The sequence below is a fragment of the Heloderma suspectum genome, chromosome 1, assembly GCF_057233095.1.
Source record: "Heloderma suspectum isolate Gila_16-S chromosome 1, 16-S_ref, whole genome shotgun sequence".
Taxonomy (NCBI): domain Eukaryota; kingdom Metazoa; phylum Chordata; class Lepidosauria; order Squamata; family Helodermatidae; genus Heloderma; species Heloderma suspectum.
The window spans coordinates 293239157-293311245 of NC_139458.1; the positions used below are offsets into that span (position 1 = coordinate 293239157).

At 46.5% G+C, this 72089-nt stretch overlaps 1 protein-coding gene across 1 annotated transcript; it reads right to left on the reverse strand.

Moving 5' to 3' along the window:
* Positions 1-17427: 17427 nt before the first annotated feature.
* Positions 17428-49572, reverse strand: LOC146359233 (uncharacterized). Its single transcript, XM_084831071.1, has 3 exons — positions 49335-49572; positions 17688-17912; positions 17428-17594 (listed from the first exon to the last, which is right to left on the reverse strand). Exons 1-3 carry the CDS (start codon positions 49477-49479, stop codon positions 17533-17535), a joined length of 432 nt encoding a protein of 143 aa, XP_084687197.1. The 5' UTR covers positions 49480-49572; the 3' UTR covers positions 17428-17532.
* Between the last annotated feature and the right edge of the window lie 22517 nt (positions 49573-72089).

The window sequence follows — 72089 nt, forward strand, 5'->3', positions numbered from 1 at the left end:
ACCCAAGAAGCCTACTTTATGTGCCTCAGAAAACGTCCATGCAGCAAACAGAATGGAGCATTTTCCTGAATCAAAAGCTTGCTTAATAATCATAATTAAGTAACTCCATTACACTCCAAATAAATATGAATGACTTTTCCCTAACTACTTTTTCAGTTATGCCAAATTTAATTACACCATTTAACTGGGCATAAATAAGAAAATAACCATGTGAAGAAGAAGAAAATATTGCAGGCGTGTATGTGTTGTGAATGTATGTCGAAGATGGCCTTAAGCAATTATAGAAGTGGAGGAGGAGGAGGAGGAGGAGGAGGAGGAGGAGGAGGAGGAGAAATAATGTGTAAATAAATAATAAGAAATAATATGAACAATTACTGTATTACACTTCCTGCAATTCTCATATTGAGATATTTCAAAATTGTCATAAATTGTGCTATGTGAGGTAGGAAACAAGCTATAAATCACATAAACAAAGTTTCTACAACTTGGTTAAATACAACAAATGATGGGTTTGTGCACGTGAGCAAGCCGCAAGCTTACATTATTGTACTCTGCTTTCTCTTTTCCTCCCCATGTGCCCTTCCTGACTTCTGATTGCACCATCTACTTTTCCACTGCATCCGAATCAGGCAAACTATAGTTTGTGTAAGCCATAGTTTGCCAGCAGACAAGAACTGGAAGCACAATCAAAATGTGATTTCTAATTCCGGTTGACAGGGAAACTATTTGAGCTCTGTACAAATGGCCTCTTGAAATTCTCCACTAGGGGTGCACGAAAGTCACTTACCTGGTCTCGCAGCTTGCTTGGCGGGGGGGGAGGCGCTTCGCTGCTCCCCCCGAAGTTCAGGCCAGGGGGGGAGGCTTCCCTCCTCGCCTGGCTGAAATTCAGGCCGGGGGAGAGGCTTCCCACCTCGCCCGGCCAAAATTCAGGCTGGGGAGAAGTGCCCTGTCTCCCCGGCCGCGAACTTCAAAAGAAAAAAAAATGCCCCTGTGATAGGCTACGTAACGATTAATGTAGCCTATCACGGCTAGATCTGCAAAGTCAGCCGTGATAGGCTACGTTAATCGTCACGTAGCCTATCACGGGTGATTTTGAAAAAAAAAAAAAAAGCGCGTACGCAAATGGCGGCCCCCATAGGGAGCCACCATTCGCGTTCCTTATTTGGTCGCTGTAGTCTACGTAAAGATTTACGTAGACTACGGCGAAAATAAGGGAACGCTATTTGCGTTGCCCTTATTTTCGCTGCAGTCTACATAGATCTTTACGTAGACTAGATGTGCCAAACTAAGGAACGCAAATGGCGGTGCCCCATGGGAGCCGCCATTTGCGTACGCGCGTGTTTTTTTTTTCAAAGTCACCTGTGATAGGCTACGTGACGATTTACATAGCCTATCATGGCTGACTTTGGAAATCTAGCCGTGATAGGCTACGTTAATCTTTACGTAGCCTATCACTTTTTTTTTTTCACTTTTTCTTTCGCGGCTGGGGAGACGGGGCGCTTCTCCCCGGCCTGAATTTTGGCCGGGTGAGGCGGGGCACCTCCGCCCCTCGCCTGAACTTTGGGGGAGAAGCGAAGCACCTCCCACACACTGCGAAGCAAGCTGCAGGACAAGGTAAGTCCCTTTCGTCCATCCCTAAGTGCACGTACCCTGCCTGAGTCACCAAGTGCACATAGCCTCATCTTTTTTTTACTGTCTGTGAAGGTGAGGTCAAGTGTGCGAGATCCCTCCAGGCCACCCCCCCACCCCCCCAGGAAGATAACATCATTGAGGAGAGGGAACTTACCAACCATTTTTCCTGCCTTCACACATAGGATGGTGGTGTGTGAGTGTCCAGCAGCCTCAGTTGCTCCAGTCCAGACTAGAGACCAGAGGTGCCGCTGCTGGAGACAAGAGTGTCTGTGTTTAGCAGCTGCAAGAAGTGTGTTTCTGTGTCCCTGTTCTACAGCACTGCAGTTCAACCTTTATTACAGTAAAGGTATGTTCTTTCATATGTTTACTTTACCTGAATGTGCCCATATGTTTAGTGATTTTGGGGTGGGTCGGGGCTGGGGGAACTGGGAAGGCATCGTCCAGCAGCCTGTGTTTAGGCCTGCTGAGAAGGACTCCATCCTCCATCCTCCTGGGCTTTCCAGAACTAATCAATATGCTTTTCAACTCCAAGAATCATGTGCCCCTATGTACATAGTGTTTCTGAATGATTCTGGGGAGGGCCTGCCTGGGCAGCCAGGCCAGGCCAGGCCAGGCTAGGGATGGCGGAGAATTTCTCCCCGAAACTTCGGGGGGCCGAGCGCCAACATGTTCGGCCCCCCAAACAAGTTTCGGGGAGAAATTCTCCGCCCCCCCGCCCCCCGCCCCCCCCCGGGATGGGACTTACCTTTGCCGAATGTCCCTCCCGGTGGCGGGTCCGGCCGGCAGTTCGGCGGGTGTTCGTCCTGGGCGGGGGTGGCAGCCGATCTTTCGACCGGCTGCCGCCACCGCCATTGCAATAAAAGAAAAAAAATAACGCCCCCGTGATAGGCTACATGACGATTAATGTAGCCTATCACGGCTAGATTTGCAAAGTCAACCGTGATAGGCTACGTCAATCGTCGCGTAGCCTATCACGGGTGACTTAAAAAAAAAAAAAATCGCGTACGGATAATGGCGGCCCCCATAGGGAGCCGCCATTCCCATTCCTTATTTGGTCGCTGTAGTCTACGTAAAGATTTACGTAGACTACAGAGAAAATAAGGGCAACGCTATTTGCGTTGCCCTTATTTTCGCCGTAGTCTACGTAAAGATTTACGTAGACTAAAGCAACCAAATAAGGAACGCGAATGGCGGCTCCCTATGGGGGCCTCCATTAGCGTACGCGCTTTTTTTTTTTTTTTAAAGTCACCCGTGATAGGCTATGTGACGATTGACGTAGCCTATCATGGCTGACTTTGTATCCAGATATTTACAAGCACCTGTGATGACAGAGTCTTACCAGATTCATCCTTTGGAATGACATGGACATCTTGACTTTCATTCTGCCACTGTAGAATCTCCTTGGGAACATTTTCATCTGCTTTGGAGACACTGCCCTTCCTCTCCCCATCCATGAACCTCCATGATTTTGAATAGTCCCTACATTAGCCTTCTGCAACCTGCAGCCTTCCAGATGTTTTGGGCTACAACTCCCAGCATTTTTTACCATTGATCATGCCGGCTGGGGCTGATGGGACTTGAAGTCCAAAACTTTTGGAGGGAACCATTTGGGAAGACTACCCCATGGGATCTTCTTCTTCAACACCACAAAACATACACGACTGTTTTACATTCATTCATTTTCATTGCTGTGAACATATTTCATATTATTGAAATGTTATATGGCACTCCAGTACTAAAGAAAACCCCAACTCTTTAAAAGAACTGCAATAATTTCTCAAACAATACACCTTTTCGGTTGGGAAAACACTTCAGTGTTTTGTTCTTGCTTTGTTTCCAAAGCCATTCATCATAGTTTGCTGTCTTGTTTGGCCTTGATCTCTTTTAACTAGAACTGCAATGTGAATTGATCAAGCAATTACATTTCTGAGGATGGTTTTTAAAACAGGGCCTGACTAATCAGGCACTGCTCCTGGGGGACCACAAATGCACTCTGGAAAAAGGCAGTGGGATTTGCCAAGTATGTGCTCAGGACCAGCCCTATCATTAGGTAGCAGCGAGGTGTTGGGGCACAGAACTGTGGGTGCTCCTTAGACTGCCTTATACTGCCTCAGCCAGCTTGTTGTCCTCTGGTGTGGTGGAAGAAGCTCTCCCATTGTCACTGTTCAAGTAAGATTCAGCTATCACTCTATGTAGGATGGAGGGGTGCCATTTTATCCTTTGCCTCAGGAAGCAAAACGCTTTGGGCCAGCCCTGTAGGTGCTGAGTCTCACACAGTGGTATAATAGAGCTGATGCAAAGGAGTGGACCTTGCAAGGGAGCCAGATATCTCCTCCCCCGTGTTTTTCAGACTTTTACCAGTGAGGACATGTTTAGATAACTCTCGTGGAGTTTTGAAGTCTGTACAGTACATTTTTTTTGCACCTTGTGTCATGTGTTGTTTTCTCAGTGCTAGCTAGCGCAGTAGTAGCTTACATCTGCACCTTGTGTCATGTGGATTGATCACAATTCCAAGCTATGTTTCATAGATTTCTACAACTACACAGTTTTATTCTCTTGGCTATTACTCATGTGTAATTTCTGCATTTCTCATGAAACTCTGCTTCTATCTATTTTGAATCTTTACAGAGATGCCCCCAACTGTCCTCTCTGCATCAGAGAGCAGAAGTGGGACAGGTGAACCAGGTGCACAGCTGCCTGCTGATAATCACCTCGTGGGCAGTGGCTCACGTGATTTGGAAAAAAAGGCTGGAGGACTTAGTTTCATCAGTGATCTGGACAGCGAAGATGATGAGGAGCCCTTCTATATCAATGTCCCTGCTGAGACTGAGTCTGACTCTGTGTTCCAGCCTGCTGGGTTCTTTGGGAGCAATCCCAAACCTCAGTAACAAACATCCCCTGCTAAGTACTGGTCATCGTCATCAACAATGCCAACAACAACACTATCCACAGATGAGCGGAAACATGCAGTTCCCGATGCCACCTCATCTGAAACCGATACCGCCATTCCCCAAAGAAGAAATGGTGGTGGCAGGGTGAGTTCCTATGTGTGGCACTTCTTCAAATTTGCAGAGAATTACTGCTATGTCATGCTTGGTGATATTTGTAGAAGCCGTGTGTGGCTAGGAAAAGAAGGGGGCTGTGGAGGAGTGGGCATATCTGCCATGAGGCGACACATGGAGGTGCATCATGTGCTTCTTGTGCCCAAAGATAGCAACGGCAAGTCCCTGCCACAACCATCCAAAAATAACATTACTGCCTTCTTTGCCTCATCTTCCAAAGACCTCACACAAAGTGGTCCAGGTGAGAAGGGCACAGAATGCAACTTAGCTAAGAGGCAGGTGTCAATGGAGAAATACTTCACCCTAATACAGAAATTCCCCTCTGACAGTTAGGGATGGACGAAAGTCCCTTACCTGTACTCGAAGCTTGCTTCGCAGTGGGGCGGAGGCGATTCGGTTCTCCCCCCGAAGTTCAGGCGAGGGGGGGGAGGCGCCCCGCCTCGCCCAGCTGAAATTCAGGCCGGGGGGGAGGTGCCCCATCCCTCACCGGTGAAATTCAGGCAGGGTAGAAGCACCCCGTCTACTTGGCTGCGAAAAAAAAGTAAAAAAAAAAACAAAAAAACACACACCCGTGATAGGCTACGTAACGATTTACGTAGCCTATCACGGCTAGATTTCCAAGGTCAGCCATGACAGGCTATGTAAATCGTCACGTAGCCTATCATGGCTGACTTTGAAAAAAAAAAAGCGTGTACTCAAATGGCGGCTCCCATGGGGACCGCCATTTGCATCCCTTATGTTAGCACGTCTAGTATACGTAAAGATTTACGTAGACTATGGCGAAAATAAGGGCAACACAAATAGCGTTGCCCTTATTTTCACCGTAGTCTACGTAAATGTTTACGTAGACTAGACGTGCCAAAATAAGGAACGCAAATGGCAGCGCCCATGGGATGCCGCCATTTGCGTACGCGCTTTTTTTTCCCCAAAGTCACCTGTGATAGGCTACATGACAATTTACGTAGCCTATCACGGCTAACTTTGGAAATCTAGCCGTGATAGGCTACGTAAATCGTTACGTAGCCTATCACGGGTGTGTGTGTGTGTTTTTTACTGCACTTTTTTTTTTTTTGCAATGGCGATGGCGGCAGCCGGTCAGGAGACCGGCTGCCGCCCCCGCCCCCGCTAAACCACCGCCGAACCACTGCTGGGACCCACCGCCGAGAGGGACATTCGTCCACGGTAAGTCCCATCCGGGGAGGGCCGGGGGGCCGGTGGAGAATTTCTCCAACACTTTCGGGGGGCCGAATGCCTCAGCGCTCGGCCTCCCGAAGATTCAGGGAGAAATTCTCCGCCATCCCTAGACAGCATCCAGGCACGAAGATTGAATCACAACCTGACAGAGCTCATTGCTCAATGTATGCTTACCTTCTCCCTGGTGGAAGACGAGGTCTTCCTGTGCTTCATGAAGAGATTGTGTCCTCAGTGGGATGTCCCCTCTCATCACTACATTAGTGGCGTTGCCATTCCAGCCCTGGCTTCTGAAATCAGAAGGGTACTCCAACAGGATTTGAAATGTGCAGTTGGAGGAAGTGTACATTTAACGAGTGACCATTCAATGGGTATCTGTCAATGCGAGCAGCTGACTGACACGGAGGACAGCGACATTGGCCCTCACAATGCTCTCAGGGACAAACAGAGCAGAAAACATCACCAGTAGCATCAGTGGTGTTGTTCAGTCCTGGTTGGCCCCCTTAAATCTAACAGTGGGCTGTGTAGCAACAGACAATGCCTCCAACTATCTAAAAGCAGCCCACATCACACGGGTAAACCACATTCAGTGCGTTGCGCACTGTTTGAACCTTGTGGTGCGTTCCAGATTGAGCAACTCATCTCCTAAAATAGGCAAGCTACTTAAGGTGGCCCGATCCATTTGCACCCACTTCAGGCAGTCCTGCTCAGCAATGGAGGCAATCGGCGCCATCTAGGGATGGGGGAGAATTTCTCCCCGAAACTTCAGGGGGCCGAGCGCCAACGCATTCGGCCCCCCGAAATCGGCGGTGAAATTCTCCGACCCCCCACGCCCCCCCCCGAGATGAGACTTACCTTTCACAAATGTCCCTCCCGGCGGCGGGTCCCAGTGGCGGTTCGTCGGGTCTTCGTCAGGGGCGGGGGCAGCAGCTGGTCTTTTGACCGGCTGCCACCGCCGCCATTACAAGGAAAGTTAAAAAAAAACAAAACACCCCCATGATAGGCTACGTAACAATTAACGTAGCCTATCACGGCTAGATCTCCAAAGTCAGCCGTGATAGGCTACGTAAATCGTCACGTAGCCTATCACGGGTGACTTTGAAAAAAAAAAGCGCGTACGCAAATGGCGGCCCCCATAGGGAGCCGCCATTTGCATTCCTTATTTGGTCCCTGTAGTCTACGTAAAGATTTATGTAGACTACGGCAAAAATAAGGGAACGCTATTTGGGTTGCCCTTATTTTCGCCGTAGTCTACGTAAATCTTTACGTAGACTACAGCGACCAAATAAGGAATGCGAATGGCGGCTCCCTATGGGGGCCTCCATTTGCGTACGCGCTTTCTTTCTTTTTTCAAAGTCACCCGTGATAGGCTACGTGACGATTAACGTAGCCTATCATGGCTGACTTTGCAGATCTAGCCGTGATAGGCTACGTTAATCGTCACGTAGCCTATCACGGGGGCGTTTAAAAAAAAAAAAACACTTTTGAGTTTGCGGCCGGGTGAGGCGAGGCGCCTCCTCCCCGGCCTGAATTTCGGCCGGGCGAGGCGGGAAGCCTCCCCCCCCCGGCCTGAACTTCGCGAGGGGAGCAGTGAAGTGCCTCCCCCCCACCGCAAAAAGCTTTGAGGACAGGTAAGTGACTTTCGTCCACCCCTAGAAACAGCACCACTCCAAATTTTTTGTCACACCACATCAGTGGCTCTGGATGCAAGACCTGGTGGACATTTTAAACATATTTGATGAATGCACAATGCTACTGAGTGCAGACTATGCTACACTGGGCCAAGTTCTAACTTCTACCTGTGCTGAAGGTTATAGAGGGGGTGCTGAGAAAATGCCATGCTGAGCTTTGTGAGTGCGCCAGTGCTGTCAAGTCCCCAATCCTGCAGTTAGGCTTGCTGAATTCCTTAGGGATGTGAGAGAATTCTGCGGTGGATCTCGGTGAAGCCGAATACCAGTGCATTTGGCCCCCTGAAATCCATGCTGGAACAGCCTGCCACCCCCCCCCCCCACGGATCCCTCCCGGGACGAGACTGACCTGGGGCGGATGTTCCGGATGGCGGCAGCTCCAGCGGCGGCTTCGGCAGTGGCCGCAGCTGGTCTTCCGAACGGCTGCTGCTGCCGCCATTTGCAGTCTGTGTCTTCCCCCCCCCCATAGACGTGATAGGCTACATAAAGCCTTACGTAGCCTATCACGTCTGGTATTTTTTTAAAAAAAAAAAACACACGCGTGAACGCAAATGGTGGCTGCTACGGCCGCCGCCATTTGTGTTCCATATTTTTCGCCATCTTAGCCTATGTTAAAATTTACATAGACTAAGACGAAGAAAATAAAGGGGAACGCAAATAGCGCCCACTACGCTATTTGCATTCCCCTTTCTTTTCTTCTTCTTAGTCTACATATATTTTGACATAGACTAAGACGGCGAAAAATAAGGAACACAAATGGCAGTGGCCGTAGCCGCCGCCATTTGCGTACGTGTTTTGTTGTTGTTGTTGTTACCCAGAGCCCTCCATGGCTGGAAATCCGGCTGCGGACAGCCCTGGCCTGGGCCTGGCCGGTGGCTCTGCGAAGCCACCGCGGAGCACAGCCATCCATCGAGGATTCCGGGGGGAGGGACGGAACCCCTCCCTCCCCATGAACAGAATCCGCGAAAAGGTAAGTCGCTTTCGTACATCCCTAGAATTCCTTCTGCAGGAGCTGGGCACCAACAAACACATCACCTCGATGAGGGGGGATATGAAATACGTTGCTGCCACATTCCTTGAACCACAGTTCCAGGATAGCACAACAAGGGCAGTGTTGCCAAACCAGAACCCTGACTTCTGAAGTCTAAAAAGCTATTTGACAGAGAAAGTCATGGAGTGCTGCCAGAGAGATGTTCTGGATGAGAAGAAGCTGGGGAAGAGTGAGGCTAGTAGGACTACTACCTCCCCTGAAGATAATATCTGCAGCAGTAGCACTATCACCAGCAGGAGGGGCGATGATGACGCCACAGCAGCTGCACCACCAACACGACATACAGATACAGGGGCATCTTGTGGAAAGTTCTACCTGTACTCCTCAATGGCAGTGGAGCTCGGTGTAAGAGGGCAGGGGAAATGTGCCAAAGCAGCCAGGAAAGGATCAGCTTATGATGTGGCTATCCAGGAACTGGAAGCTTATGCCAGATAGAGTTTCTCAGGAACGCAGAGCAGCCCAGAGAGTGATCCTCTCCTATACTGGGAGACAAAATGTGGCGTTTGGCCAGATCTGACCAAAGTCGCCATTTGGCATCTATCTTGCCCTCCCTCGAGTGTGGCCTCTGAAAGGCTTTTCTCCACCACTAGCAACATTGTCACTACCCGCCGAAGTAGACTCACACCAGAACATGTCTCCACCCTTCCCTTCCTATGTTCCAACAGGGAATGGATTTCCGAGCAGCACCTCCCTCCACCACCAGCTGTAAGCAAAGTAGAGTAGGGATGGTGGAGAATTTCTCCCCGAAACTTCAGGGGGCCGAGTGCCAACGTGTTCGGCCCCCCGAACAAGTTTCAGGGAGAAATTCTCCGCACCCCCCCGCACCCTGCACCCCCCCCCCCAGGACGGGACTTACCTTTGCCGAATGTCCCTCCTGGCGGCGGGTCCGGCTGGCGGTTCAGCGGGTGTTTGTGTGGGGCGGAAGCGGCAGCAGGTCTTTCGACCGGCTGCCGCCGCCGCCATTCCAAGAAAAGAAAAGAAAAAAACAACGCCCCCGTGATAGGCTACGTGATGATTAACGTAGCCTATCATGGCTAGATCTCCAAAGTCAGCCGTGATAGGCTACGTAAATCGTCACGTAGCCTATCACGGGTGACTTTGAAAAAAAAAAGCGCGTACGCAAATGGCGGCCCCCATAGGGAGCCGCCATTTGCATTCCTTATTTGGTCCCTGTAGTCTACATAAAGATTTATGTAGACTACGGAGAAAATAAGGGAACGCTATTTGGGTTGCCCTTATTTTCGCCGTAGTCTACGTAAATCTTTACGTAGACTACCGCGACCAAATAAGGAATGCGAATGGCGGCTCCCTATGGGGGCCTCCATTTGCGTACGCGCTTTCTTTCTTTTTTTAAAGTCACCCGTGATAGGCTACGTGACGATTAACGTAGCCTATCATGGCTGACTTTGCAGATCTAGCCGTGATAGGCTACGTTAATCGTCACGTAGCCTATCACGGGGGCGTTTTAAAAAAAAAAAACACTTTTGAGTTTGCGGCCGGGCGAGGCGAGGCGCCTCCTCCCCGGCCTGAATTTCGGCCGGGCGAGGCGGGAAGCCTCCCCCCCCTGGCCTGAACTTCGCGAGGGGAGCAGTGAAGTGCCTCCCCCCCACCGCAAAAAGCTTTGAGGACAGGTAAGTGACTTTCGTCCACCCCTAGAAACAGCACCACTCCAAATTTTTTGTCACACCACATCAGTGGCTCTGGATGCAAGACCTGGTGGACATTTTAAACATATTTGATGAATGCACAATGCTACTGAGTGCAGACTATGCTACACTGGGCCAAGTTCTAACTTCTACCTGTGCTGAAGGTTATAGAGGGGGTGCTGAGAAAATGCCATGCTGAGCTTTGTGAGTGCGCCAGTGCTGTAGGCAGTCAAGTCCCTAATCCTGCAGTTAGGCTTGCTGAATTCCTTAGGGATGTCAGAGAATTCTGTGGTGGATCTCAGTGAAGCCGAATACCAGTGCATTTGGCCCCCTGAAATCCATGCTAGAACAGCCTGCCACCCCCCCCCCCGCGGATCCCTCCCGGGACGAGACTGACCTGGGGCGGATGTTCCGGACGGCGGCAGCTCCAGCGGCGGCTTCGGCAGTGGCCGCAGCTGGTCTTCTGAACGGCTGCTGCTGCCGCCATTTGCAGTCTGTGTCTTCCCCCCCCCATAGACGTGATAGGCTACGTAAAGCCTTACGTAGCCTATCACATCTGGTATTTTTAAAAAAAAAAAAAAAACACACGCGCGTACGCAAATGGTGGCTGCTACGGCCGCCGCCATTTGTGTTCCATATTTTTCGCCATCTTAGCCTATGTTAATATTTACATAGACTAAGACGAAGAAAAGAAAGGGGAACGCAAATAGCGCCCACTACGCTATTTGCATTCCCCTTTCTTTTCTTCTTCTTAGTCTACATATATTTTGACATAGACTAAGACGGCGAAAAATAAGGAACACAAATGGCAGTGGCCGTAGCCGCCGCCATTTGCGTACGTGTTTTGTTGTTGTTGTTGTTACCCAGAGCCCTCCATGGCTGGAAATCCGGCTGCGGACAGCCCTGGCCTGGGCCTGGCCGGTGGCTCTGCGAAGCCACCGCGGAGCACAGCCATCCATCGAGGATTCCGGGGGGAGGGACGGAACCCCTCCCTCCCCATGAACAGAATCCGCGAAAAGGTAAGTCGCTTTCGTACATCCCTAGAATTCCTTCTGCAGGAGCTGGGCACCAACAAACACATCACCTCGATGAGGGGGGATATGAAATACGTTGCTGCCACATTCCTTGAACCACAGTTCCAGGATAGCACAACAAGGGCAGTGTTGCCAAACCAGAACCCTGACTTCTGAAGTCTAAAAAGCTATTTGACAGAGAAAGTCATGGAGTGCTGCCAGAGAGATGTTCTGGATGAGAAGAAGCTGGGGAAGAGTGAGGCTAGTAGGACTACTACCTCCCCTGAAGATAATATCTGCAGCAGTAGCACTATCACCAGCAGGAGGGGTGATGATGACGCCACAGCAGCTGCACCACCAACACGACATACAGATACAGGGGCATCTTGTGGAAAGTTCTACCTGTACTCCTCAATGGCAGTGGAGCTCGGTGTAAGAGGGCAGGGGAAATGTGCCAAAGCAGCCAGGAAAGGATCAGCTTATGATGTGGCTATCCAGGAACTGGAAGCTTATGCCAGATAGAGTTTCTCAGGAACGCAGAGCAGCCCAGAGAGTGATCCTCTCCTATACTGGGAGACAAAATGTGGCGTTTGGCCAGATCTGACCAAAGTCGCCATTTGGCATCTATCTTGCCCTCCCTCGAGTGTGGCCTCTGAAAGGCTTTTCTCCACCACTAGCAACATTGTCACTACCCGCCGAAGTAGACTCACACCAGAACATGTCTCCACCCTTCCCTTCCTATGTTCCAACAGGGAATGGATTTCCGAGCTGCACCTCCCTCCACCACCAGCTGTAAGCAAAGTAGAGTAGGGATGGTAGAGAATTTCTCCCCGAAACTTCGGGGGGCCGAGTGCCAACGTGCTGCGTTGCCCTTATTTTCGCTGTAGTCTACATAAATCTTTATGTAGACTACAGCGACCAAATAAGGAACGCGAATGGCGGCTCCCTATGGGGGCCGCCATTAGCGTACGTGCTTTTTTTTTTTTTAAGTCACCCGTGATAGGTAATGTGATCATTAAAGTAGCCTATCACGGCTGACTTTGCAGATCTAGCCGTGATAGGCTACATTAATCGTCACGTAGCCTATCACGGGGGCGTGGTGTTTTTTTTTTTAAACTTTGGAGTTCGCGGCCGGGCGAGGCAGGAAGCCTCCTCCCCGGCCTGAATTTTGGCTGGGCGAGGCGGGAAGCCTCCCCCCCAGCCTGAATTTCGGCCCTGGTGAGGCGGGAAGCCTCCCCCCCAGCCTGAACTTCGCGGGGGGAGCAGCGAAGCGCCTCCCCCCCACCGCGAACAAGCTTCGATGACAGGTAAGTCACTTTCGTCCACCCCTAAAGTATAGCAGTCATCAAGTGACAAGAAGGAGGACCTCTTGGATGATGATACTGCTGCTAATGTGAGCCAAAGTTCTGAGGGACAATGAGGCAGAATCATGTAATTGTGAGTGTGGTCACACTGAGGTGTCCCTCAGAACTTTGTCCAAACAAGCAGTCCTGTCTGGCCTGGGCAGAGTAGGGATGTACGAAAATAACTTACCTGTTCGCGGATTATGTTTATGGTGGGGGCGGCCCTCCATTCCTCCCCCCGGAATCCTCCTTGGCTGGCTGTGCTCCGCGGAGCAGCCGACCAGGCCCAGCCAGGCCAGAGCCGTCCACAGCCAGATTTCTGGCCGCGGAGGGCTCTGGGAAAAACAAAAACAAAGACTGTGTATGCAAATGGCGACGGCTATGGCCACCGCCATTTGCGTTCGTTATTTTTGACATCTTAATCTACGTAAAAAATTATGTAGACTAAGATGGCAAAAATAAGGGGAACGCAAATAGTGTAGCAGACGCTATTTGCGTTCCCCTTATTTTCGCTGTCTTAGTCTACGTAATTATTTACGTAGACTAAGATGGCCTAAAATAAGGAACGCAAATGGCGGCGGCCGTAGCCGCCGTCATTTGCATATGACTTTTTTTTTTTTTTTTACCCAGTCATTTTAGGCTACGTAAAAACTTATGTAGCCTATCACGTTGGTGTAAAAAAAACCCCAAAACCTGCAAATGGTGGTGGTGGCAGCCGGTCAGAAGACTAGCCGCTGCAGCCGCCTCCAGAGCCGCTGCTGCCCGGAAGATCCGCTCCAGGTAACTCTTGTCCCGGGGGGATCCGCGGGGGGGCAGGGGGGGCAGGCCTTTCTGGCACAGATTTCAGGGGGCCGAATGTACTGGCATTCGGCCTCCCCGAGATCCATGGTGGAATTCTCTGCCATCCCTAGGGCAGAGCCCAAAGCACTGGCGATATGTGGTGGAGCTTTATAATAACTCACATGCAGAGTCCAGTTGTGCTGCCCGACTGTGTGTGGCGGACTATGCAACAGCGTACATCCCTACTACACACACGCACAATTTTCTATGCATCCCAGTGTACTTCGCTATTGACTGTATATGTGTATCTTTACCCCTCTGAATGTTAGTATGATTCTGAGTCCCCAAATGTATGTATAGTTCTAATTCTCTTGATGTGTGCTTTTAAGTCATTTTAAATTCTTCTGTCATAAATCAAGGAACTGTTGTCAAAGACTTTGTTGTGGTCTCTCTCTTGACTCCCTCAGCTTTTGGGTTTTCCTAAGCACCGAGAGTTCTATGTGAAAAGATCCCTCTGGTATGTGTTTAGTTTACATGTATGTGATATGAAGTATGTGATGAAGTACCCCTTCATGAATCACTGCCTTGTTGTGGCGAAGGGGCTTGCGTAACTCAGTGAAGCCATAAGCTATGCCATGCAGGGCCACCCAAGACGGACAGGTCATGGCAGAGAGTTCTGACAAAATGTGGTCCACTGGAGAAGGAAATGGCAACCCACTCCAGTATTCTTGCCAAGAAAACCCCATGGAACGTATCACAAGGCTAAAAGAGATGACGCCGGAAGATGAGCCCCTCAGGTCAGAAGGTGTCCAATATGCTACTGGGGAAAAGCAGAGGGTATTTCCAAGTAGCGCCAGAAAGAGTGAAGCGGCTGGGCCAAACCCGAAAGGACACTCAGCTGTGGATGTGTCTGGCGGTGAAAAGAAAATCCGATGCTGTAAAGAACAATATTGTTTAGGAACCTGGAATGTAAGATCAATGAATCAAGGTAAGCTGGAGGTGGTCAAACATGAGATGGCAAGATTGAACATCGACATCTTGGGAATCAGCGAACTAAAATGGACAGGCATGGGCGAATTTAATTCAGGTGACCATCATATCTACTATTGTGGCCAAGAATCCCTTAGAAGAAATGGAGTAGCACTCATAGTCAACAAAAGGGTGGCAAAAGCAGTACTGGGGTACAATCTTAAAAATGATAGAATGATCTCAGTATGAATCCAAGGCAAACCATTCAACATCACAGTAATTCAAGTCTATGCCCCAACCACTGAGGCCGAAGAAGCTGAGGTTGATCGGTTCTATGAAGACCTACAACACCTTCTAGAACTAACACCAAAAAAAGATGTCCTCTTCATCATAGGGGATTGGAACGCTAAAGTAGGAAGTCAAGAAATCACCAGGATAACAGGCAGGCATGGCCTTGGTGTACAAAATGAAGCAGGACAAAAGCTAATAGAGTTTTGCCAAGAGAACATGCTGATCATAGCAAACACTCTTTTCCAACAGCACAAGAGGCGACTCTACACATGGACGTCACCAGATGGTCAATATCGAAATCAGATTGATTATGTCCTTTGCATCTTTGCAAAGATGGAGAAGCTCCATACATTCAGTAAAAACAAGACCTGGAGCTGACTATGGCTCAGATCGTGAGCTGCTTCTTGCAAAATTTCGGCTTACATTGAAGAACGTAGGGAAAAACACTAAACCGTTCAGGTATGACCTAAATCATATCCCTGATGAATATACAGTGGAGGTGAGGAATAGATTTCAGGGATTAGACCTGATAGACAGAGTGCCTGAGGAACTATGGACAGAGGTCCGTAACATTGTTCAGGAGGCAGCAACGAAATCCGTCCCAAAGAAAAAGAAATGCAAGAAAGCCAAGTGGCTGTCTGATGAGGCTTTACAAGTAGCTCACGAAAGAAGGGAAGCGAAAAGCAAGGGAGAAAGGGGAAGATATACCCAACTGAATGCAGAGTTCCAGAGAATAGCAAGGAGAGACAAGAAGGCCTTCTTAAATGAACAATGCAAAGAAATCGAGGAAAACAACAGAATGGGAAAGACTAGAGATCTCTTCAAGAAAATTGGAGATCTCAAGGGAACGTTTTGTGCAAAGACGGGCATGATAAAGGACAAAGAAGGCAGGGACCTAACAGAAGCAGATGAGATTAAGAAGAGGTGGCAAGAATACACAGAAGAACTATACAGGAAAGATCTGAATGTCCCTGATAGCCATGATAGTGCGCTCACTGAACTTGAGCCGGACATCCTAGAGAGTGAAGTCAAGTGGGCCTTAGGAAGCATTAGTAACAACAAAGCTAGCGGAGATGACAGTATTCCAGCCGAGCTATTTAAAATCCTAAAAGATGATGCTGTTAAAGTGCTGCATTCAATATGCCAACAAATCTGGAACACTCAACAGTGGCCACAAGACTGGAAAAGGTCAGTTTACATTCCAATTCCAAAGAAGGGCAATGCCAAAGAGTGTTCAAACTACCGCACAATTGCGCTCATTTCACATGCCAGCAAGGTGATGCTCAAAATCCTACAAGCTAGGCTTCAGCAGTATGCGAACCGAGAACTACCGGAAGTACAAGCTGGGTTTCGAAGAGGCAGAGGAACTAGAGATCAAATCGCCAACATTCGCTGCATCATGGAGAAAGCAAGAGAATTCCAGAAAAATGTCTATTTCTGCTTCATTGACTACGCTAAAGCCTTGGATTGTGTGGATCACAACAAACTGTGGCAAATTCTTAAAGTGATGGGAGTACCAGACCACCTTACCTGTCTCCTGAGAAACCTGTACGAGGGTCAAGAAGCAACAGTAAGAACCAGACATGGAACAACCAATTGGTTCCAAATTGGGAAAGGAGTACGACAAGGCTGCATATTGTCACCCTGCTTATTTAACTTATATGCAGAGTACATCATGAGAAATGCCGGGTTGGATGAATCAGAGGTCAGAATTAAGATTGCCGGGAGAATTATCAACAACCTCCGATACGCAGACGATACCACCCTAATGGCAGAAAGCGAAGAGGATCTCAAGAGCCTCATGTTGAGGGTGAAAGTGGAGAGTGCAAAAGCTGGTTTGAAACTCAACATTAAAAAAACTAAGATCATGTCATCTGGCCATATCACTTCCTGGCATATAGAAGGGGAAGAAATGGAAGCAGTGACAGATTTTACTTTCTTGGGCTCCAAGATCACCGCAGACGGTGACTGTAGCCATGAAATTAAAAGACGCTTGCTCCTTCGGAGGAAAGCTATGGCAAACCTAGACAGCATAGTAAGAAGCAGAGACATCACCTTGCCGACAAAGGTCCATCTAATCAAAGCTATGGTTTTCCCAGTAGTAATGTATGGCTGTGAGAGCTGGACTATAAGGAAGGCTGAGCGCCGAAGAATTGATGCTTTTGAACTGTGGTGCTGGAGAAGACTCTTACGAATCCCCTGGACTGCAAGGAGGTCAAATCAGTCCATCCTAAAGGAAATCAACCCTGAGTGCTCATTGGAAGGACAGATACTGAAGCTGAAGCTCCAATATTTTGGCCACCTAATGCGAAGAGAAAACTCCCTGGAAAAGACCCTGATGCTGGGAAAGACTGAAGGCAAAAGGAGAAGGGGACAGCAGAGGATGAGATGGCTAGATAGCATCACAGATGCAATGAATATGAACTTGAGCACGCTCCGGGAGAGAGCGCAGGACAGGAAGGCCTGGCGTGCTATGGTCCATGGGGTCACGAAGAGTCGGACATGACTGACCGACTGAACAACAACAACAACAATGTGATATGCACCTCCACGTAAAATAAAGCATATTTCATAACATCAGGGATGCTGACTGACCATTTCCCTATGAGGGAAGCTTACAGCAACTGGGCTTGTTTGGCTGGGAAAGCATTCTTGTTGCGGTTAACAGTAAGCAAACATAGAGATCATTGTGTAAAATGATCTAGATTTAAAAAAAAATATATCTGTGGACTTGAACCAAGGAATTGTTAACTTTTTTTTTAGAAAGAACTTTATATACAAACAGAACAGAACAGATCAAAACAAAACAAAACACAGAAACAATTGTAACGTTGGGCTGGGGCTGGGTACTGGCTGGCTGCAGGCCTCAGTTTGGAGGAGAATGCAGTTCCTGCTCTATGGCCTCCACCCTTCTTTGAAGGTCATCATCTGCGTGTAGAAAGAGAAGAATAAAGCATAATGGTAATATGCATCTTGCAGGCAGAGTTGTTAGTTCAGGTGCCATTCTGTAGTACTACTTACAGGTTCTGCTGAGCCTCTGGACAACTGGCAAGACATGCCTCAGGAGCACAACAGGAGGGGCTTCATCTGTGGAAGAAGGGTGGTCTTCCTCCACAGATGCTGCTCCTCTTGCTGACGGCTCTGGCTGTAGTTGGGGCTCTTGGATCTCCTCCTCCTCCTCTTCCTCTCTCCTCTTCCTCTCTGCAGCCCTCAGTGCCTCCTCCACCAGCAAGGCATGATGCACAGCTGTGGGATGTCACAGTAACAGAATGAATGCATTTATATATACGGTAAGTGAACAAAACCACAGTCATTGATTGATCTGTCTATCACCATCCCTACTACCATAAGAACCACTGATTCTGTCCTCCCACCACAAGGTCTAATGATGAGGTGATAATTAGGGAGGCAGATTATACAGTACTGACAGTTTTGGAATGTTGGGGACTGTTGGACTTCTGTAAACATGCACAGGATTGCACTTCTAGTCACCCTATTTCTACATTTGCAGTGCCATGATATTTATTTATTCTATTGATGCATTGCATAAATGCCACCTTTTTTCCTAGTGCAAGGAACCCAAGGCGGCTCACATTATCCTCTTCCTCTCCATTTAATGCTCACAACAACAACACTGAGGTAGGCTGGAGCTTTCTGACTGGGCCAAAGTCACCCAGCGAGCTTCCATGGCTGAGTGGACTATACCCAGATTTCCAAGCTCTCAGATCAACACTTGCTCATGAGTTGATTTGAATGCCAATGTCTTGGTAGAAAGGTGGGGTGGGTGGGGTGCAAAAATTCAGCAATCACTATATAAAGAAGGATGACATGCACACCCAGAGGCTGGACCTGTTGCTGCTGGGCTGGTGCCAGTCCCCCTGGGTGCACTGTGCACAGACCGGCAGTAGCATTTCCCTGGAAATGGACAGCGTGTCAGTGTGTAATATGAGTTGTAACCAGGCCCGCATAATCCTATGCATGTGGTTGTACAGGAAAAAGCAATGCAGTTCCCAGTATCCCTTCTTCAACCAGCCAAAGTGGCCGGAAGATGATGGGACCTTTTTCTGTCCAAGTTCAACAAGCATAGGATTGCAGGCTAAATGTCAGGATTTGTTTGTTTCCACATGAGAACACAAAGAGATAGCTTCATTTTTGGTACACATCATTGTTTTCATATAGTTAAGCTTGATGATGGGATGGGATAAATATAACTTACCAGGCATATGCCTCTGCGAAAATGGGGGCTGGCCTGCCTTGACCCACACTCTATGGATGTGCCAGTAGTAGGCGGGGGTGTTCAACAGCGGTGCCCTCCTCTCAGCAGCAGCCATCCCCTCCCTGATGAAGGGCTGCTTCAACGCCTTCCATTTGGACCGTAATTGTCCCGTTGTCTGATGGTGGCCTGCTCGCTCCATCCTCCTCTTTATCTGGGCCCAATAAAATTCATTGCAGAAGGAGCAGCTGCCAAACAACGCTGCCACTGCCTTGCTGCTCCTAATGTTAATGAGGAGGGCCTCGGTCTCCTCATGGTCCCACCTCCTGCCAAGCACTGGTGCAGCCATTTTAGTGCAGCCACACTACTACACACAAACACACACACACCAGACAGCCACGCACAACCACCACTTAACTACACACACAGAGAGACCAAACCAGACAAAAACACCACAATGCACAACTACACACAAACACACACACACAGACCAGACAAAAACACCACAATGCACAAACAACACTGACACAAGCAAATCCAATAAGCACCACCACTAACACACAACCACCACCACACAACAGAACTCCACTCACTAATCCCCACACAGACGCAGATGCAAATGCAGATGCAGATGACATTCAGGAAGTTAGCAGGAAGTTGACGACAGATTTTGCAGAAGCAGAGCTGCAGCTCCATTTTTTTTTTATTTGGGAGGCGGTTTTCTGAGGTTAACAAGACCAGTAAACACGAGGAACATCAAGCACAAATACACAGAAATTAATAAAATCACAGTACCTGTCCCTGTCTGCGAAAACAAGACAGCAGAGGAGCGCACAGAGGACAGGAAACATTCCAGGCGGCAATGAAAAAACATACGTAAACAATTATGAAATAGAGGGAAAGTTCCGGCTAAGGCAATCACAACAATGGCGAGTGTGGCGGAAGTTACGGGGGGATTCCCCCCAAGGGAGAAAATACGTAAGCAATCACAACAAACAATGGCAAGTGCGGCGGAAGTTACATAGGGTCAATTCCGGCCAACGGAAACTACGTAAATATTAGTGAAGAATAGTCTTCCGCGGGATGGCGGAACGGGACGGGTGGCTGTTGGGCACAGAGGATTTTTCGACATCTGCTGTGGATGTATTTACGTAACTTCCGAGGCGGAAAAAACCCCAGAGGATTTCGGGGGCGTGTGGCCAGCAGAACGGGACAGAGGACACAAACTGTGGAAGTCAAGCTGAATGGTATGAGCACAATTTGTACATCCCTATCTCTGTTTGAGGGAACTCCATTTCATGTTCTTGTCTAGAAAATTGTGTGTTTATTTCTAGGGGTGGACGAAAGTCCCTTACCTGTCGTCGAAGGACGTTCGCGGTGGGGGGGAGGCGCTTCGCTGGTCCCCCCGCGAAGTTCAGGCCGGGGGGGAGGCTTCCCGCCTTGCCCTGGCCGAAATTCAGGCCGGGGGGGAGGCTTCCTGCCTCGCCCCGGCCGAAATTCAGGCCGGGGAGGAGGCTTCCCGCCTCGCCTGGCCGCGAATGCGAAAGTTAAAAAAAAAAAAAAAACGCCCCCTGATAGGCTATGTGACGATTCACGTAGCCTATCACGGCTAGATCTGCAAAGTCAGCCGTGATAGGCTACGTCAATCGTCACGTAGCCTATCACGGGTGACTTAAAAAAAAAAAAAAAAGCACGTACGCTAATGGCGGCCCCCATAGGGAGCCACCATTCGCGTTCCTTATTTGGTCACTGTATTCTTCGTAAATGTTTATGTAGACTACGGCGAAAATAAGGGCAATGCTATTTGCGCTATTTGCGTTGCCCTTATTTTCGCCGTAGTCTACGTAAACATTTACGTAGACTACAGCGACCAAATAAGGAACGGGAATGGCGGCTCCCTATGGGGGCTGCCATTATCCGTACGCGCTTTTTTTTTTAAGTCACCCATGATAGGCTACGTGACGATTGACGTAGCCTATCACGGCTGACTTTGCAAATCTAGCCGTGATAGGCTACGTGAATCATCATGTAGCCTATCAGGGGGCGTGTTTTTTTTCTCCTTTCATTGCAATGGCGGCGGCGGCAGCCGGTCGAAAGACCGGCTGCCGCTCCCGCCCTGCTCGAACACCCGCCGAACCGCCGGCCGGACCAGCCACCGGGAGGGACATTCGGTGAAGGTAAGTCCTGTCCCGGGTGGGGTGCGGGGTGCGGGGGGGTTCGGAGGATTTCTCCCCGAAACTTGTTCGGGGGGCCGAACACATTGGTGCTTGGCCCCCCGAAGTTTCGGGGAGAAATTCTCCTCTATCCCTATTTATTTCTTGTTTCTTGGTGTGGTGCATCTTTCTTCTAGGTTATCCAGACGAAGAAAAATTAGGATGCCAAGCTTCAAATGAACAGATGCAGGGGTTAGTACCAGAGCAGCCTAGAGGTGGCCCTACATAAGAAAATATAGTTTCAAAAGGATAGGTACAGTAGTTTATGTGGCATGGGAATCCTCAATTTGGGGGAGCGTGAGTGAATTGCTTCTCCTTTCCTCCCTCTGTGTTGTGTGTGTGTGGGGGGTGCAATTTGTATGAAAACAGCAGACATCATGTCACTATGTCTAGGAAAGCAACCTGTGAAATTTCAGAGCAGGGCCAGGGAGTTATGCTGACTGAAAAAAAAACAGTTCAAGGCTTTTTTTTTTTCATACTGAAGCCTGGTGGCATTGGAAGAATGGCCATCTCATGGTCCCATCCTTGCCATCCCTCAAAGCACAGTAATTGGAAAGCTCCTGGTAAAATGTGTCCTATGATTAGGTAGATTTGCCAATCATTCAACCCCCTCCCCACATCAGCATTTAGAGAAAGCAAGCAAAAGATGTCATTTTTGGAGATACTCCGTCTGCCTTTCTGAAGCTGAGTCACAAATGAACCCTCATACAGGGTTCAGCTTTTGTTCTGATCAGTTTGGAGGGAAGCCCACTTTGCCTTGGGAAACACCAGAAATGGTCCAAAGGGACTCAGTTCAGCTCAAGCTTTGGGCTTCAGCCAACTCTAATGCATATCCCTAGTGTACATAAGAGCTGCTTAACATGACTACTAGAAAATGTGATGATTGTCAGCTTAGGAATGCTTTGTGAGCTACCCATCTTCAATCCACTCTCATCTCACTGTTTCACCAAATACTCATTTCCCTGTTGGGCATTTCACTAACCTCATTATGTGCTGACTTAAGCATAACTGAGTTATCACCACAAGCCCAGAAGCTGGATGGGTTTGCCCTGCAAAATAGATAATAATGATGATGGCAATGATGAAGATGATGAATAAGAAGATGACGACTGGTGATGATGTTCCCTAGAAATTACTCAGATCACCAAGCAATATATTCATAGAACAATGCATACATTACAGTCAAACACTCAACATCAGTTTTATTATCTAGAATACAGAAACACTAATAGGCATTTGGAATCTCTTGCGCACAGACTGTCTGTGGATGCTCTGATTATCTTCTGGCTACCAGAGGCTTTCCCATTCACTACAGTGTCATAAATGGCAAGTAATGGGATAGTGTTTTTAGCATTGCAAGTGAATGTAGAAAAAGCTTTTGGAACAGGGCAAATGACTATGACAAATTGCAAGATGTATCTCTTCAAGCAGTTATAGTAGTTACGGTAGTTATAGCTAATCATCTGTTTTCCTTCAGGTATATTATAGAGAGCTTACTGTGCCATAGCCGAAACTTCCAACATAAGAACAAAACAAAGTTTGGCTTAGTATGTAAAAAGATAATTTTAATAGGCTTGTGTCATGGGAGCATATTTGTATCATCCAACCAAATATGAATCCTTAATCATGTTCAGATTTAAATCCATGTGGAAACAACGAACTTCAGAAGGGAAGCTTGTTTTCTAGTGAGTCGGACACGACTTAACGATTGAACAACAACACAAAAACTGAGATGAGTGAGGCAGTACCCCCTTGGAGATAATCAGATTTGCTTGCAATATAGGTAGAGGATGATATGGATATCACACTCTAACAGCATAAGGAAATAACATTCTAAAAGCAAGCTAACCACAGTTCATTTTAATTAGCTGGCACCTAGCAGTGGCATGTGATAATGCATATGAAAAGATCATTCACACCTAGATATCTACAAGCTTTATTTCACACTGATTTGGGGTGTTTTTTGTTCTATCTACATGGCTCCCAGGGGGTGTATAACAAGTCCCTAGGTGACATTGTGCTATTTCTAAGAACTTTCAAGTCTGCCTATCTAACTGTACCTTTGCACCCTGGATAATTTCATCTCTCTTAGAATTCACCTGTCATCATTCTCTTCTTGCTACTCAATTCTTCTTGGAGACAGTGTCTTTTTTATTTTTAAAACTGGTATTCTTAGGAAGTTTCTTTGTTGCACAGTTTTCTTCTTCGACCTGGGCATTAACAAATCCACAGTCCAGCTTTTTCTGCTGAAAAAATACTTATATTTTTATAGGTACCCTCAAGACAGAAAAGTAAATATTTTAATCCAATCTATTCTTTGTATCCTAAGTAAAGTTTGAGTTTGCTAGAGAGAGAAAAATATGAATAGAAAAAGTTGTTTACCTGCTGCAGGCATTTATATCTCCATATTTTAATTCTGAATGTCTTTAACTGGAAAATTCCATTCAGTAAGACTCAGTTAATTTTTTTAAAAAATGATAGTTAAATATATATAGATATAGATGATAGAAAAACAGATAGATGATAGACATAGATGATATATTTACATTAACTATTCTGGAGAATGTAGGCAGTACAGGACTTTATCCTATTGGTTAGAAATTCATTTTCAACTGCTGCAAGACTTCTATAATGATCTTAGTTCTTCCATAGCATTATCCTATGGTGCAATCTATAACTTCAGCAATAACCCCAGATATCTTGAGGGGATATGAAATAGGATTCCTGAGAAACCTACAGCAGTAGACCTTTTAAAGGTGGTTGCTGAAAGCTTGTGCAACATACTGGCTAAGGGAGGGACCTGTGAGACAGGACATTTCTGGCTGAAATCTCATCTATGCCATAAATTCTCCAGGGGCCATAGGCAAGACATCTCTAGGTCTGTGCATGGACCCCCTGGTCCGCTTAGGGATGTCGGAGAATTTCTCCATGAATCTCCGGGAGGCCGAATGCCAACGCATTCGGCCCCCCGAAATTGATGGAGAAACGGTCCGCCTCCCCACCCCCCCCCCGGCATGGGACTTAGCTTCGGGGAATGTCCCTGGTGGCGGCGGCTCCCGGTGGCGGTTTGGCGGCTCCTGGCGGCGGTTCGGCGGCTTCTGGTGGCGGCAGCGGCGGCAGCTGGTCTTCTGACCGGCTCCCGCTGCTGCCATTTCCAAGGAAAAAAAGAAAAACAACAACAAATGTGATAGGCTACATAAAGATTTATGTAGCCTATCACGGCTAGATTTTCAAAAAACACTGTGATAGGCTACGTAAATCTTTATGTAACCTATCACGGCTGACTTTGAAAAAAAAAAAAGCGTGTACGCAAATGGCGGCACCCATGGGCACCGCCATTTGCATTCCTTATTTTGGCCCGGGTAGTCTGCGTAAATATTTACGTTGCCCTTATTTTTGCCGTAGTCTACGTAAATATTTACGTAGACTACCTGGGCCAAAATAAGGAACACAAATGGCGGCGCCCATGGGCGCCGCCATTTGCGTACGCGCTTTTTCTTTTCTTTTCAAAGTCAGCCATGATAGGTTACGTAAAGATTTACATAGCCTATCATGGCTGACTGCAGGTCAGGGTCGCAAACGGCGGTGGCTACGGCTGCCGCCATTTGCGTCCCGGCAGGAGAAGAACTTTCGCGGCCGGAGAGGCGGGGCGCTCCCCCCCGGCCAGAATTTTGGCGGGGAGGGATGGGGCGCCTCCCCCCCACCCAGAATTTTGGGGGGAGGGACGGAGTGCCTCCCCCCCACCGCGAAGCAAGCTGCAGGGCCAGGTAAGTGACTTTCGTCCATCCCTGCTTTGGACACCATTTCGGATCCTCTGAAGTGACCCTGAGCCACCTCGGACCGATTCAGTCCAACTCGGATCCGACTCGGATCCGAATCCAAAGCGAGATTTGTATATCCAGATCACGTAGTTTGGGCATTTTCCCATTGACTTGCATGGGAAAACACAAATGGTCATAACTTTACATGTGTTTAGGATACAGGTATAAAAATTGGGGACCACTCTACCCACCTGGAGAGAAGGTCACCTACAAGAGTTCAGACACTTTGGCCCAGTGGTTTTTTTTGCTAGATGGAGTTAAAATCTGAGGTTTTCCAAGGAAACTCTCCAAGCAAAGAGCTGTAAGTTCCTGTTTCCATGGATGTGTGTGGAACCTGGGCCTCTCCCAGCCCCTTTCCCTGGCATTGCACCCACCTCAAGGCCCAGGAAGTTTGGCCCACTGGCTTGGGTGCTAGGTGCTGGTGAAATTTGAGTTTTTCCAGGAAAACTCCCAAGCAAAGAACTGTAACTTCTCCCTGTTTCCAATGATGTGCAGGAAACCTGGGGCCCTCCCAGCACCTGTTGAGGGCATCGCACCCACCATAATTCAGGCACTTTGGCCCACTGACTTTTGTGCAAGGTGCTGGTGAAATCAGAGTTTTTCCAAAGAAACTCAGAAAGCAAAGAGCCATAACTTCCCTATTTCCATGGACGTGCATGACACCTGGTCCCCTCCCAGGCCCCCTCAAGGACATCCTACTTGCCCAATTCCAGGCACTTTGGCCCACTGGCTTGTGTGCAAGGCGCAGGTGAATTTTGATTTTTCTCCAGGAAAACTCCCAGAGCAAAGAGCTGTAACTTCTCCCCCCCCCCTCTGTCCCTGCCAACACCCCTAAGATGGCTCATATTCCACTGAATTGCTTCGCCATACAGTGGACTATTATTAGGATGGCGGAGAAATCCACCATGGACTCTAATGAGGCTGGATTCTTTGGAATCCAGCCCCCCAGAGTATGTGGAGGAACGGACTACCCCCCCACCAACCCCCGAAATCCCCCCCAGATGGAACCTACCTGGCGGCAGCTGGTCCAGGTTGCCGTCTTCATTCCACAGCCATCCACTGCCGCACTGCAGAATAAAATGGCGTCCCCTACACTGGTCACCATTTGCATCTGCAGACCAGCCACAGCCGGAAGTCTGGCAGTGGCTGGAGCCAGCCGGCGGCTCTGCGGACTCCCCACGGAGCGGAGCCAGCTGAGGAGGATTCCGGGGGGAGGACTGGATTGCCTCACCCTGCCTGCGGACCCCCCCACAGACCCCAGGTAAGGGGATCTGTACATCCCTATCTGTTATTGGAATAAGAAGGTAATTAATATAAATACTATGTGTCTTGTGCTTTTTCAACACTGCCTTGAAATTTGGATGTATAGTGTTGGTGGAACTACAACCTAGCACACGCACACACATGGACACAGCCACACAAGAGCTAAAGAACTAAAGAAGACACAGATGTTAACTTCAGCATGGTGGGGGACAAACAGTACATACATAGGTTGCTATAATATGCCTTTCTTTAAGAATTTAGAAAGAAAGAAAAAACTAAATGCTTGAATATGACTTAGAAGGGGGGAGGGAGAGGAACATGCCCAGATGTCAATGTTTTTAAAAATCAAAATAAGACTGGGTTTGTAAAAATCTAAAAGAGATAGAGCTGACTGACAAAAACAACAAGGAAATAGAATGGAGAAAGCAGAAGTAAGGGTTAATGTTACACAATGAACACAGTTTTTCCAGAGTAGAAATTAGGGATGGCGGAGAATTTCTCTACGAATCTCCAGGAGGCTGAATGCCAACGCATTCGGCTCCCCGAAATTGGTGGTGAAATTCTCCGATAGCCCCCGTCCCCCCCCACGATGGGACTTACCTCCTTTGAATGTCCCTCTCAGTGGCCGGTCCCGGCGACATTTCGGCGGCGTTTCGGCGGTGGCGGCGGCCGGTCTTCCGACCGGCTGCCGCCGCAGCCATTTCCCCGTAAAGTAAAAAAACAAACAAAAAAACCACGTGATAGGCTACGTAATGATTTACGTAGCCTATCACGGCTGACTTTGAAAATTTAGCCATGATAGGCTACGTAAATTGTTACGTAGCCTATCACATGTGTTTTTTTTAATTTACTTTTTTATTTCGCGGCTGGGGAGACGGGGCGCTCCCCCCCGGCCTGAATTTTGGCGGCGAGGGATGGGGCGCCTCCCCCCCGGCCTGAATTTCGGCCAGGAGGGGCGGAGCGCCTCCCCCCCCAGCCTGAATTTCGGGGGGAGAAACGGAGCGCCTCCCCCACACACACCGAACACAGCTGCAGGACCAGGTAAGGGACTTTCATCCATCCTTAGTAGAAATGTCAGAGAATCCCACCCAAATTTTAAAGGGGATCAAATTCTGACAAATCTGGTCTGCGGAATCCTCCTCAGAACAGGGTGGCCCGGTCAACCAGGACTGGAGCTCACACGGACCCTTTTTTTTTTTTGTCCACCAAACGGTGGTTTTACAAAAATAATCATGAAAAGAAATCCATAAATCAGAAGTGGAGGAAGAAGAACGCGAACGGCCTTAATCTTTTTATGAGGCATTTTCCTGAAGCTTTCTTTCGCTGGGGCTGAGTCGTGAAGTCCACGGAAATCCTCCATCTTTTCTGTTTATTGTCTGTGAAGGTGAGGTGACATGAGGTCAGTGAGGTGAGGTCCAGTGAGGTCAGGTGAAGTCAGGTGAGGTGAGGTCAGGTTCAGTGAGGTCAGGACAGGTCCAGTGAGGTGAGGTCAGGTGAAGTCAGGTGAGGTCAGGTGACTTGAAGTTACATGGGGAATCCCTGCCAAGGGCTTTACTCTTACAGAGACCAACGGTGGGTGCACGAAAAGGATTTTTTGGCGGTACTTACAGAATTATTTACATAAGTTTGGGGAGCTGAAAAAAATCAGGGGAATCCGGGGCATGCAGATGACAGAATGGGGCAGCCCTTGGCTCTGCGGAATCCTCGTGGAGTGGTTCCACTCCACGAGGATTCCAGGGGGGAGGAACGGATCACCTCCCCCCCTGTGGATTCCCCACTGGAATGGACGGTGGGGAATCTTCAAGTACTTTAAAGGTTGTCACAGAGAGGAAGGCCAGGATCTCTTCTTGATCATCCCAGAGTGCAGGACACGGAATGATGGGCTCAGGTTACAGGAAGCCAGATTCTGGTTGAACATCAGGAAAAACTTCCTGACTGTTAGAGCAATATGACAATGGAACCAATTACCTAGGGAGGTGGTGGGCTCTCCCACATTGGAGGCATTCAAGACAAGGCTGGACAGCCATCTGTCAGAGATGCTCTGACTTGGATTCTTGCATTAAGCAGGGGGTTGGAATCTATGGCCTTGTAGGCCCCTTTCAAATGCAGCACTCTTTGCCAACTGCTTCAAGCAGAGCACTTTCCCCAGTTCTGCAAATCATTCTGCTTCCTCTTCCCTGGCTTGAAGGCAAAGAAACTTGTGTTTGGGCAGGTAGAGGGAATAGGGGTGTCAGAGAATTTCTCGCCGAAACTTTGGGGGGCCGAGTGCCAACGTATTCAGCCCCCCGAAGTAGTTTTGGGGAGAAATTCTCCGCCCCCCCCCCCCGGGATGGGACTTACCTTTCCCGAATGTTGCTCCCGGTGGCGGGTCGCAGCGGCAGTTCGGCAGGGTTTCGACAGGGGCGGGGGCGGCAGCCGGTCTTTCGACCGGCTGCCACCGCCGCCATTCCAAGAAAAGTAAAAAAAAAAAACGCCCCTGTGATAGGCTACGTGACGATTAACGTAGCCTATCACGGCTAGATTTGCAAAGTCAGCCATGATAGGCTACGTAAATCATCACGTAGCCTATCACGGGTGACTTAAAAAATAAAAGCGCGTACGGCTAATGGCGGCCCCCATAGGGAGCCGCCATTCGCGTTCCTTATTTGGTCGCTGTAGTCTACGTAAAGATTATGTAGACTACGGCGAAAATAAGGGCAACGCTATTTGCGTTGCCCTTATTTTCGCCGTAGTCTACGTAAAGATTTACGTAGACTACAGGGACCAAATAAGGAACGCGAATGGCGGCTCCCTATGGGGGCCGCCATTTGCGTACGCGCTTTTTTTTTTTAAAGTCACCCGTGATAGGCTACGTGACGATTTACGTAGCCTATCACGGCTGACTTTGCAAATCTAGCCATGATAGGCTACGTAAATGGTCACATAGCCTATCATGGGGGCATTTTGGTTTTTTTTTAACTTTTTATTTCGTGGCCAGGCGAGGCGAGGCGCCTCCTCCCCGGCCTGAATTTCGGCCGGGCGAGGCAAGGCGCCCCCCCCCCGGCCTGAATTTCGGCCGGGCGAGGTGAGGCGCCTCCCCCCCCGGCCTGAATTTCGGGGGGAGAAGCGAAGCACCTCCCCCCCACCGCGAAGCAAGCTGCAAGACAAGGTAAGTGACTTTCAAGCACTCCTAAGAGGGAAAGGCGGAGGTAGTCACTGCAGGTTGCTGTGAGGATAAAATAGAGGGAAGGAGGACTATGTAAGCTGTCTTGGGTTCCTTGCAAGAGGAAAAAAAGTGGGAAATAAATGTAATAAAAAATCCCCCTCCCGAGGACTGGGACTAGGACTACAACTCCCATCTTGAGCTATCTATATGACCTGTCAATGTCAGTTTCTCTCAGTTTCTCAATTTTCCAAACTTAAGTTTGGTTTGTCCCAAATGTTGAGACATTAAAAAAAAGTTTGAATTTTTTATGCATTTTTGTGTGCATTTCTCTTAATACATGCACTTTTGTACAAAATTTTGCCTAATATACACATTTTTGCAAGCCATTTTCTCAATATTATGCATGTTTGAATATTTCTGTTACTATATACCTTTTTATGCACTCCCCTCAAACAAATGCTTTCTTGTACAATTGGAAAACTCCATTCGGAGGAGTTGAATTTTGAAGGATCACTGAGTTCCAGTTCATATATTGGTTTGAAAGTGCAATATTAGATAAGCTCACATTAAAATATGAACAAAACAAATTTGTCCCCATCTCTAGTCCCAGCATCCTCATCAGGGAAATGACACACGGTGAGCCAGGGAATCTTTCTCCTTGGTGGGAACAGCATGTACAGTATCACCTCCTGCCAAGGATGCTGTGACTTGGACTTCCCATTGTGGAAAAACACTCTGCTAGGGGCTACAGTTGCCAGCCACCTTTGCCTTTGCATTCACCTACCCAAAGGCAAATTTCTTTGGGTTCAGGCAGGGGAAGGGGGAAGCAGAGGTGTAGGAAAGGCTGCAGCAGGTGCTTCTCAAATGCCTTTGATGGCTTTGTTCACTTGGGGCACACAAAAACCCTCAACCTGTTCCAGGGTGAACAGAACACAGGGATGTGTTCATCCATTTCTAATATCGGCATGCCTTATGGGCTTGATGTGAGGGCATGTGCGTGGAGCTAAACAGTGTTATTATTACTACTGTCATGTCCAAAGCAAAAGAAATATTAAAACATGGTAGAGGAATGCTCCTGGAGAAAGCCTAAGTAAATCGGGAAAAGGAAACTGGTCCCCTGAAAGAGGAGGATTTACATTCTCACTCTTGATCCAACCATGTAACTAGTGTACATACATTGAATAGTGAATAGTGTACATACATTGAATAAAAAACTGAAGTACTAGTATTGAAGTTCACTATAAAAACAAATAAATAACTGTTTGTGACTTGCTTTAGCAACTTGGCTCTAATTAGCTGCTAAATAACTCATGCACCCCTATTTATCAATTACAATCTAATTGTTCCTTGCTACAGGGTGCACTATTATTAGCTCAGGGTTCTGTGTGTGTATGAATGAATAGCTCTATTCTGGTCCTCCGAGACTTTGGCCTCATTGTGGCTAAAGCTGATCTACACAATTCCAAGGAACTTTTTTTTAAAAGCTGGAATAAAAGCAAAAATAGAAGTGCATTTAGCAGTCTTGGATGGAACAACCTATATTTAGTAAGGTGCTTGTAAACTTGCAGACTTCTGCAAAACCTCTGGAACCTTTTGCACACTTTCCAAAGACCAACAGGCTTGTCTGGCACTCTCTCTGGGGAATGAGATGGCTGCTGTTCTCCTAAGTGCATATTATTTAGAAACAAATATTCCCTTCTCTCTAAGAGAACAATTTATATGAACAATTGCCCACATTAGCCTCTCTTCTTGGGTGATCCATTTTAAATGTCCTCAAGGAATGATGGGGTGTCATGGAATCTACAGGAAAATAGCACTGGTGTGCTTCCAAAAATATTCACAGAAAATTCACCTCCATACAAAGAACGTATTTGATTTGTTTTACTTTTATCTCTCTCTTTGTCCTTAAAAGCAGCTAACATGGAGTTCTCATGCAGCATCCCATGCAGCAGAACCTCAACCTAAGGGCCAAATCCAGCCTTCTTGGGCTCCCAATCCTGCCCTCCAGAGTTCCCCAGATGGTCACACCCTCTTCCCTGGCCCTACTCCCTTTTCCTGACCACCAGTCATTTGGTGGTTTCCTGGCTTTTTGCCTCTTTTTTTTAAAGGTTGAAATGTCTCTCCTGAGGCAATGAGCCGGTGTACACCAGTTGCTGGGGAACATGGGTAGGAAGGTGCTATTGTGCTCATATCCTGCTTGTGGGTTCTCACTCAGTCGACGGCTGGATGGCCACTGTGTGAACAGAATTCTTCTGGACTAGATGGACCCTTGGTCTGATCCAGCATGGCTCTCCTTATGTTCTTACGGCTTAGTTGCTGGCAATAAGAGCTGTAAGCTACAATATGATATTATTTTTGTCATTATTCACCCTGCCCCTTTTGCCTCTAGGCCCACCCACTACTGGAATGAAGCCCCAAGAGCCACTGCATTGCAATGCCTTGAACTATTCTCTGAGCTAGGGATGGCAGAGAAATCCACTGCGGACTCAGATCAGGCCAGATTCTCAAGAATCCCACCTATAAAGTCTGCAGCAGAATGACCCCACTCACCTCTGGGCCGGTTGGGTTTCCCACGCAGCAGCTCTCCAGTGCTGGCGATGTCACAGAGGCCCTTCCTTCCCACAGCAGCTGTCAAGGGCTTCCTTAACAGCCAGTGTGAGGGGAAGAAAGGGTGTGGCGTGGCCAGCACTCTTACCCTGGACTCCTCTCAAGGAGACCAGGGAGAGAATGCTGGGGTGCCGCCAAAGCCTTTCTTCCCTGCACTGGCTGTCAAGGGCTTTCTTAACAGCCAACATGGGGGAAAAGGGTCATGGCGCAGCCAGGAGGAGAGTCACCCTGCAAAATCCGGAGGATGTGGTAAGGCTCTAGGGAAATCCATGAGGCCCCAAGCAGCCCGGATTTCCCCACCATGGATCCCACCCAGACCAGAAGTCATGGAGTTCATACACCCCTACTCTGAGCCCTTTGGGGATAAATCTTGTGTTTATTATTTAGTTGGAACATTGCTATATGTCCCCCATTCCTAAAAGGACCCCAAGAGGAGCAAACATCTCTCATTCAGGTACAGGCTGCATCTGCTTCAGAGAAGGAATTACATTAAGCAACTTGAAACAATTTTCTCAGGCCTAGAGGTTTCTTATTTCATAAAAAAAATTGTTATGGGATTTTCTGTTACATTTCTGTGAATAGGATTATCAATGTGGGTTTATCTTAGGGCAATACTTGGTCAGAGTCTTGGACTTGATAAAGGAGTGTTAATAGCTTAGGATATTCAGCAGAGGTTTCTCAATGAAAGCTTGTGAAGCAACTGAGGTAAAAAAATAACTCTTATGCTCTGTTTCAATCACTGAGGCTCTGAATGGGTTAACAGTAAAAGAAAAACATATGCTTTTTACTTGAGGCTTGTGCCTGAGGGGAGTTATATTATAAATACGGTGGGCTGGCAAAATGGCAGTTACTGTTACCATTAAGAGGTAAAAATGAAGCCAGATTTCTATCCTTATACATGGGAAGGTAGGATCGAAATTGGTACCATCTGATTGGAGAATAACTGAACATTCTCAGGATGCCCATTGGTCCTAAGATTAAATAGAGGTGGGATGACAGAATGATGGCCACACCAAAGCTAAGTGGCTGGAGGGTTCTGAATGGAGAGAATATAAGGAGCTGTGGAAGAGACTGTCAGGAGAAATATCGTAGGGTTGGCGGAGAATTTCTCCCCGAAACTTCGGGGGGCCGAGCGCCAACGTGTTCGGCCCCCCGAACAAGTTTCGGGGAGAAATTCTCCGCACCCCCCCGCACCCCCCCCCCGGGATGGGACTTACCTTTGCCGAATGTCCCTCCCGGCGGCGGGTCCCGGCGGCGGGTCCCGGCGGCAGTTCGTCGGGTCTTCGTCAGGGGCGGGGGCGGCAGCCAATCTTTCGACCGGCTGCCGCCGCCGCCATTCCAATAAAACTAAAAAAAAAACAACGCCCCCATGATAGGCTACGTGATGATTAACGTAGCCTATCACGGCTAGATCTGCAAAGTCAGCCATGATAGGCTACGTAAATTGTCACGTAGCCTATCACGGGGGTGTTTTTTTTTTTTTACTTTTAATTTCGTGGCTGGGCAAGGCGAGGCGCCTCCTCCCCGGCCTGAATTTCGGCCGGGCGAGGCGGGAAGCCTCCCCCCGGCCTGAATTTCGGCCGGGCGAGGCGGGAAGCCTCCCCCCGGCCTGAATTTCGGGGGGAGAGCAGCGAAGCTCCTCCCCTCCACCGCGAAAAGCTGCGAGACCAGGTAAGTGGGTTTCGTGCACCCCTAGAAATATGACAGGAGAGTCTGTCAGGGGAGTTTACCTGGAGAGTTGCCTGAGGAATAGTCATCAAGAGGTGTCTTTGTGAGAGACTGGGGAGCCTCAGGAAGACAACAGCCAAGGAGAAGAGTGGCTACAAGACCGGGAGGCTGAGCTGAGAGCAGGTGAGGCAGAAGCTGAAGAAAGTCTACAAGTGGGGAGAGGAAGGCTCCTAGAGCTGACTCTTCCAGCCTTTGGAGGAAAGAGCTGAAGCCTGAGTGTCAGGTGGTGGCAGTGGTGGGGATCTGAATACTAAGTAGCTGCTGGACCAAAGTGAAGACTGCAGGAGAAGCCTGATGAACAGCTGTGAAGGTTCCAGGTGGAAATCAAACCTGACCAGAAAGAAGACTGCCTTTCAAGCCCTCATCGTTAGGCCTGTGAGTTAACTGGGATAGAGCTTGATGGAGAAATTGGCTTAAAGTTGGTTAGGGGTAGGAACTGGGTTTTCCCCCACCTGCTTGGTGGTAAAAGTAACTGTATAGAAACTGTGTTTAAAAGTAGTAACAACAACATTATTAAATAATAAGCTTTCTTGTTTTCTTCCTAATAAAATACTATATGTATCTATTCTCTTTCCTGGTACCTCTGATCTATTTTGCCTCATGCCTAATAAACAGCCAGTTTATGGGAAAGGCTATTTTAAATAAAGGGGTGTAGTTTAATGGTGGCAGCAGAGGTGAAGGGAGGGATTCCCCAGTGGAGAAGGATGATCCTCCACATTTGGGGATAGGGGTGGGATTGTCTTGGTGTAGAGGATACCACCCTAAGACCAGGTTCTCCACAGAGTTAATTCTTAGTAGGGGTGAACGAAAGTCACTTACCTTTTCTCGCAGCTTTTTCGCGGTGGGGGGAGCGCTTCGCTGCTCCCCCTGCGAAGTTCAGGCCGGGGGGGGAGGCTTCCCGCCTCGCCCGGCCGAAATTCAGGCCAGGGGGGAGGCTTCCCGCCTCGCCCGGCCGAAATTCAGGCCGGGGAGGAGGCTTCCCGCCTCGCCCGGCCGCGAACACGGAAGTAAAAAAAAAAAAAAAAAGTCCCCTGATAGGCTACGTGACGATTCACGTAGCCTATCACGGCTAGATCTGGAAAGTCAGCCGTGATAGGCTACATGAATCGTCACGTAGCCTATCACGGGTGACTTTAAAAAAAAAAAAAAAGCGCGTACGCGAATGGCGGCCCCCATAGGGAGCCGCCATTCGCGTTCCTTATTTAGTTGCTGTAGTCTACGTCAATGTTTACGTAGACTACGGCAACTAAATAAGGAACGCGAATGGCGGCTCCCTATGGGGGCCGCCATTCGCGTACACGCTTTTTTTGTTTTCTTTTTAAAGTCACCTGTGATAGGCTACGTGACGATTCATGTAGCCTATCACGGCTGACTTTGCAAATCTAGCCGTGATAGGCTACGTGAATCGTCACGTAGCCTATCAGGGGACTTTTTTTTTTTTTTTCTTTGATTGCAATGGCGGGGGCGGCAGCCGGTCGAAAGACTGGCTGCCGCTCCCGCCCCGCTCGAACACCGGACGAACCGCCAGCCGGACCCGCCGCCGGGAGGGACATTCAGGGAAGGTAAGTCCCGTCCCGGGGGGGGGCGGGGGGTGGGGGGGCGGAGGATTTCTCCCCGAAACTTGTTCGGGGGGCCAAACACGTTGGCGCTCGGCCCCCCGAAGTTTCGGGGAGAAATTCTCCGCCATCCCTAATTCTTAGATGATTATAACTAAGAATGTACTTTCCTCCCCTTCTCCCACCCAGCCCCTTGTTGTGGTTGTGCCTTTTGGATCAGGGATGGGCAGACATCAAGCTTCAAGGATTTACATATTGTTTTTGTTTTTTTACTAGAACCTCAAGGTTCTACCACCTGCATCTAGGGATGGCCTGGGTGCTCAACGTGGTCCATTCCACTGAGCCCCTGCCCCCTGCTTAATTTCCCACAATGCTCACTGAACCACCCACACTCACTCAGGCCCTGTCCTCTGGCGTCATGATTGCAACTACCATGTCCCCCCCCCATGGCAAATACATGCACATAGAGCAATATGGAAAATGGTGCCATGAATTTCCCATATACACAAGAATACAGGCATAAATAGCCCATTTATGCCCATAATCCTGTCTATATGGGCAATTCATGGTGCCATTTTGCATATAGCTCTACGTGCGGATATTCACAGTCACCATGTTTTTATGCCAAATGGCAATCGTAATGCTGGAGGATGGCCGACCTTTCATCTGTACGGCCGACCACCTGCTTACTTGATCCTTGCCCATCATGGCTCATTATGGGCTGCAGAGAGAGACTGGGTGAGGGGATCAGGGCGGTGGTGAATGCCTCCCTTGAGGACGGAGTGATGCCATCAGCCCTCAAGGAGGCAGTGATAAGACCGCTCTTAAAGAAGCCCTCCTTGGATCCCCAAGTTCTGAACAACTTTCGCCCAGTCTCAAATCTTCCAATTTTGGGCAAGGTGATTGAGCGGGTGGTGGCGGTGCAGTTGAAGGCACACTTGGAAGAAACTGATTATCTAGACCATTTCAGTCAGGCTTCAGGCTTGGGCATGGGACAGAAATAGCCTTGGTCTAGGGATGGCAGAGAATTTCTCCCCGAAACTTCGGGGGGCCGAGCGCCAACGTGTTCGGCCCCCTGAACATGTTTCGGGGAGAAATTCTCCACACCCCCCCGCCCCCCACACACCCCCTCGGGACGGGACTTACCTTTGCCGAATGTCCCTCTCGGCAGCGGGTCCAGCCGGCGGTTCGGCGGGTGTTCGTCCGGGCTGGGAGGAATTTCTCCGCCGCCATTGCAATAAAAGAAAAAAAAAAAAACACCCCCGTGATAGGCTACGTGATGATTAAAGTCGCCTATCACGGCTAGATCTGCAAAGTCAGCCGTGATAGGCTACGTTAATCGTCACGTAGCCTACCACTGGTGACTTAAAAAAAAAAAAAAAGCGCGTACGGATAATGGCGGCCCCATAGGGAGCCGCCATTCGCGTTCCTTATTTGGTCGCTGTAGTCTATGTAAAGATTTACGTAGACTACGGCGAAAATAAGGGCAACGCTATTTGCGTTGCTCTTATTTTCGCCGTAGTCTACGTAAATCTTTACGTAGACTACAGTGACCAAATAAGGAATGCGAATGGCGGCTCCCTATGGGGGCCGCCATTTGCGTACGCGCTTTTTTTTTTAAAGTCACCCGTGATAGGCTACGTTAATCGTCACGTAGCCTATCACGGGGGCATTTTTTTTTTTAAAAAAAAACCTTCTGAGTTTGCGGCTGGGCGAGGCGAGGCGCCTCCTCCCTGGCCTGAATTTCGGCTGGGCGAGGCGGGAAGCCTCCCCCCCCGGCCTGAACTTCGCGGGGGGAACAGCGAAGCGCCTCCCCCCCACAGCGAACAAGGTTCGAGGACAGGTAAGTGACTTTCGTCCACCCCCTTGGTTGCCTTGGTAGATGATATGAGGAGGGCTCTGGATAGGGCTGAATGCTCCTTCCTTGTTCTCCTCGACCTCTCAGCGGCTTTTGATACCGTTGACCATGGTATCCTCCTGGACTGCCTGGAGGGGTTGGGGATTGGGGACACCGTATTGCGGTGGTTCTGGTCCTTCCTCTCCGGCAGGTACCAGAGGGTAGCACTGGGAGAGGAGGTTTCGGACCCGTGGCCACTTACTTGTGGGGTGCCACAGGGTTCCATCCTCTCCCCGATGCTATTTAACATCTCTGTGAAGCCACTGGGGGCTATCATCAGGAGGTTTGGGGTGCAGTGTCATCAATACGCGGATGACACGCAGCTCTACCTCTCGTTCAAATCTTCACCAAGGTTGGCTGTAGAATCCCTGTCCAAATGTCTGGAGACGGTGAGTGGCTGGATGGGGAGGAATAAGCTGAAGCTGAACCCTGACAAGACCGAGGTACTTTTGCTGGGAGACAAGAGGAGGCTGGGGGATGTTGACCTGGTGTTGAATGGGGTACGGCTACCCTTGAAAGACCAGGTCCGCAGCCTGGGGGTCATTTTGGACTCCCAGCTGTCCATGGAGGCTCAGGTGTCAGCTGTGAGCCGGACAGCGCTGTATCAACTCCATCTGATACGGTGGCTGCGCCCCTTCCTTCCCGACCATCTGCTCCCATTAGTAGTACATGCCCTGGTCTCCTCTCGTTTAAACTACTGTAATGCACTCTACGTGGGGTTATCCTTGAAGATGGTTCGGAAACTGCAGCTGGCACAGAACGCGGCGGCTCGCCTGATTAAAGGCAGCCGCCAGCGAGATCACATCACTCCAGTGCTGAAGGAGTTGTACTGGTTACCAGTTGTTTTCTGGGCCAAATTCAAGGTGTTGGTTTTGACCTTTAAAACCCTATATGGTTCCAGCCCAGCCTATCTTAAGGAGTGCCTCCAGCAGCACCAGACAGGCCGCTTAACAAGATCAGCCTTGGATGGCCTTCTCTCTGTCCCATCAGCCAGGACAGCTAGACTGGTGGGGACAAGGGAGAGGGCCTTTTCTGTGGTGGCCCCCACTCTGTGGAACTCCCTCCCTAGGGAACTCTGCCATGCCCCCTCTTTAATGAGCTTCCGTTGTGCATTAAAAACGTGGTTGTTCAGGCAGGCATTTGGGGTGGGTTAGGGTATTTTAGAAAATGTTTTTATGGTAGAATTTTATTGTTTTCAACTGTTTTATTGTATGTTGTACATCATCCAGAGTGGCTGGGTGACCAGCCAGATGGGCGATTAATACATTTAATAATTATTATAATAATAATGGGGCGCAGGTGAGTGTGGGCAGCTCGGTGACCATGGTGGGGGATCAAATTTTGGTCTGGGGCCCACAAGCAGGGGCTGGGCAGGTGTCCAGAGAACCCAGATGGGAGGGGCACCCATCCCACCCTAACTGCATCCAAGTCCAGTACACTGGCTGAAGGGGAAGAACCAGGCAGATATACACCTAGAATTAAGGAGAAGCACACCTCTGAGCACATGGCTTAGACCACCCTCAGTCCTTTCACACAAAAATCTGCTTCTCATTTCTCCTCCTCATTTTCCCTCTCCCAGTTTTCTTCACTCTAGCAGTTTAGAAGAGAGAGGAGCCTGTTCATCATCACTAGGGGTGGACGAAAGTCACTTACCTGTCCTCGAAGGACGTTCGCGGTGGGGGGGAGGTGCTTCGCTGGTCCCCCTGCGATGTTCAGGCCGGGGGGGAGGCTTCCCGCCTCGTCCCAGCCGAAATTCAGGCCGGGGGGGAGGCTTCCCGCCTCGCCCCGGCCAAAATTCAGGCCGGGGAGGAGGCTTCCCGCCTCGCCCGGCCGCGAACGCGGAAGTTAAACAAAAAACAAAAAAACGCCCCATGATAGGCTACGTGACGATTCACGTAGCCTATCATGGCTAGATCTGCAAAGTCAGCCGTGATAGGCTACGTCAATTGTCACGTAGCCTATCACGGGTGACTTAAAAAAAAAAAAGCGCGTACGCTAATGGCGGCCCCCATAGGGAGCCGCCATTCGCGTTCCTTATTTAGTCGCTGTAGTCTATGTAAATGTTTACGTAGACTACAGCGACCAAATAAGGAATGGGAATGGCGGCTCCCTATGGGGGCCGCCATTATCCGTACACACTTTTTTTTTTAAAAGTCACCCATGATAGGCTACGTGACGATTGACGTAGCCTATCACGGCTGACTTTGCAAATCTAGCCATGATAGGCTACGTCAATCGTCACGTAGCCTATCAGGGGACATTTTTTTTTTCTTTCATTGCAATGACGGCGGCGGCAGCTGGTCGAAAGACCGGCTGCCGCTCCCGCCTCGCTCGAACACCCGCCGAACCGCCGGCCGGACCAGCCACCGGGAGGGACATTCGGTGAAGGTAAGTCCCGTCCTGGGGGGGTGCGGGAGGGTTCAGAGGATTTCTCCCCAAAACTTGTTCGGGGGGCCGAACACGTTGGCGCTCGGCCCCCCAAAGTTTCGGGGAGAAATTCTCCGCCAACCCTAATCATCACTGTTAAACAATTGGGAGTCAGAAATCATTGTTGTTCCACTGCAAATCACCTAGAGATCTACCAGTGGATTCTACTTGATCTTCTGCCCACCTCTGTTTTATATTGTATGCCTGATGGCAAAGATGATGGCCTTATACTACTGGTCTTAGTAAGCTGCATGGGGGTGGGGGTTCAGCTAAAATGTGGGGTAAAAATATTTTTAGCAATAAATAAATATGATTGCTTTTGAGTAGGCAAATTCAGTCAGAGGAGTGGGGAGTACCTTCTTCCCTACTTAAGGGTACTGTGATCTAGATCTCTTTATGAAAATAGAAAAGTGCAGTTTTGAGGTGGAAAATAAGAGAGAGAGATGAGTTGTAAGCTCTGGCAGCCTTTCTGGAAATCTGCTTTGAGGCAGTTAGTGGGTTTGGCTGTCTCTTGGCATGTTAGGGTATGCTTCCACCTATGTCTGATTTCTATATTTGTCAATAAATCCAAATGTAGGGATGGACGAAGCTATCCATTCCAGTTTCTCATTTATCCAATCTTAAGTTCAGCTCATCCTGAACTTTGAGAAATTTTCCACTCTTAGATTTGTTTTGTCTTGAACATTTCATGTGAACTTTTAAAAAAAGTTCACATGAAAATTCAAATGCAGTTTTGGGTGCATTTCTCCTTATAAATCCATGTTTTATGGAATTCTACCTAAAATGCACATTTTTGCAGGACATTTTCCTAATATACTGCATTTTTAATATGATTTGCACTAAGATAAGCACTTTTGTGTGTATTTCCCTAATATATGGAATTTTGTATTCAGTTGTTTCACTGGAGAACTCTGGGGATAAATGAGAATTGCACTCCTCTTCACAAATCATGTAAACATGTCCTGTTCGCAACCCCAAACATTCAATTCTCAGGAAACGTTCACAATTTCCCAAACTTGCACATTCAAAAGTGTGCACTTGCACAAATGTGCACTTCCAGAACTGTGCAATTGCACACATGCCAAAATACACATCCCCCCCCCCCTATGCACATTTTCATGCTTTAGCCTATGGGAGAAAATGTGCATTTTTTTTTTAATCAGGAAAACTTCACATTTTTTAAAAAAGTGCTCTTTTCCATTGGGAAAAACGACACTTAAAAAGAAAGATGCACTTGTTCAGGAACACAAATGAGGTGAAATGAACTTTGATGAAGAATTCAGAGAATGGCAAAGAGTTCAAACATCACATGTTTGCCCATCCCTACAGAGCTTCATTGCAAAATTTGGAGAAGTGAACATTTCGAAACATAACTGCTTTTCGGGTTACATATTTGTTTGAAGTGTGAAATTAGGTAAGTTTGCATTAGAATAAGAAGTGAATTAATTTCTTCTGATTCCTATTTAACTGTTACAAAACCCCATAAGCCTCCATAAGCCTTCCCTTCCTTTCAAAGGGAAAAAGAAAACCCCCATAATTTCTGCACCCTAGAAATTATCTCCACTCATGGAAGTGGGGTGAGTATAACAATTTGATAGCCTTAAAATTAGAGATGGTGTAGAACTTGTCTCCTGATTTCTGCTGAGTTTTCTGCTGTTCCATGACATGGCTTGCATGTCCAAAGAAACTTTGTGGTATGCATTGGTTATCTGTGGAGTTCCCTTAAGACTGTTTTTATATGTGTGTGCTTATATGCCCTGAAAACCAAACTTGCTGCATAAAAAGGCTCCATAGAGCTGACAAACGCTCTCTTCTCATCTGTGCAGTGAGTTTCTTCACTGCAGAGGTGAAATTGAGAAGAGATTTTAAACCAGTTGTGAGTTTCACTTCTAAAGTCAAGGAGTTTCTCTCTAATGTCAAGTCTGTCACTTTAGCCACTGTTCTTTGAGATTTTTGTGGTGGGGACCAGATAACATGCAGCATCTTGGTTATGCTTGAAAACCATATGAAAAGGCTGCATAAAGCAACACTGAAACTGAAAAGATAATAACCTCCCACCAGTGGACCATTTCCTTAACTGTAGAGATGAAATGACAAGGGCTTTAAAAACCCATTGTCAATTTCACCTTTATAGTAAAGGAAATTCACTGGATTTGCTGCAGAACTCAGAGGAAAGGTTGGCAGGTTTACCACTGCTCTTGCTCTTTGCAGCCTTACCACATAATTCTCTGAGCTTAAGCAAGCTGACAGCAAAGGCTGGAAATGACTGTAGTGAAGCCTGCATTTGGGAGAACCCCCTGGGAGATGAAGCTGACAAGGACTGTCACTGCTACAGAGAAGGGACTTCCAGGAACAATGGTGTTGGCTGATAAGGGGAAGATAAACATTTCAATGCTTTGTAGCCATTATACACAATTGTGCATGATGCTGCACATCCAGCTGCCTCTATTAACCCACCCACCCACCTGAGCAGCATATGCAAGAACTTGTGCATCCAGCTACTGAGATGTATATAGATATATCTGATAGAAATTAAATTAGATTGAATTGGACATGGTGAGGGTTTCATTGAACCTGATGGACTGGAGCAGCATCCCTAATACTAACTATGGAAAATCAAGACTGTTGTCTGAAATGATTCCTTAAAACAATCTAAGCCTTGCTTTCAAATGGTGGGAATGTGTGTGGATGTGCAGTCTTTCTTGTCCCCAAGCATGTTTTATTAGGAGGATCAAGAGCCCTTCCATTCAGACTGTTCTATGATGAGCTGTGGATACCCAAGTACAAAAATACCTGCATATAGGGATGGCGGAGAATTTCTTCCCGAAACTTCGGGGGGCCAAGCGCCAACGTGTTCGGCCCCCTGAACAAGTTTCGGGGAGAAATCCTCTGAACCCCCCCGCCCCCCGCACCCCCCCCGGGACGGGATGTACCTTCGCCGAATGTCCCTCCCGGCGGCGGGTCCAGCCAGCGGTTCGGTGGGTGTTCGAGCGGGGCGGGAGCGGCAGCCGGTCTTCTGACCGGCTGCCGCCGCCGCCATTACAATAAAAGAAAAAAAAAAACGGCCCCTGATAGGCTACGTGACAATTAACGTAGCCTGTCACGGCTAGATTTGCAAAGTCAGCCGTGATAGGCTACGTCAATCATCACGTAGCCTATCACGGGTGACTATAAAAAAAAAAAAGCGCGTACGGATAATGGCGGCCCCCATAGGGAGCCGCCATTCGCGTTCCTTATTTGGTCGCTGTAGTCTACGTAAAGATTTACTTAGACTACAGCGACCAAATAAGGAACGCGAATGGCGGCTCCCTATGGGGGCCGCCATTAGCGTACGCGCTTTTTTTTTTTAAAGTCACCCGTGATGGGCTACGTGACGATTGACGTAGCCTATCATGGCTGACTTTGCAAATCTAGCCGTGATAGGCTACGTTAATCGTCACGTAGCCTATCAGGGGGCGTTTTTTTTTTTTAAACTTCCAAGTTCGCGGCCGGGCAAGGCGGGAAGCCTCCCCCCCGGCCTGAATTTCGGCCGGGGCGAGGCGGGAAGCCTCCCCCCCGGCCTGAATTTCAGCCGGGGCGAGGCGGGAAGCCTCCCCCCCGGCCTGAACTTCACGGGGGGAGCAGCGAAGCGCCTCCCCCCCACCGCGAACATCCTTCGAGGGCAGGTAAGGGACTTTCGTCCACCCCTACCTGCATAACATATTGGATATGGACACAGCTGGCTTCAGAGGTTAGCATCTTTGGGCATCTGCCAAGGGCAACAGTGGCCCACTGCCAACTCTGGAGCCCTTGGGCTTCCTTTTTCATTTTGCTATTACTGGCTGTTCATCTGACTTCTCTAAAAGTGAACAGGAACAGAAGCAAGGAGTGTCAGCACCCTCTGCCTCTCCTCCTGCTCTTCCCTTTGGACCACTGGAAAAACTTCACTCAAAGTGGGGGGAACCCTGTTCCAAATGGGGTGGGGAACAGTTACACCAGTGAGCAGGAGGTGGGCCCACTCAGGAAAAGGGACCACTGAGTATAGATTGTCCAAGGGCACCCAAAACCTGGAGCCAGCACTGGATAGGAAATGGACATACATATAAAACACTCCATTCTTTTAGATGCATGCAAGCAGGGTCCTTATTTTCTCATGCTTACCACTTGCATGTATTTTAAAGGACATAACCATGTTTTCTACATGTAATTGAGTACCATAACTGACACAACACATATGCATCCTAAACTTAAATATCTGAACCAAGGCTAAAAGCAGCCTTTAAAAAACTAGTGTAAATCCTGTGTTGCTTGCCACGAGGGCTAGTAGTAGGAGAATGATTGGCTGAAAATATGTTTGCCCATTTCCCTTGCAATTTTCTATCTGTTTTCATCACTTTTTCTCTCTTCTCCCTGTGGCGTCCTTTCTGCTCAGCTTCTCTTCCTCCTTCTCTATCACCAACTGATTTTTCTTCAGCCCCTTTCCCAACATTCTGTGCCTGTACTTTCATTGGCCCAGCACCCTCAGAGCTCACAGGAGTAAGCATTATTACACGTGCATACACATACTGTGTCACATGTTACATTATATACACAGTGTGGCACATATACCTTAGCCTGAGTGTTCATTAACATCCACTTTGCCTCACCCCTCTCCCTTCTCCCTTCCTTAGCTGCCCAAAGGTGGAGCTTTGAACTTTTTTGTAGTTTCAAATTTTTCAGCACATCTACACTGCTCAAGCTTCAATTTAAAATAAAAATGAGCACAACTGGTCTTGTTGATCTCTAGTAATAAGACTTACACTAATGTATTCTTATATAAGATGAGCAGGCAGTTCTGGGAACGGAACGGTCTGGGATACAGGATGTGGGGACTGTTGGCATAGTAGCTCAGTAAAAGTGATAGGAAAAACAGATGTCCCTTATCTTTTTTTCTCACTCTAATGTCATACTGAAATGGTAGATCTTGAAACCAGACTCCTCATATAATTCTATTCTTCATAAATGTCTTGCTAGAGATAGGCCCAGTTCAAGTGGCTGAATAATAATTTAAAAAAATGGTAGGATGAACCTACCAGGTTGCATGGGTCAGAACTGCAGCAAAATGTTGCAGTGTGAAGAGCTCCTGTTAAGATTCCAGCCAGTCTTTCCATTTCCCAATATACTACATGCCACCCCATTGGGTTTCCTTTTAAGAAGCGGGGGGGGGGACCAATAGTCAGCTGGCATTCCATGGTCAATAAGTATGCTCAGGCCTAGGGATGGACGAAAGTCCCTTACCTGTTCTCGAAGCTTGCTTCGCGGTGGGGGGGGAGGCGCTTCGGTTCTCCCCCCGAAGTTCAGGCGAGGGGGGGGAGGCGCCCTGCCTTGCTCGGCCGAAATTCAGGACAGGGGGGAGGCGCCCCATCCCTCGCCAGTGAAATTCAGGCTGGGTAGAAGCGCCCCATCTACCCGGCCGCGAAAAAAAAAGTAAACACACACACACACCCATGATAGGCTACGTAATGATTTACGTAGCCTATCACAGCTCGATTTCCAAAGTCAGCCGTGATAGGCTATGTAAATCGTCACATAGCCTATCACGGGTGACTTTGAAAAAAAAAAAGCACGTACGCAAATGGCGGCTCCCATGGGGACTACCATTTGCATTCCTTATTTTGACACGTCTAGTCTACATAAAGATTTACGTAGACTACGGCGAAAATAAGGGCAACGCAAATAGAATTCCCTTATTTTCGACGTAGTCTACGTAAATGTTTACATAGACTAGATGTGCCAAAATAAGGAATGCAAATGGCGGCGCCCATGGGCCGCCACCATTTGCGTATGCGCTTTTTTTTTTTTCCCAAAGTCACCCGTGATAGGCTACGTGACGATTTACGTAGCCGATCACGGCTGACTTTGGAAATCTAGCCATGATAGGCTACGTAAATCGTTACGTAGCCTATCAGGGGTGTGGTTGTTGTTTTTTTTACTTTCTTTTTTTTTTTTTTGCAATGGCGGCAGCCAGTCGGGAGACCGGCCGCCGCCCCCGCCGAGCCACCGCCAAGCCGCCGCCAGGACCCGCCTCCGAGAGGGACATTTGGCCACGGTAAGTCCCATTCTGGGGGGGACGGGGGGCCAGCGGAGAATTTCCCCACCAATTTCAGGGGGCCGAATGCGTTGGCATTCGGCCTCCCGAAGATTCGGGGAGAAATTCTCCGTCATCCCTACTCAGGCCTCATTTATGTGTTTTGGGTTCCCCTTAAGGACTTATTTTCAAATGATCTGTTGTATCCCCAAGCCTGCTGATACCTTCGTTTTATGTGTGGATGGTGCTCTTCTCGCTAATGATCCATGTGAAGACAATGACTTTGCTATTTGTATATGCTGTTTCCTCTTGATTGCCACAAAGCCAGGTTTAAGCTTTGTTGCACCATCACTCACAACACAAAGGACAGTTCTATGTAGGGATGTCAGAGAATTCTGCCACAGATCTCGGTGAGGCTGAATACCAGTGCATTCGGCCTCCCAAAATCCATTGCTGAACGAAGCCCCCCATCCCCCCGCCCCGCGAAAGGCACGTGAAATGGACCACCTACCTGCTGCTGTTCGCACTGCTTTGCGAATGGTGGCCATGTCTGCGGCCGCCATTCGCTTCTTCATTATAGCCGTGATAAGCTATGTAAATACTTACATAGCCTATCACGGCTAACGTAAGTATTTATGTAGCCTATCACGGCCAAAAAAAAAAAAGGAACGCAAATGGTGGCGGCTATGGCAGCCGTCATTTGCATTCCTTTTTTTTTTCCATGATAGGCTACGTAAATATTTATGTAGCCTATCACTGCAAAAGACAGGGACGCAGATGGAGGCGGCTATGGGGGCTGCCATTTGCATCCCTGTGCAGGCTGCCCAGCAGCCAGATGTTCGGCTGTGGGCAGCCCCAGCCAGAAGCTCAGCGGAGTCGCCGCGGAGTGGAGCCGGCCAGGGAGAATTTCAGGGGGAGGTACAGAGCACCTCCCCGCACCGCCATGAATGTCACCCTTCGAAAAGGTAAGTGACTTGTGTACATCCCTAGTTCTATGAACTAGGGCTGTGCATTGCTTTGGTCCCAAATCTGAATACCAAAGTGAATCAGGGTGCTTTGGGGGTGCCTCAGTGAGATCCAAAGCAAATCAGACCAGCACCGAGGCAATCTGAAGTGAAGTGGGTCCCCACCAAAGCTCCTCATTCCACCTCAGAGATTTGGAGCTATTCTGAAGCCTTCTGAAGACAGCCTGTCTGTAAAATGTGAAACATCAGGGAGGGGGAGAAGAGGAGGGAAGGAGAGGAGGAGGGGAGGAGGAGGAGGAGGAGGAGGAAGTGAGTGAGCGAATGGCAACTTTAGTTGCCAAATTAGGGCTGAACTTAACTCAGCAGTCTCCGATTGGTGACAGTGATCAAGGAGCCAGAGTGGGTGGGGGATGCTGTATATATTGGAGATCAGCCTGTGTTTGTTTCATTCTGAGATAGAGTGCTGGTTAGAGTTGGGTGAGAAAACTTAGAGTTGGTTAGTTGGCTAAATCTGTGGTGTGTGTGTGTGTGTGTTATTGTAGCTTTGTCATTAGAAAATCCACGGACAGACATTCATATTTGCCATATGACAGTTTTCATCCTCATTACATTAGAAATAATTTACCATATGGTCAATTTTTAAGAATCCGTAGAAATTGTTCCTCAATCCAGGTGTTTGAACATGAGTCTAATTTACTGCAGGATCAATTAACAGAAATAGAATAGCCTACTGCTGTAACAGAACTGGTGAAAAAAAGGGCATCTTATAAAAGCATGACAAATCTAATGAATAAGCAATGGCCCCAGGATGATGACAAATTATACTGCAGTCTCACTTATATTGGAGATACTAAGGAACTTTAGAAAAGCTAGGGATGTACAAAAGTGACTTACCTGTTTGCAGATTGCGTTTATGGGGGGGGGAGGCATTCCGTCCCTCCCCCCGGAATCCTCGAATGGCCGGCTGTGCTCTGTGGCAGCTTCGCGGAGCAGCCAGCCAGGCCCAGCCAGGCCAGAGCTATCCGCAGCCGGATTTCCAGCCGCGGAGGGCTCTGGGTAAAAAAACCCAAACAAACAAACCATGTATGCAAATGGCGGTGGCTACGCTATTTGCGTTCCCCTTTATTTTTGCCGTCATAGTCCACATAAATATTTACGTAGATTAAGATGGCAAAAAGAAGGAACGCAAATGGCGGCGGCTGTAGCCGCCGCCATTTGCGTACGACATTTTGTTTTGTTTTTAAAACCCACCCAACGATGATAGGCTATGTAAAGATTTACGTAGCCTATCACGTCGTGGGTTTTTTTTTTAACCTAGCCATGATAGGCTACGTAAATCTTTATGTAGCCTATCACATCTCATTTTTGTTTTTTACACAAGCCTGGAAATGGCAGCAGCAGCAGCCGGTTGGAAGACCACCCGCTGCAGCCGCCACCGCCGCAGCCGCTGCTGGAGCCACTGCAGCTGCCCGGAAGATCTGCCACAGGTAAGTCTCATCCTGGTGGGGATCTGTGGGGTGGGGGGGGCAGGCCATTCCGCCATGGAGTTCGGGGGCCGAATGTACTGGCATTCGGCCTCTCTGAGATCCATGGCGGAATTCTCTGACATCTCTAAGAAAAGCATCCATAAGTATTGGCACTTGGTGCAAGACCTGCTTGGCTCTGTAAACAAATCCTGCATTACTTGCAAAAGGACTAAGAACCTTAAGGATTGGCTGGTACACAGCAGCACTAGGGATATACGAAAGTCACTTACCTTTTCATAGGGTTGATTCACGGGGGGGGGAAGCACTCCTCACCTCCCCCAGAAATCCTAACCCTTAGGATTTCTAAGCTGTGTAGCAACTCCACGGAGCCGCCAGCCAGGTGCATTCCCAAGCGTCTGGAGCCTGCGGACGCAAATGGTGGCAGCTATGGTGGCCGCCATTTGCATTCCTGTTTTTGGCCATGATAGGCTACGTAAATATTTATGTAGCCTATCACGGCAAAAGACAGGGGCTCAAATGGTGGCCACTGCACCATTTGTGCCCCTGTTTTTTGACCATGATAGGCTACGTAAATATTTACATAGCCTATCACGGCAAAAAAACAGGAACGCAAATGGCGGCAGCTACAGCAGCTGCCATTTGCGTTCCCTATTTTTGCCATGATAAGCTACATAAATACCTAGGAAGTGTATCACAGCCTCCGCAGGGAAGCAAATGGTGTCCCTGTGTTACCTGTGATGAGCTACATAAGTATTTATGTAGCCTATCATGGCCTAAATGGGGAATGGAAATGGCCTATCTCGGCCTAAATGGGAAAGCGAATGGCGGGTGCAGACGTGGCAGCCATTCGCAAAGCAGCGCGAATGGCACCAGGTAAGTGCTAAATTTTGCACGCCTTTCACAAGGTCGTTGGGTGGGGGGCTTCGTTCCGCCACAGATTACGGGGGGCCGAATGCATTGGCATTCGGCTTCACTGAGATCCGTGGCGGAATTCTCTGCCATCCCTAAGCAACACTCATTTACGAACCAGGCTATCTCAGCTGGTCCTTCCTGGTGCTACGGCACCTAGAGGGCATCATCCAGGTGGCCATTATATATACACCAAAAAATGCCATACTTCTATGAACCTAGCAGACAAGAAAACATATGAAATGAAAACAATTTTCCACCGGTAGTAGCACACATAGTCTATGCTATCAAATGCACCTGTGATAAAGTTTATCTTAGCCAGACACAAAGGCCACTTAAGAAACATATGAGCGGAGCGCGCATGTCAGCTAGGGATGTACGAATTGTGTACCTTCCGTGCTGCTTGACTTCTGCAGTTTGCGGCCAGTGCTCCATACCGTCATTCGCAAGCCCCCGGAATTCTCCTCTTTTTTTTCCGCTCCAAGAATTATGAAGATAAATCCGTACCGACAGCCGTAATTCTGCATAACTTCCATAAGAAAGGCTATTTTTCATAGATATTTATGTATTTTTTCCTCTGCCCTGAGACGTGTAGTAATTACTTTCAGCCAAAACACTTCCTCCTCCTCGGGGCTTCCCAAAACAAGGTTGTCCTAGGTGTGCCTGAGTGATGCACTCTTTGTTTAAAGCAATGCTGTTTGAAAGAAAGAAAGAAAAAACCTTTTAAAATGACTATGCTGGTCTGGAGCCCTGAGCGAGGTATTATTCCCCCTGCTTGGCTTTCTATTTCCACATCCAGCCTTGTTGTCCAGCCCACAGTCACCCAGTGAGATAACTAACAGGAGGTTTGCTAATGAGCTGGATGTGGAAATACAAAGCTGAGCTGGGGGCAAGTGGGGCGCTGACATGTGTAGGAGTAAGTTGCATTGAACTCAGTAAAACTTACTTCTGAGTAGACATGCACAGAGTTGGTTCTCCTCTCTATTTTAGCCTCACAATGTCAACAACAACGCTGGCTTTGGAAATAAAAAGCTTAGCAGGGAGCATAATACCTCGTGCAGGGCTCCAGACCGGCATGGTCACTGCGAGTGGAGATGGGTTAAAGAAGACGCAGACAACAAGCTTGGGTTGAAAATTGGGCCACATTTATTGAAATACCTGCAAAGGGGTAACTAGGACGGGCATCTAACTGTGACAGCAGCTAGCTGGCACTTCTTGGGCGAAAACATACCCAGCCTGAGGGGTGGCGGTGATCTCACCATCCCTCCGGATTGCCCCTTCTGGGGGAGGTAGACCTTCCAGTGTCACCCCCAACCTGGTGCCACACAACACCTGGGTGAGTGAGTAGGGTTGGTCTCCCAGGCAACCCTTATCCCCCCACCGAGCTGCACAACCCGTTTGGGGGGCCTCAGGCGTCACCTGTCACCATAAGGTGCCTCTGCATGCACACCATCCCTACTCCCTTTCCTGTTTTGCCCGTCCTAGCTGCCAACTGGAATGTGACTGATTATATAGACCGTATTCCCTTATAGGATACACTCGACCTGCAAAAAACAGTGTGACGTAGGCAAAAAAGACTCACAGTAATAGGCCAATCAAACTGTGAGCCAAAAAATTCCTACGTGGCTCCCTAAGGGCAGCCGGCAAGAAACCCACACTGCTTAGGGGAGGGTGGGAGGGAGCTTCGTCAAGCCAGAGAACTGAGATTGGGAGGGGGAGCTGAGTTTAAGGCAACTCAGCCTGCCCCTCCTTGCATGGTGGTGCCACTGGGATGCATCAATCAGAGGCCCCTACGTCTTGTCACCCCACCCACCTGCAATGCCCCCCCTTTCAGCCAGACAAGCTGGCATCGGGGTTAGGGCATTTTTAAAAGGTTTTTTTCTTTCTTTCAAACAGCGTTGCTTTAAACAAAGAGTGCATTGCTCAGGCACACCTAGGGCAGCCTTGTTTTGGGAAGCCCCAAGGAGGAGGAAGTGTTTTGGCTGAAAGTAAACTGAGACGGAGGATTTCAGTTGAAAAAGAACACCCACAAACAAGGCGGTGAGCACAATTCATTAAAAAAAAAACTTACGAATTTATTATCAGAATATACTACGTTGTGTTTTTATTTATGAAAATTTTGCGACTCTGTGCAGATGACAAAAAAAAAAGCCGCATGACTGCTGGCTCTGCAGGACCTCATGGTGCATTCCGCAGAGGATTCTGTGGCACAGACTGAAGGGAATTCGATCCCATTTCAGTCGGTGGCAGAATTCTCTGACATCCCTATTGTCAGCAACATACAGAACAAGAGATCAGGTGTACGTGTACCCCTAGTCAGTCATTTTTCACAAGTGCACCAGTCCACAGAGGGGCTCACCTTTGGGGTAACAGAAAAACTGCATGGATCTAATAATAAATTGCTCCTCAGAAGAGAAATATTTGGGGTTTTTAAGCTTGGCAGTGTTTCTTCCATAGGGATGTCGGAGAAATCCTCCACAGACCCAAATGAGGCCAGATTCTATTGAATCCGCCCCCCCCCGAAGTCCGTGGAAGATCGGATCTCCTACCTCCAAAGTCCTCGCCAGCCAGATCCTGCCTTCCAGCTCCGAAGTCCCAGCAATACTGCCACCATTGCCATATTGCTGGCTGGACTGATGTACCGCTGACGCAAATGGCATCTGGTGTAATGGACGCCATTTGCATCCCTGCTCTTTGATGTGATAGGCTACATAAATCTTTACGTAGCCTATTGCGTGAAAAAACAGGGATGCAAATGGCGTATTTGCGTCCCTGTTCCTTTGCGCGATAAGCTATGTAAAGATTTACATAGCCTATCACATCAAAGAGCAAGGACTCAAATGGTGTCTGCTATGCAGGACACCATTTGAGTCCCGAGTATGTCAGTCCAGCCAGCTATACGGCAATGGCGGCCGTATCGCTGGGGCTTCGGAGCCGGCTGGCAGCTCCGCTGAATCAACGCAGAGCAGATCCAGCTGGCAAGGATTCTGGGGGGAGGGACGAATCGCCTCCCTCCCTCACAGACCCCCCCCCTGCCAGAACAGCAGGTGTACATCCCTACATAGGATTAAATGAAGTTGTTCATTATTTACCATTGTTGTAAATATGATAACAATCCTCTAAGTTTTTTTCAGAATCAGGACAGGAAGAGAAGTATTTTTGTACTCCTTATATAACACCAATGTTTTAGGCCAGAGTAGCTAATTAAGGGCATTCTGGCCAAATTCTTTCCAAATTATTTAAGCCAGCCCACCAGACCCTTTCTGCTAATACAATCAGATGAGGTTTGTCTATCTTAGTCCTACAAGATGAGGTCAGTTTGTGGGCATTAAGCAAATAACTTTATTGGGAAAACTATGGCTCGTACAAGATTATAACATTTTTTGGTGAGTCTACGATTTGTTTGCATTTGGCACAAGAAGTAAGGGACAGTGTTCTGATATGGACATTCCTAATCTCTATTCCCTTTCCTATTTGTCTTCCTGGTCATTCAAACAAAGTTTCTTAGGGCGCAATCCTCTGGGGATAGATGACCACCTCCGAACTTGGAGGCGACCTCCTATCAAATGCATGGCAGGAGAAGCATGGAGGGGATTGTTCCCTCTGCACTGCTCCTGCCCTGCATTGCGGCTAGACAGCCAATTTCGGCTGTCTAGTCGTGGGAAGGTGGAGTGGGGGAGGAGGCTGCCAGACAATACATAGGATGTGTCATACCAGCATTTCTGCCTTACCCACCCCAGAACATCCCTCGGAACGCCCCGTTTTGGCCTCTCTGCACTCCTCTTCAGAGCATGGAGTGCAGGGCAGCTCAGAAGCAGGGGAAGGTTGGTTCTCTGGGAACCGACCTCAGAGCGTGGCTTTGAGGTCAGTTTCCAGAAAACCAGTTATCCTATAGCCATCTAGGCGCTGACTAGCGACCATAGGATTGCTCCTTCCCACCGTCTAAGGCAATTTTGAAGAACAATAGATTTTCACAGGAGAACAAATGCCTGCTGTAAGAAAAGTATTTCTGCAAAATAAGATGATGTGAGGACTTTACTTTGTCTGATTATCTCATGATATGGTGGGATCATATAAGGGAATTATAGTTTAGGTTTTTTCTATTAAAAATTCTCTCTTTCAAGAGTATGCTTTAGGGATGCCATTTTTGAGAGCTATTTACAAATGGTAGACTTTCATTACTACAAATTCACTTCATGAAGCCCACCCTGTTATCAAGGTAGTTCAACACAACCTATATAATTTTCTGTTAATATGTTTATACAAAAGGTGCTGGTCAGTTTCAAGTGTGCAATATAAGGTAGACAAGTCATTGGTCTGTTTTTATGTGAGGAAGGTTTTTTAATATTATAAACCAGTATTGATGTGTTATTTTTTAACATGATAATTATTGCAGTTAGAGTAATCCTGATGTTCTCATTTGAAGTTTTTTATGTATACAGACAGTAACAAATCTTTGCACTTTGTTTTTCTTATTTTTTGCCTTGTTGGTTTTAATATGCATAAAAGTAATGGCTTCTTGATTTTTATATAAATGTCAGAAGTATTCATTTAGTATAGGTTAAAATTGGTTGTTAAATTTATATCATTTTGTAGTAATAATTTATTTTAGAGGTGTGTGAGATGTTTTTATATGTTCTGGAGTCACATAAAATGACTAAGATGATGTATGTACATATTTTTATTGTAACCCCTGAAGAAAGAAATATCTCCAAAATGCATCAGGCCAACAAAAAAGAACCATAATAAACTTTTTTCTATAGGCACCAAGGATTTCTCCTTTTTCTTTTCTCCTTGTTTTCTTCTTCTTTCCCACCCAGCCCTTCTCAAATCAACTATTCCATTTCTTTCTTTTCTAAATCCTTTATTAAAAAACAACACACAATTCAGAAGTGCTTTAGCTTCCTCCTTTCCTTGCCTTGTTCTTTGCCCCCCCGCCACACCTTTCTCAATTCAACCATTCTTATTTGTTTTCTCTCTCTCTCTCTCTCTCTCTCTTTCTTTCTTTCTTGATACAATAATTTTAAAAAATGAAAAAGTACTTTAGTTTCCTGCCCTGCCTTGTTCTTTGGCTCCCCGTTCCCCCGCCATTCTCAATTCACCTTTTTCTTCATAGTTCCCTTTCTTTCTTGCTAGATTCTTCTACAAAAAAAAAAAACCATGTGTGTGTGTGTGTGTGTACTTTCCTTTCCTTGTTCTTGCCTCCCCTTCTCAATTCCTGTATTCCTTCACTTCCCATTTTTGAACTCTATATCTTTTCCCTTAAAAAAAAAAAAACCTTGGCCTATTGCATATTTGTACCCTGCTGTACCCATGGGTCTCTCTCTCTCTCTGCCAGCCATATGCCAGCACCCTTGCCCATAACTGCCTCTCTGCCTCCTCTGCCAGACTGCCTGCCAGCCTGTTTTCCCATTCAGCCAAAGTGAGCCTGAGGTCATCCAGTGTGAAACTGTAGTACTAGGGGAGAGGGGTTATATTATTTTTATTTTGCACTTAAAACCTAAACCAGAGATGAGGGATAGCCATCTCCTCCTAATCACCTCTTAAACACCTAACTTCTCTGAACCCTTTAGTTTATTACCTTTGGTTTGAGTTTCTGGGAACAGCACATTGTGCCTAGCAGAAAAACTACTGGGCAAACTGTCTGAGGCTTGGCAACTTGAATGATCCACATTGCAGCTGACAGGTGTCCAGATTTCATGCACTTCTGTGCAACCAGTGAAGAGTTATAGCACTTTGCTTTGAGAATTTGTGTTTAAAAAAGCACATAGCAGAGAAACTACTCTGCCAGCCTGCCTGCCAGCCTGTTTTCCCAGGTAATGTGTATTCCATTCAGCCAAAGAGAGCCTGAGGTCATCTACTGTGAAGGTGAATAGGAAAGCAGTGCTAGGGAGTGGGGTTATTTGCACTTCAAGGAGACCTACATCAGAGATTAGGGATAGTGACCTCCTCGTACCACCACTTAAAACACCAAACTTCTCTGATTATCCCTTTATGACCTTTGGTTTGTGTTTCTGAGAACAACACATTTTATATGTGCCTAGCACAAAAACTACTGGCCAAACTGTCTGACATTTGGGAAGTGGAATCCATTCCATTGGGGCTGAGAGTTCCCCAAATATCATGCACTTCTAAAGAAACAGTGAAAAGTTATAGCTCTTTGCTTTGAGAGTTCTTGTTGAAAAAAATCAAATTCTATCTGTGCCTAGCACAGAAATGACTGGGCCAAACTGTCTGAAATTTGGAAGGTGGGATCACCTCCATGGAGGCTGTCTGGTCCCCAAATTACATGTATTTATTATGAAAACTGGGAAAAAAAACATTATGGCTGTTTCTATTTTCCAGTGCAAGTCAATGGGAAAATGTCAAATCTGAATAATTTGGATATTCGAATCTCGCTTTGGATCCAAATCTGAAGCAAAGTGGATTGGGTCCAAATTGGTCTGAAGCAAAGTGAGGCTTCTTTGGAAGGTCTGAATCGGCATCTGAAGCGATGTGGGATGTCTGTGCACAGCCCTACTATTAACCATTCCCCTCACACATGCCAGCAATGTCTTCTGAGGTTTCAAGGATTGATTCCCTGTGTCTCATGTATAATTTAGTATGGAGAGCAGTATTTGGTTGCTGTAGTCTCTCTCTTTCTGTTACCTCCAAGGAGGTGAAAGTTCAGGAACTCTGTAAAAGGGAGTTAGACTAATATAAACAACATCGAGCATTGGGATGCATGGCACAAGCCCTTAAGAGCTTTATAGGCCAATTCCAATAACTTTTATTGTGTCCTGAAGGCTATATGTGAAGCCACTTGAACATTCTTAGGTTTCCAGTCTCATCAGGAAGTGAGCTGCTGCCTTAGTCCCACTTCCAAACAATTCTCAGAAGCAAAGATGATGTGAAGCCTGGACTAGTTATGCTGGGCAGCCAATTTAAGCAATCGTAACAGGGACGAGATTCTGCACATCATTATCTGACAAAGGACAAAGTTCAGCTTTTATTTGCTTGCTACATTCTATAAAGTTTTCAGCTAACATGCCCTGAAATAAATATGAAGAAACAGATAAAACAATTATGCCCAGGCAGTGGATCACTGACTAAGCGGGTTGAGTCTGAACTCCTTTAAGAAGGTCAAATATTTTGGGAGTACTGGGTAAACCATAATTAATAAACTCTAGAGATGTAAGGAGAGTGAAATAACATTATACTCTTCCCTACTCACCCTGAATGAGCTCCTGGAAATTAGCTAAGTGTTCTCTCTCTAAAAAAAAGTCACAATTGGAGATACATCTCTAAATTGAACAAAGGAGAGTTCATCACCAGGAGGAAGCCCAGCTTGTGGGGCCTCTACATTAGGGATGGCGGAGAATTTCTCCCCGAAACTTCGGGGGGCCGAGCGCCAACGTGTTCGGCCCCCCGAACAAGTTTCGGGGAGAAATCCTCCGCCCCCCCGCCCCCCGCCCCCCGCCCCCCCCCCGGGACGGGACTTACCTTCCCTGAATGTCCCTCCCGGTGGCGGGTCCGGCTGGCGGTTCGTCCGGTGTTCGAGCGGGGCGGGAGCGGCAGCCGGTCTTTCGACCGGCTGCCACCCCCGCCATTGCAATGAAAGAAAAAAAAAAAACACGTCCCCTGATAGGCTACGTGACGATTCACGTAGCCTATCACGGCAAGATTTGCAAAGTCAGCCGTGATAGGCTACGTGAATCGTCACGTAGCCTATCACGGGTGACTTTAAAAAAAAAAAAAAAGCGCGTACGCGAATGGCGGCCCCCATAGGGAGCCGCCATTCGCGTTCCTTATTTAGTTGCTGTAGTCTACGTCAATGTTTACATAGACTACGGCGAAAATAAGGGCAACGCTATTTGCGTTGCCCTTATTTTCGCCGTAGTCTACGTAAACATTGACGTAGACTACAGCAACTAAATAAGGAACGCGAATGGCGGCTCCCTATGGGGGCCGCCATTCGCGTACACGCTTTTTTTTTTAAAAGTCGTCCGTGATAGGCTACGTGACGATTCACGTAGCCTATCACGGCTGACTTTCCAGATCTAGCCGTGATAGGCTACGTGAATCGTCACGTAGCCTATCAGGGGACGTGTTTTGTTTTGTTTTTTTACTTTCGAGTTCGCGGCCGGGCGAGGCGGGAAGCCTCCTCCCCGGCCTGAATTTCGGCCGGGCGAGGCGGGAAGCCTCCCCCCCGGCCTGAATTTCGGCCGGGCGAGGCGGGAAGCCTCCCCCCCCAGCCTGAACTTCGCGGGGGGAGCAGCGAAGCGCTCCCCCCCACCACGAAAAAGCTTCGGCGAAAGGTAAGGGACTTTCGTCCACCCCTACTCTACATGACCAAGAGGCCAGGTTTGCAGAATCACCCCAGACCATTGTGGCTTATTTAAGCCATGGAGGGTAGTGGCATATGGCAGTGGCCATTTTGAATATTCAAGCCACAGCAGGTGGGTGCCGTGGCTTATCATGTCTGCTGAACCTGGTGAGGGTGAGTTGTTGGAGTGGTTAACAAACTATCCACAAACCTAAAACAGCCCATGGTTGTGGTTAAGCACTCCAACAACCCACCCTGTCTGGGTTCAGACATCCCGATAAGTCACAGCAACTACACGCCATGGCTTGAATATTCAAAATGGCCACCGGCACATGCCACAACCCATCATGACTTAAATAAGTGAAGGACAATCCATGGTGTGCTGAAGAGATTGTGCAAACCAGGCCAAAGACCCTTCCCACTCACTTTTGTCAGTCCCTCTCAAAACAAGCAATCATTACAAAGCACCCTTTTTCTAGGCTTATCCCTTTTCTACTCACAGCCCATTAATTCCTTCAGCTGCTGACACTTTTTGTCCCAACTGCCAGCAAGTGTTAAAAATAGGCTTACAGTTTTGGTCTTAGAATAATGAAAAATACACTTCTGTCTTCTATTATTCTTAGAAGGTGAAAAACCCTCTAGTTTTGACCAAATAAAGTAGAAATGAAAGCTGCTTACATGTTGCAAATGAGAGCATAAATTAGAAAGGACATACATTGATGTGGAAATAAACACAGATCAATGTGTAATTGCAACCAGAAAATCCTTAGCAGGTATTCATGGATTTCATTAAACTCTTATGAGCAATAGCCTGCACTTATAGGCTTCTCTCCCGCTAAGAGTGAAAGCATTAGAAGCATGAAGAAAACAGATGCATTTTATTGCATCTGAAAAAAATATATTTCAATTTAATTCTGCATTATTATTGTTATTATCATTGTTATTATTATTATTATTATTTACATTTCTATACTGCCCCATAGTCAAAGCTCTATGGATGAGGGAGGAAATTTGTTCACCTGGATATACAGGCCAGCCTGAACTGCCAAATACTCAACCCATTAGCATTTCTCTGGGCATGGTCTAAAGGAACATGATGCAGCAGCCTTGCTGAAGATAATCAAGTCTGGGACTGGCCAGTGCCTGGATGAGAACTACCTGAGCCCCCCATGCACCCCAACTGCTGTTCCGTATGTAATATACATTTCCAGAATGTCAACATCTCTTGACATGGCATGTTGGAAATTCCCAGTTAGACCAAGCAGTAATCTAGCATTGATCGGCACTCCCGCATATAGATAGGCCTGTCCTTGTTTTTGAAAAAATTGGATCTAACTCATCACCAATCATACTGGAGGCTGAGAAAAAAAAGTGTATGTTTGTATGTCTTACAGACAGATCACTGAGGGATGAGGCTGAGGCAAGTACATCTCTTATTTGGCACAATGCATTGTCTAAAAATGTAGGCATAACATAACGTCCAAACATTTAATGTTGCATGACAAAGGCATTTTCCATGGAGTACGCACACTCATTTCATGTGACCATTTTTTTCCCCAATCAATAAATATTTTTATCAAACAAATAAGTTTTTTTTCTAGGTTCTTGAAGTGATAAAAAAAAGAACTTCAAACCTGTCTGCAGTGAGAGTGGGAAATGTGTTTTTCATACCATCTTCACACTCCCTGGTGGTTGCAGTGGAGGAACTGTTGTTTTCCTCTCACCTAAGGGGCAAACGAGACAAGACCAAACACAGATAACCACCATGTGGTTAATGCTGGGAAGATTTTCCACTTCTTAGATGTATGGTAAGGACTAGAGCAGCAATACAAATGACTAACTTCATAGTATTCTGTAGTTGCTTGCTGGTACTTTAGCCCTAGTTACTGATTTGTTTCGTTGCTATGGAGTGAACACTCTCCTTCCATTTATTGCTGCAGTGTTTTGTCACTACTTCCTAGTTCTTTGTTTATGTTCTCACAGTCTTAAGTTTATTCGTTATGGTGCTTTTTCAAAGAGGTCAGCAAAATGTTTCCCCTTCTCTTTGCAGTTATTCTCTTTCTTAGGAGGAAAATAAATTCTGGCCTTTTAAAGACAATATTATGTTGCTTTTAAGAATGTGCAGTTCTTTGTTGCTTTCCCTTTTTTAAGCCTGCAAAGCTTAACACACATCTATTCTTTGTAATTTCATGCCTTAGAATCAAGTTTAATCGTATATATACACCTTAACCGGGCTGCTCCTTGTACAACGCACACAGAACTATAACTTCAGAGATAAGCCTAATGACTACAGTTTCCAGGTTAAAATCCTTAAATGCCCTCTAGTAATCTGAGCATAAGGAGGTTAAATGTAGAACTTATTATTATGGGCTGGAGCAAGACTCCACCCTTAAGCATTTCTTTCCATTTCCTTTCAGTTTCTTTTGCCTGGTGAATTCAAGAAAAAAATAGATCTGTAAATAAAGAAATATGCAGTTCAATCCTGTGAGTGATAATTCTGGAGTAAATCTCCACTGAATTCAATCGAGATTACTCCCAGGTAAGTGTGGATAGGATTGCAAAACAGCTATTTGACATGTAAACGAAAACATACAAACCATACATATATCTAATAGGGCAAATGCAGTGGGGAATAGGGATCATCAGGAAAATGGCACAGGGGAAAGTGTTAACCCTCATCCCCCTCCAAACAGCTGCTTTTTGTGGAAATTTAAAGAGATGTGAAATCTAATCATGGATCCCTATCATTTCATCTAATTTAGCTCCCAATGTATTATCTGTGCAGTTATGCACCTTTTGCCTGGAACCTTTTGCTCACTTCTTATTTTACCCCAAGGGACAATATAATCTTGATTACATGGACTAGTTTTGTGTGTGACTGCATACAGAGCATTTTACCTCCATGCGCAAGACTGGATTCAACATCCTTAATAAATTCTAAAATACTATGCAGTACATTGACAGTATTTAACAGTGCAATCCTATGCATGTCTACTCAGAAGTAAGCCCCTGTATCTTTGATGGGACTTATCCCTAGGTATGTGTATATAGGATTGCTAAATCTAGCAATGGCAAAGAACAGAGACAACCACACTTTGCAGAAAGGTTGGCAAAGGAAATAATGAAGGTGTCTGAGCTAATCAGCTCAACCTGGATTGGCAGAAGAGAAGAGAAAAGAAACAATAATAAATCTGAGGAGATAATGAAAGTGTAATTATGCTGGGCCAAGAAAATGTGCTTTCTTACTACTGGAGCGTAATTAGTTCCATGTACTTACATACATTGCTTGAATTATGTACCAAAATTTAGATATAGTCAGAATGATCCATTAGCTGAACCCTGAAAAAGAAATCCCACTTAAAAGAGGCTGATGTTGCCTGCAATTATGCTGGTGATCAATACATTCTCAGTGTTGTCGTGTTTCAGCAGTAATTAACTATAAAAAGAGACAAGCCAAAGTGAGCTAAGGCAGCTGAACTTTCAGTTAGTTATTCATCTCAGTTAGCAATTAGCATAGGAGATCAAGCAGGCCAGTTTGCCATCTTTATTCTCAGATTATAGACTACAAAATACATGGGTGCTATGTTATATGTGAACAGTAATATTTCCTGATTTGGCATCCTTCTGGTAACAAGGGCTCCATTAGGTACATGGAACTCTCCCAGATACAAGGATATGCACATGGAGCTGTCCTTCCATTTAAGTGAATGGGAAAGACCACTTGCACAAGAGCTCTGCATATGAATGGTTGTGCATACAGGTAACTGGATTGTGGTCATGGATTACAGCTCACCTGTCCTCAGTCTTGGGAGAGCAGAATTGGTCTAAAGATACAAGGAGTATCAAAAGGACAAAGAGTGGCATCACACTAAGGATATAAGAGATCACACTTGAGTTTGCCTAGGCCCTGAAGAAGCAAAATCTTCAAAGGTTAAGGATTCACAAAGTGAATCTATATAGGGATGTACGAACGTTCTGCCACGGATCTTGGGGAGGCCGAATGCCAGCACATTCAGCCCCCCGAAATCGGTGGCGGAACAGCCCGCCACCCCCCCGCCACCCCCCTGGGACTGGACTTACCTGGGGCGGATCTTCCTGGCGGCGGTGGCTCCAGCGGCGGCTCCGGCAGCGGTTCAGCGGTGGCAGCTGCGGCAGCCGGTCTTCCGACCGGCTGCCGCCGCCGCCATTTCCAAGTTTAAAAAAAAACAAAAACAAAAAAACGTGATAGGCTACGCAAAGATTTACGTAGCCTATCATGGCTAAATTAAAAAAAAAACACCGTGATAGGCTACGTAAATGTTTACGTAGCCTATCACAGCTGATTAAAAAACAAAAAAGCGCGTACGCAAATGGCGGCGCCCATGGGCGTCCCTGCAGTCAGCTGTGATAATCTACATAAATGTTTACGTAGCCTATCATGGCTGGTTAAAAAACAAACAAACAAACCGCGCGTACACAAATGGCGGATCCTATGGGTGCCGCCATTTGCGTTCCTTATTTTGGCACGTCTTAGTCTACGTAAACATTTATGTAGACTATGACGGCGAAAATAAGGGGAACGCTACGCTATTTGTGTTCCCCTTATTTTCGCCGTCTTAGTCTACGTAAATGTTTATGTAGACTAAGACGTGCCAAAATAAGGAACGCAAATGGCGGCACCCATAGGATCCGCCATTTGTGTACGCGCGGTTTGTTTGTTTGTTTTTTAACCAGCCATGATAGGCTATGTAAACATTTATGTAGATTATCACAGCTGACTGCAGGGACGCAAACGGCGGCAGCTATGGCCGCCGCCGTTTGCGTCCCTGCTAGCCAGTGACCGGATGTCCGTCTGCTGGCGGAGCTGGCCGGCGGATCCGCAGAATTGCTGCGGAGCACAGCCGGCCAGCCAGGATTCCGGGGGGGGGAGGAACGGAGCGCCTCCCCCCCTGGCAAGGATTCCAGGGGGAGGGACGGAATGCCTCCCCCCCAACCATCAGCATAATCCCCGAAAGGTAAGTGATTTTCATACATCCCTAGAATCTAATAATGGATTTCTATTACTTCATCTAATTTAGCTATGTACGTTGTTGTACTTTGAATAATATCACATCTATTGTGATACTCTATAAAAGATGAATGTCTTAGCCAAATACCTAAATGATGTCAATGCTTTGGTTCCTGTAGTTTTAACTTCATTGGGTTGGATCCAGACTAAGTAAGGGTGCAGTCCTATGGGGATAGGTGGCCGCCTCCGAACTTGGAGGTGACCGCCTATAATGCAGGGCAGGAGAAGCACGGAGGGGATAATTCCCTCCACGCTTCTCCTGCCCTGCATTTGCGGCTAGACAGCAAATTTTGATTGTCTAGCTGTGGGAAGGTGGAGCAGGGGAGGAGGCCACAGGACAACACATAGGACAACACATACTGGCATTTCTGCCTTCCCTGCCCTGGAAGGCCCCCAGGACACCCTGTTTTGGCCACTCCCAGCTCCTCTTCAGAGTGCGGAGTGCGGGGCTGTTCCATGCTGCTGTGAGGCAGCGTGGAAGGGGAGGAAGGTCAGTTCTCTAGGAACCAACCTCAGAGTGCAGGCTTTGAGGTCAGTCCCCGGAAAAACAGATATCCTATGGCTGTCTAGCCACTGACTAGCAGCCATAGGATTGCTCCCTAGGTCATTTCCCAATGAAACCAATGAGGCATATGTCAGTCATGACTGTCTTAGCTGATTTCAGTGGGACTAAAGCATAACCAATTTAGTCTGGATTCAACTCATTGGGTTGGATCTATACTTAGTCATAGTTAGAGTATACCCATTTAAAACAATGGGTCTTAAGTTAGTTAAGGCTATCCATTGATTTCAGTTTTTCTACTCTAAGTATGAGTAAGCCTAGATCCAACCTGTTGTTTCAATGCTGGTATATATTATTCTGTAATATGACCATTGAAGGCATAATTACTTGATACCCAAACCACAATTTTGCTGCAAAAATTGGTGGCCCTATATCTAGTTCCCCCTGCTCTGCCTTGTAATATGGATTACTGATACAGATGATATGATAACATGTTTTCTCACCTGATGGCAGCCAATGATAGAACAGGGCCAGGATGTTCTATCATCATGCATTACATTACTACTAGACATGAGGGCACTCCTATTGTCAATAATCCCATGTTTTGGGGTAATATCTAGTTTGACCCTGAGCAATTTTAAATTGTGGTAGATTGACATGGATAGCTAAAATTGTGTTTTTAAATCAGCAGATCATATATCTTTTTCTGGTGGCTAACCAAACAATATTTCTTATATGTTCATAATGCTGCTGTGAGAGTAATTGTTTTTTTTACTGGAGGAATGGAGTTTAAATTGTGGGTTGGATCCAAAGGTGCTCTTCTGCTCATGGAAGGAGTTCTCCTGTGAGTGAAAAATGCAGCTTTGGATCCAACCCTTTCCTTTGGATCCAATCCTGCATTAAGAAAATAATCATCTCTCTGGTACAACTCTTTCCACTGCCACTAAATATAACATAAACATGATATTTGCAAAGTGGAATAAATTAAGGAAATAACAAAGTAACTTCAAACTATTCAGCCTTACATTTTATGAGGGATGTATGAAAAATTAATTTTAGTAAGTTTTTGATCAGATTTTACCTGATTTGTGCCTCCCAGCCAGAACCAAATGTGGACCTGAGCACAATATGCAGTCAAAGTCGGTACATTTCTGAGCTCGTGGGGTGATTGGAGGTAGAATTCAGAGAACCTCAATGATCTCAGATTTTGCTGATTCGCACATACCTACATTTTATATTTCACACATTACATAGTGAAATAGAAAAGGAATAAGTTCAAAAATGAAGCAGTGTCTTTCTTTGTTCATATGAAATAGTGTATAGGAGAACAAAATAATCAATTGCAAAATTCCACAGATTATGAATGATCAAAGGAGGTCAGCTCATATCCTCTCTTTGGTTGAGTTAATTGAATTACTACCTGACATTAAAATTTGAAGACATAGTTAATTTCTAAATGACCTGGACCATGTAAAAAGAGAATTAGGTGGACAATTACAGAAAGAAAGAAAGGCGTTAATTTAGGCATTGATTTAGTTGTAAATCTGTAGGTTTTTTTTCTCAAAAGAAGCCTCAATAAGTTAATAGAGGCCATATGTGCTTAAAGTTAACAAATAATTTAACTCTGGGGAAAATTGTAATGAACTAACAGCATTAGAATACCCAAGTAATGATATGAAGAAAGGTTTGAATTGTTTATGCTATGAGGTAAAAAAGAAAAGAAAAGAAGTATTCACTCTAGATATGGATTAATTCTGCCTAGCTGAATGAGTAAGTGGTCATACTTTGGGGACAATCATTCAGAGCTTATGTTGACAATCAAAGTGATATACTAAGGAACAAGTCACCATGCTCAGATTATCTTTATCTGAAACATAAAACATAAGAAATTCTTACCATTTATATTGCACTATTCAAGTATTCACATTCACACATGCTACCCCAGTAATCCCCACAATGGCTCTTTAAAGTAGGCGACCATTATCCTCCCCATGTTGCAGATGCAGCTAGGACTGAATATGAGAGAAGGGTGGCTTGCATAGCATCGTACAATGAATATGAGGCTGAGGTGAGATTTGAACCAAAGATTTCCCAGTTCTTAGCTTGCGCATTTTTAGCAACTGTACTACACAAGACATCTTGATGAACTCATGAATGGACAAAATGCATACAAAGCTTTGAAAAACTTGTGGATCAATTTTTATCCCTTTGTTCAATATGCTCCTAAACCAAGGAAATCAGAAGTAAATTGTAACCTTTTCTCTCTCCATAAAATGTCATTTAACCATTTTTCATCTTTACTTCAGTAGTTTTACAGTCTCAGAATATCCTTCAGGAACTAACACTTCCTTTATCGTCATCCAGATCTTATGCCTGAATTCAAAGCACCCCATGACTAGAACCCCATATACCATGAAGAGGACTGATCTTGTGTTTCTCAGTTAGCAGGCAGCTCCTCATATAGTGTGGCAACCATCTCTTCAAACTGAGGGGAGATTCAAAAGCAATCTGTGCCTTGGCATGGGGACATCTGCCAGTTAGAGGGGTAAAGTCAAAAGTCTCACTGAGCCCAAGCCCTTTGTCACACTTGAAGTAGATCTTTGGATCCAAGACTACCTCTTTTCATGTTTCAGTTGCACTGCTCATATAAAGGGGCTACACATGATCGGGATGCCCACATAGATACATATTCCTCTTCATATGGCTATGTTCAGTGCACAGACATTTAAGAGTGGGGCCCACAGCAAATAATGCATCAAGAGGGCTTGTGTTGTTCTGAGACAACAACACACAGCCCATATGTGTCCCCTGTCCCTTCTGCAGCCCCCACTGCACACCACTGAAATTTTGAAAATTGTTTTCAAGCTAAATTTGTCCTTTTTAAAGTCTCAGGGTGATTTGCTGCTGAATTTAGGTGGAAAACCATCAAAGTTTCTGCTGCCATTACACCACCAAACTTTGGTGGCACAGCAGCAGAAGTGCATCCTGTGGGGGATCTGGGGGATAGAAAGTGGCTCCTGCCCTCCCCCAAAGTTGCCCACCCATGATCTGAGAACATAGAAGTCTTGAGTGAGCATGGAGAAATAATTCTCATATGTTTGTACCTGCATTGGTTATTCCTTGAATAAGGGACAAGCATATGTTTCTGATATTCCATTTTCTGACTGTTGCTTCTCATTATAAGTACTGAGAAGGAATATGTATCAATCAATTTTAGTGTTCTGAACTAGTTCTTATTACATTGATCATTCCCCTCAGAACTAGCATTGTTGGAGCAGCAGCTTTTACCAGGCACTATTATTGCAGGGATATTTTGTGCCACTATGATTGGCAGTCTTTCAACAATTCTCATTCTCTGTCTCTTATTTTCTCCCCTCATTGCAAATCTTTATCTTCCTTGGTTTAAAACTCAACTCAGAAAGTTGCAAAGTAGAAGACTGACATTTGGCAGGCCAAACATTTCCACCCAGGAAATGTATTTCCTGGGTGGAAATGTTTCCACGTATTTTCCTTACTGGCTTCATTTGCTGCTCTGTGAGCATACATTATAATGTAGACATTTAATTTCACACAACTTTGTAATATGTTTATAAGTGTCCCATAAGGCCCAAATGGCAGCACAGTTAGGTTTGATGAATCCATCAAGTTTCTTGTACACATCTCATTTCCCCACACAGGTATACATTAAGGAGGGGAAAAATAGTCATGTGTGAAAATTGCATGCTCTGTTTTGCTGTACGGATATGTTTGGAAGCCGATGTGTATAGTGGAGAAGTACCTTTAACTAGATGTATATGCATTTCCCTCTGCATTTTACTGAATTTCAATAGAAATATGCAGAGAGGCCTGTAAATGGCCTCACATCTGTATCAGTGCCTAGTAAACAGTCCAGCGCATCTGTGGGCGCCATCCAGCATCACATGAGCAGACTTCCATTCGTAAAACAGGATTTCCCCTTGCTCTGCTCCCCCTGCAGCCCCCACATCATCCAAATCTGCTCTGAAGGGTTCTCCAACCCTCCAGACCACCCTTGGGGCATGCAGGGGGCTGCAGAGGGAAAGAGTAATCTCCTCTCCAAGGAGTCTCTATTCCACCAGTGGACAGGAGGCACTGGATACAACCCTATCTTTCTATGCTGCTTTCCACTGAGATTGTGCAACACTCATGGATTTTCAAAAGAACGTTCAGAAATGTTGCGGGTAGCATCCAATCACAGAAAACCTTCCCATTTGAAAAGACATATGTAATAGCTAGTGCTGTGCTGGAAATTTCTTTCACTCCCCCCCCCCCCAACTCTTTTCATTCAATTTGATAGAAAATAAGAAAATTTCAGATAAATTCTCATGGGTTGGGTTCAGGGTTCTTTTGCTTACCTTACTGATGAGGAGGTTGTGGAGTGTGTGTGTGTGTCCTGTCTTTCATTGTACAATATTCTCTACAGCAGCCTGTAGCCCCTTGGCTTCCTGAACTTCAGTTAAAGACCAGGGGAAGATATCATGAGGTGATTTCTCCAACAGGACTTTTTCAGATCAGGAAGCACAAGCAGCCAGGGAGGTCGCAAAGCAATGGAGAGATGTGTAATAGAACTTAAGAAGGGCAGTGCTGGATCAGACCAAGGTCCATATAGTCCAACATTCTGTTCACACAGTGGCTAACCAGCTGCCCACAGGAAACCCACAAGCAAGACATGAGTTCAACAGCACCCTCCCACCCATGTTCCCCAGTAACTGGGATACATAGGCATACTTTAAAAGTGGCATTGCCAATGGTAGTGAAGATATAGTGCAACCAACAGAGGTCACATGCACCTTGGTGGGAAACCTACTTCACACACCTAGTCTCCTTGGATAGAGAACGGGTGATTTTTGAGGTGCAAGGGTAAGCTGAGTTGTGCCAGGGAGACATATTGGCTGGCTATCCATGGTAGTCTAATCCATGAGCATTGCAAAATAAAAAGGATTATAATAACCACCCCATCCACACTGGTCTTAATAGCTAGCAGTGTTATGCCAGGGCCCTTTAATAAAGCTATGGCCCATTTAATTCCAGCAGTTCGAGTCAACCTCATCATTTCCTTCCCTCAGCAAAGATGCTCACTGCAATTTTGTGATGAATGGTGTTCCATGTTTATTTGTGGAAACAGCAACCATCATTAGGAAGTCATTTGAACTGGCTTTTGAAGTGCCCAAAGAACATTTTGCCTTTTTACTCCAACTCGTGCATATATGATGTGTCTATATGACTGTCTAGTCCAGGAGCAGGTCTGATTTGATAAGTCACAGCCATCATGGGTAAGCTACTCAGAAAGGCTTTCATGTGCAAATCCCAAATGCAATTGTTCTCTCTGCTCAGGTGAAATGAGGCAACATCTCAGCCTCCTGACAAATCCTTTTGCTAAAGGCAAACACAAAACTGTATTTTACAGCAGTTACCAGATCAGATCATACCAATCTCTTTGTAATTCACCCCATCCAGGTCAGAGGTAAATGAGATTACTTTTGCATCTGTTCTGTTAGTCTCAGTTCTTCTGATACGCTTTCTAATGCATGGCCAGATGTTCACTTAATTTAAGAGCACCAGTATTTTCTTTTCCTTTGAGTGTTTCTTGAAATCTTGCAATAATGTCATCTTTGCATATTAATCCTGTTTCATTATAGTAAGGAGCAGCAGCTTATGTTCTGTCACTGTTAGATAACTAATTGGAATGTTATACAATTGCTTTACACTGCAATCCTATGCATATTTACTAAACAGTAAAATGGAGCTTACTTTCATGTAACTATCCATAGGATTGAAGTCTTGGAGCTGTAGTCAATGTTTCCTGATATTTGAAGAACTTACTTAGTTAGGGAGTGCACTTCCTTAATAGATCTGCCATCTGGGAGAATTCTAGACAGTCAGGGGATTACTCGAAAATATCGCCACACTGATCCTGAACTGCAATAGCTAGTTCTGTACAGCAAATAGTGTTCTTAAAGGGGTGCTTTATGAAAAGGATGGTGGACAGGATCCCCAAAGGGGAACTTCTGGCTAGTCCTGTGCCCACAGACTTTGCTTCCTATAATCCCCCCTGTTTCTGGGCTGGCAACTGAGGAAGACATTACTCTTCAGGAGGTCATATTTAACCCTGGGATTGCCAGTTGCAGATCTCTAAACAGGGTCAGTATAACATAATTCAATAAAAGGTAAAATTGAGAGCCAGCATGGTGTAGTAGTTAGAGTGCTGGACTGAGGAGACCTAGGTTCAAGTCCCCACTTGGTCATGAGGTTCACTGGGTGACTTTGGGCCAGCCTTTGATGCTCAGCCTAACCTACCCCACAGGGTTGTTGTGAGGATATAATAGAGAGGAGGAGGAGGAGGAGGAGGAGGAGGAGGAGGAACATGTATGCTGCCTTGGGCTCCTTGGAGGAAAAGGCAGGATATAAATGTAACAAATCGAATTCAATTGTGATCTTGTATTTTGTATTACAAAACATAAAAATATCTTCCAACAACGATACAATAACACATTATGAAACTGAGAAAAGAAGACACAGTCATGCTCTTTGGAATTGTACACAAGATATGCATGAAAGGGATAGTGCCTGCTACTGTGGACCCTCTTTGGTGGTGAGCAAAGATTTTACACATTTGTCAATACATCTTTCTGATCAGTGTTGGATTTGACACTACTGGAGAGGAAAATAAATTTTAAGCATTGGTGGGTGGGTGTTTTTTTTTTTAATAACTGCTGTTAATTTCATGGTTGACCTCCCGTTCAAAATTGAAAACAACACTCGGCTCAACTGCATATTGAGAATTTGAGCGTTGAATAGATATTCTTCTTCTTCTTCCTTACACAGTATTTCTCCATTACTGTTGCCTTAAACAAGGTAACTGTATATGACCTGTTTGGCTCTAGGGATTTTCATGCATTCCAATATTTGAGAGAAAAGCATCCAAACCTACAATTGAAATGGTTTCAGTGTTTTCAGTTGAGGCAATTTTTTGATATCTGATCACACTGCACATGATGGCCTCCTTCAAAAGGCCACTCACAATATTGACCTATATCTTTGTAAATCTGGCAACATCCAGGGGTCTGCTGTCTGATATATATCACATTCTGATAGAGGGGGAATACTAAGTTAGACTATATGTACAATTGTGAAAGATTTGCAAAAGGAGCTGAAGGTGGAAGATGGACATAAAATCTGGGCTACCTATTCAACTCTCTCATTATCTGCCAATATACAATTAATCGTCTTACAAAATCCTACTCAGAAAGTACCTGAGGCCACTTCATCTAACTTTTAAACCCAGATTTGCCACTGGTTTATGCTGGAAAGGGGCTAAGTATAAGGAGATGTCCCTTTCCCCTCTGCCCATGTGGTGGGAAGAATGTGAAATGTTCCAAAATTTGGGCGTTTTTTAGACCTGATTGGCTCTATCATATGCACAACACCTCTGCAGATCCAGCTTACATTTTTTCTGCACTTTGACATTAATGGGGAGATACCCAAGTCATGTTCCCTCCTTGTTTACTGTTGGTATAGAAGTTAGCTACAAAACAGAATTCCTCCCATTCTCCTTCCCTTCTTCAGTAGTTTGACAGAAGTCTGGGATTTTTTTATTGCTGAGAAGTTTATGCATGGGCAAAGGTAAACCATTCTGCATACCTGGGAACCATTCACTGAGTGTGCTAGAGATCTTGAGAGATCATCAGTAGTGCCTCAAAAAATAGAAAATTATATCCACATATGAAACCCCTGGAATCTCAGTTCCTCAGTTAATTCTATAGTTTACTTTCCTCATTCAATAATATTTTGTCTCTTCAGTGAATTGGCATCAAAGTTCCATTGCTTGCTGAGACTATACAGTATACTTATTCAGCTGTGCTAGCAAGCATGTCCAATAAGTGCATTCAAGTGGAGAAAACAGTATAATCACAGTATAGAGGGTCTATTGAATATGACACATCATATTATAAAAACATCTTATTATATATTGCATAGTGAAATGAAATCTGATATATAAAAGACAAAGGTGTTGTTAAGAATGTCCAGATTTTGTGAAATCCACCCCATATGTGTTTCTTGGTGTGGTATTGTTCATTCCGGTGTCCATTCAGAGATGGATTTGATTTTTGTTCTGTTATACAGAAAAATACGCAAACAATTCCATAAGAGGGTTTGCAACAATTTAGGTAATTTACATTAGTACATAATATTTAGCATATTGTCCCTCTCTTCCATTCAACTTTTCCCCGCCAATATTTTCCAGGATGGTTTATGTCTCGGTAGACACTTGCGTATTTTCCGATGAATAATTAAATTTGCATACATTTGGGGAAAGTTTTTTTAAAAAAAGATCCAAAAATTCAGGGACTCTGTGTAGCCTGAGGAGGCTGGTCCACAGCAGATTCCACAGGAAATTCAAACTCATTTTAGTCTGTCTCAATTTTCTCCAGCTTCCCTAGTTATTGCAGCTATTGAGTGCTTCTCGGGATTCCATGGTACGTTGATAATTCACAGACTAATGTGTGGATCAGATCATAGGTATCCATTGGAGTTTGCACTTCTTGGATATTGCAACACACTTCTCAGCTCAAAAAGGGTATCAAAATGTGTGTTAAAATATGTATTTTGAGAAAAATATGCCTAAAATGTGAATTTTAGGTGTATTTTTTAAAAATTGCAGATTAATATTGGAATGGATGGATGTTTGAACATGTGGAAAGTGGCATGGACCACAAATGGCATGATCAGTCCATTCCGGATAATGTAATGCATTATTTTATGTTATTTTTAATTAAATACTGCACTTCCAAATACACTTGCTCTTATGACAGGTTACAATAAAAGAATAAAACAATGCAATAAACCAACCTCATAAAATCTGTAAATAGCAGAATAGAACAATAGATAAAACATTGATAAAAAACCCCCACCCACACTAGTCTAAAGCTCCAACTGCATGCACTTACCTAGGAGTAAGGGGCCACGGTGGCTTAGCGGTTAAGATGCTGAACTGCAGACTGGAAGGTCGGCGAGACAGCAGTTTGAGACCCGAGTACTCCATGACAGAGTGAGCTCCCGTCTTCAGTCCCAGCTCCTGCCAACCTAGCAGTTCAAAAGCAAGAAATTGCAAGTAGATAAATAAGCACCGCTTCGGAGGGAAAGGTAACAGCATTCCGTGCACCTCAGTGTTCAGTCATGCCGGCCACATGACCACGGAAGTGTCTTCGGACAGTGCTGGCTCTTCGGCTTAGAAATGGAGATGAGCACCACCCCTAGAGTCGGACACGACTGT

Coding starts and splice junctions, on each gene's coding strand:
- LOC146359233 (XM_084831071.1), bottom strand. CDS start 49,479: ATGGAAGTTATGCAGAATTACGGCTGTCGGTACGGATTTATCTTCATA. Junction 17,913..49,334: donor GAAGTCAAGCAGCACGGAAG/GTACACAATTCG, acceptor GACATCCCACAG/CTGTGCATCATGCCTTGCTG. Junction 17,595..17,687: donor CCAGAGGCTCAGCAGAACCT/GTAAGTAGTACT, acceptor TTCTACACGCAG/ATGATGACCTTCAAAGAAGG.